This window comes from Chenopodium album, chromosome 4, assembly GCF_948465745.1.
Source record: "Chenopodium album chromosome 4, dcCheAlbu1.1, whole genome shotgun sequence".
Taxonomy (NCBI): Eukaryota; Viridiplantae; Streptophyta; class Magnoliopsida; order Caryophyllales; family Amaranthaceae; genus Chenopodium; species Chenopodium album.
Genome location: NC_137837.1, coordinates 72,436,531 through 72,501,777, shown reverse-complemented (window position 1 = coordinate 72,501,777; position 65,247 = coordinate 72,436,531). Strand labels below are relative to the sequence as shown.

At 35.3% G+C, this 65,247-nt stretch overlaps 1 protein-coding gene and 3 pseudogenes across 4 annotated transcripts; 1 reads left to right on the top strand and 3 right to left on the bottom strand.

The window, feature by feature from the left end:
* Window positions 1–18,420: 18,420 nt before the first annotated feature.
* On the bottom strand, window positions 18,421–22,102 carry LOC145627228 (L-type lectin-domain containing receptor kinase IX.1 pseudogene; annotated as a pseudogene). Its single transcript, XR_014111352.1, has 2 exons — window positions 19,679–22,102; window positions 18,421–19,132 (listed from the first exon to the last, which is right to left on the bottom strand). The product of XR_014111352.1 is annotated as an L-type lectin-domain containing receptor kinase IX.1 pseudogene (transcript).
* Window positions 22,103–22,748: 646 nt separating this feature from the next.
* On the bottom strand, window positions 22,749–25,145 carry LOC145627227 (L-type lectin-domain containing receptor kinase IX.1 pseudogene; annotated as a pseudogene).
* Window positions 25,146–29,829: 4,684 nt separating this feature from the next.
* LOC145629286 (ultraviolet-B receptor UVR8-like) lies at window positions 29,830–35,162 on the bottom strand. Of its 2 annotated transcripts, none has more exons than XM_081681840.1 (6): window positions 34,307–35,162; window positions 33,396–33,605; window positions 33,192–33,302; window positions 32,103–32,471; window positions 31,877–31,984; window positions 29,830–30,436 (listed from the first exon to the last, which is right to left on the bottom strand). In XM_081681840.1, the coding sequence occupies exons 1-6, from the start codon at window positions 34,628–34,630 to the stop codon at window positions 30,095–30,097; spliced, it is 1,464 nt and encodes a 487-aa protein (XP_081537966.1). In that variant the 5' UTR covers window positions 34,631–35,162; the 3' UTR covers window positions 29,830–30,094. The 2 variants fall into 2 exon arrangements, with proteins under 2 accessions (XP_081537966.1, XP_081537965.1); XM_081681839.1 differs by having other exon boundaries at window positions 33,396–33,608; window positions 34,307–35,161.
* A 4,562-nt stretch (window positions 35,163–39,724) lies between these two features.
* LOC145627225 (pentatricopeptide repeat-containing protein At2g27800, mitochondrial pseudogene) lies at window positions 39,725–42,385 on the top strand (annotated as a pseudogene). Its single transcript, XR_014111351.1, has 2 exons — window positions 39,725–40,121; window positions 40,211–42,385. The product of XR_014111351.1 is annotated as a pentatricopeptide repeat-containing protein At2g27800, mitochondrial pseudogene (transcript).
* Window positions 42,386–65,247: the final 22,862 nt, after the last annotated feature.

The following is a 65,247-nucleotide window of genomic DNA, read 5'->3' as shown; positions in this document are numbered from 1 at the left end:
AGCATAGCGACCTTATCCATAAGGGCAATGGTCTTGGTCACCCTCTGCATCACAAGCTCACCACTAAAACCAGAATCGGAACTAGAGGAACCTCCAAGCAACCTAACACCACGCAAAGGTCGAGCAATATTAGGTGGAAAGACACCCACCAGCCTGCTTCGAGGGTCTTCTGTAGGCCAGAAAACTTCAGTTTTTTCCACATTAAGACATAACCCAGAAAAAGGTCCTTCCTCCATAATCAACTGCAGAACTTGCCCCACCACCAAAGTGTCACCAATAATCGTGCCGTCATCTAAGTACCAAGCCTGAAGACATACATCAAAAGTCTCTCTGATTTTACACACCAGGGGTTGTAAAACCAAAGAAAAAAGCAAAGGACCAAGGGGATCACCTTGTTGTACCCCTTGAGATGACCATAAGGTTTGGTCCCCATAGTACAACCTGGCTGGAGTAGAATAGCAAAATTCTACCCATCGCGAAATGCCCGGACAACGACGACGTACCTCACGTAACATGACCGAACGATCAACCAGATTGAAGGCATTTTGAAAATCCACCAACAAAATAGATAGACCAACATCAGAACCACGGTCCTCAATCAACCAATTCACCGCATGAAGAATTGCCTCACCACCTGAAGAAACCCCAACACCAAATTGAAGGTCATCAAAGTAACTCCCTAAAGACTGACCAACCATAACAGCACCCACCTTCGAAACGAGACGCCGCCAAACCGTACCCACAGCAATAGGACGGATACCACCACCGGGCTTGACAAGTGGCGTAAGAGGAGCACTAGCAATGTACTCTCCTAATTCCATAGGACATCTCCCAGCTAGAAAGAGATTAACCACCCCAATAATAGAGTCAACAAACTCATCTGAGACTGCCACAGCTGCACCACTCAAGCAATCCATAAGATATTGAGCACGCAAACCATCCCTACCACATGATGTGCCACGAGAGAAACTCTTAATCCGATCCAAAACAACAGTAGAAGTCGTAACGAGATGAAGGTGATCAATAGGTATATCAGGCAAGGATGGAGCTGGAGATGAAGGGTGCTTTGACTATAAATCTGCAAGAGTGGCGTCATTATAAGGTGCAACGCCTGAAGAAGAAAGAACCCGAACTGCAGCAGCGTAATGGCCATCGCAAATCTTCCTACGACACTGCTTAATATTACGCTCTTCCAAATCAATGTCCTCATCATCAACCATCGACAAAGTAGGAGAATCCTCTGCCAAAATTTCCCTCACAAGCTGCAAACTACCACCCGCTACACTCCAAGAACAAATAGCACGAGAAATACTCTCTTCTTGATGTCGACGTCTTACCGAAGACCGAGACTCACGACTACTCCGCGGGCGAAAGATTTTAAGGATGCAAAGAGGTAAGACCAACAAAGAGACCCAATTAGAAATGTCATCGGGCTTGGAGATCACCTTATCAAGAGCACCTTTCAGAATTCGAGAAAACCCCAAACGACACTTGGGAGGAATAGACTTAACAGAGCGAAACCCCTTAGAGAATAAACAATCAAGGAGAGCCATATTAAAACCACTGTTATGATCTCGCACCAAACCATCCACATGCCCAACTCGAGCAGGAGAAGAAGGAGCTTGCGGCTTGGTGAAATTATGAAGCACAAAACGAACAATACCATCTCCTTCATCAGGGGGTGACACATCCTCCCCCCTACCATGACGACACTTAGAACGAACCGTGTGCGTTTTATAGCAAACTCCACATAACCAAATTCCCATACGCCTAAAAGTAACTTCTACTTCAGTATAAACAGCCAAATTAGAAGTAAGAGAATGTCGGATGATATCTCGCGCACCGATACAACAATGACGATCACTAACATGCCGGATTAGAGAACGTCGAGTAAGGCCATTTCCACTCCCATCTTGACAACCACTAAGACCCACAAAGGGACAATGAAACTTCACAGAGGCACCCGACATAGGCTACAAATAACCTCCCAAGAGACCAGAAAATGACTTGGAAACTGCCAAAACACACCAAAAAAACACCACCCAAAACGCAGTAGAACAACTGGCCTAAAATTGAGCAAAAAAACCAGTCCACAACCAGACTTAAACCAGAGCCATAACGCCTGAAAACTGACCTGAAATACGCCGGAAAATGCACCAGAAACAGAGCAAAAAACTGCACCTAAAAGCAGTCGAAAATACACCAGAAACTGCCGCAAAACACAACCTAAAACATGAGCAGAAATAACCTGAAATTTTGCCTCAATACCGACCAGAATTTTTCCTGAAAACCAGCCTCAAAACAGCCCGCAAACAACCCTCAAAACTGGCCCAAAATTCGCCTGAAATCTGCATCAGAATCGCTCCAAAAGCACACCCAAAATCACGACAGAAAATAGAGCAGAAACAACCTGAATTTTGCCTCAATAAGGACCAGAATTTCACCTGAAAACCAGCCTGCAAACAACTCACGAAACCGAACCAAAAGCCGCCTGACAAACCGCCGCCGAAAAACAACCGGAATTAGGCCTGAAACTTGCCTGAAATTCGCCTTAATAACGCCCCTCAAGACTGCACCAAATAAGCCCGATTCTACTTTAATTTCTCCTAGACACTACACCTAATCACCTGAAAACCGCCTAACCTAAATGCACAACCACCGAGAACCTGATTGCGCCGGAAAAGCTGCCTTAATCGCTGGAATATTGACGTGGAACCTTACCCTACCCTGCCCTAGTCACCTAATATTATTATTATTATTATTATTATTATTATTATTATTATTATTATTATTATTATTATTATTATTATTATTATTATTATTATTATTATTATTATTATTATTATTATTATTATTATTATTATTATTATTATTATTAAATCCCTCTCGCAAGCCTAGAAGACACTTTACGTAAATCGGGCTGAAGCTAAACGGACATGTTGTTTTGAACGCAGCCTCGAAATGGTGTAATAATATTAAGTATTATTTTTAAGCATAATAGAGCAGACCAGATCATAGCAGGACTCAGCAGAGTAAAGCAGCTCTAAAGAACAGTCGTAAAGCAATTAAAAGTCAAGCAATAATTTTTTTTTCGGATTTTAAAAACGTACTCCATAGTTACCCTCTTTCTTTCTCAAAGTTTGATATTCACTTTTTTCTTTCTCCCTCCAAATTTTATATCAATATCCTAATTTCTATAGACTCGGATGTAGTCGGAGCTAAGCTCTGGTGAACCGGGTGGGAAACCTTACAAAAAAAAAGGTCATTATATTCGTATTTGTTACTTTATCATGTACGTATGGATTTATATATAAAAAAAAAATAAAAAAAAAAAAAAAAAAAAGACTTATTTATGAATGATCTTGCTTTTATATTATTAGAAAGTAAATTTTATATTTTAAGAAAATTAATAGTAATTTTTTTTTTTATCCAATTAAGCGTAAACTTTTGGAATAAGTAGATGTTACGAGTAAAATAAAATTGGTATTATTACTTCTAAAAATATATATAATTCTACAAATTACTAGTTTTTATATTTACTTCAAAATAAAAATTACAAGTTTTTATATTGTGGTAATTTTTTTCAAAATCAACTTCAATTTTTACAACTTTAGGTTAGGGGCTCAATTGTGAGAGGTCGCATAGGGACCTGTTTAGTTTGCCCCGCCCTGACTAACATGCCAATTTTAACTTTTGAGACGTTAAATCATAAGAATTTATCTTTCCTTTCATTTTTTGATATTATTGTTTGATCTTACAAATTAATTTTTGTTTTTATATGCTGATAATCTTATGTGCATGGAGGAGATATTGTACTCCCTCCGTCCCTGGAAGTTTTCATGGGGATTAAAAAATTTAAGTTGGAAGTACAAGTGTATGGAAAAAGTTAATAAAAGTACATTGAAAAGGGAAATGTACATGGGATTTGCAAAAAGTACAAAGAGAAAAATAATAAAACTATATAGAAAAATCAAAATTTACATGAATAGCTAATTTTACACAAATATTATTGCGACTTGGAGGATATTTAAATGCAAATGGAATGAATACTTTGGGACTAAAATTTGGCTAAAAAAATCAAAAATTAAAGCTAATATAATAATTAAGCACTTATTCCAACAAGAATGAAATGGTCAAATGTTTTCAAAAATTGAAGCTAATATAATAACTAAGCACTTATTAACCACTTGAGATATCTCTCAATCCCTCAGTACATGTCAATATGCATTTTATAAATGCACACATTCATATTAGTTTTTACTCAATTTTTTATTTATTTAAAAGGAAACTAGGCACCATTAAAACAAGACCGAAAATTTGAAATCAGGGATTGAATGTGCCACCCCTAAAGTTGATAACAACTAATAGAAAATTGTAACTACTCCGTAATAATTAAGCAAAAAAAAAACAACTTGCAAAAATATGTACTGGTAATTTTTTTTCCATAAACGTTGTATTAATATTAAATTCATCAATGTAAATATCATCTAGTAAGTGAAATAGTATGATCTTTAAATGATTAGGGACATGGAATGCAAATCACTGCTGAAGCAGTGAAGCCTATTCACTTTTCTGCTTTACACGCTAATGAGCAGGGTATTTGCAGGGCACTTTGGTCTTCTTATTAATGGAATCAAATATGTTATGACAGCTGCTATATGCTAGCTACTTGGGTTGTTAAGGGAGCTGAATTTAAGAAAGATTCTCTTAGCCGTTTTCTTTGTTTTGGTGTAATAAAGTTGTATTTTGTCTTAATGTATATCAGGTACAATGTATGCCATTTTGAGCTAATGAGAAGATATATATATCAGCTTTCCTCCTCTCTGCTATTCCCTCTCTTGTTTCTGTCATCCTCTTGCACACTGATCTTCTATTACTCTTTATGGTATCAGAGCTAGGTTGATGCAACATCAGGATTGTTACGTGCAGAAAGAAAATTCTTCTCATTTGTATGAAATACTGATTTAATCAGCTGCAATGTTCTTCTTTGATCTCTTCCTTTCTTTATCCTTTTCCCTTCTTTCTTTATCCTTTCTCCTTTGCTCTCTTCTTCTATCTTCTCTAAAATGGCATTTGATACTAGCAGTGTTCTGTATCGCATCCTAATGATGGATCTTATTCTATCAGTGTTGAAAAGCTCACTGGAGCAGCTGATTACAAATCTTGGAAAAGATCTATGGAGATAGCACTCACAGAAAAGAAGAAAATAGGCTTTGTACAAGGAACGGTGCTCTGATCTGCATATGCAGAGGATCCTGTCAAAGCAGATCAATGGGATACCTGCAACTCCATTGTAATATCCTGGCTTCATGGTTGGTTGTCTGATACAATTGAAAAATATGTTCTATATGTTAGTACTTGTAGGGAATAACTTCAAGCTTTTAAAATCCCACTAGCTCGAACCCCACTGTGATCATACACTAAAGTACGGTGGCGTCCAAAAGGGAAGAAGATAGAGCAAAAGAGTTGCCAACAAGTTTTTTTAGGAACTTGTAAACCGTTCATAGGATGAAGGTTACACCCCTTAACGATCCAAGAGATCGTCAACTCCATAAGGTCTAGAACCAAATAAGGGTTCGAGGATGAAGGTACAAATCCAACCTAAAAGAGATTGAACCTGCCCTAATAATAGGCCTCTACTTTATTCTGATCGTATTCATGTGCGCTTTTTAATTAACATACAATCAATAGGATTAACCCTAAATCTGTTTAATCTATGTTGGTTGAATATTAATGCACAAATAAACTATTATTGGTGATCACTTGAATTATAATCACATTAACCCTAAACAAGATTATTAATTATCTTATTAAGCGTGATTACAAGTACCAAATTCCCTTTAAGCATGCATAAAAGGCGTGATCAAGCAATAAATATAAATAATCAAGCAACACAATAAATAATCAATATCATGAATAATAATTATAATAATAATAATATCATCATAAATAAAATAATTATCATCAAAATAATAATAATAATAATAATAATAATAATAATAATAATCATAATCATCAACAATTATAACAATTATAATAATTATCATGTTCATGTTAATATTAAAGCATAATAATTGCAAGATCCTAGGCATGATACTAACAAGATTAATAACAAACCCTAGCATGTCACTAAACAATAAAAATCAAATCTTTAACCCTAACATGATACTAACAATCATAAATATTAGGAAGAACATAGGAAGCATCGTAACAATCATATTTAATATATTTGATATTATAACCTTTTCCCTAAACATGATACTAGGAATATCATAATAACAATATAAACATGATTTCTACATCATAATATCAATTAATCAATTAAAGTACTTACTTTGATGCCTCGTACCTCTTTCTAATAACAAAATACACACGTTAGTAACTTCAAGGAAAATAATAAACAAACAATTAAATTAAATAATTGAAAGAGAGATTTGGGACCAAACCCTCAGAAATTAAACCTTTCACGTCTAGGGCGAAGGTAACTTCGAATATGGCTAGGTGTTTCTAGATCTTGTGAAAGCGGAATTTTATATGTGAAAGATTAGTTTAGAAAAAGGAGAAAGAGAGAGAGAATAATCAAGAAAATCTTGATGAGAGTTGGTGAATTGAAATAAGAATAGATGAAATCTGGTTATCGAAAACGGAGTTTTTAATACGTTATTTATAGAGAAAATCAGCCAAAAAGATAAAATTAACAAAACAGAGTCTGACGAACGCAAAACAAGGTTGGCGCCATACATTAGCCATTGGCGCCAGGCGCCAATGGCTGGCGCCAGGCCTGGTTCCAGGCACCAATGCCTGGAGTCAGGCGCCAAGCCTATTTTTAACGCGTTTTTGTTTTTATCATATCTTTTGATCCGGAATCCAAATAAGGCATGTAATATGTCGTTGGAAAGCTCTTAAAGTCTACTTTCCAACCCAATTAGAATCAGATTAAAATATTTTGTAGATAAAAAGATATAGCCAAAATAGTGGAAGGGTGTCAGTTTTAGATAAAGTTTCATGTCTCATTCATATCTTTTTCGTTATAACTCGGATTTAATATTATAATATATCATTGGAAATATAATTTCAAGATCTATCCAACCATATAAAATTTGGATAAATATTATGAGGCACGAAAATAAAATCTGAATATATTCCACTTCGTACAAAACAAGGATTCCTAAAAGGAGTAGTTTTATTCAATTTCAAACTCTTTAAAACATAATTATCAATCCTAACTCCATTAGGATTTAAAAGAACATTCTAGAGTATTCTAAAAGACTATAATCAATCCTAATAGCTTTAGGAATGATAATTAATAATAGGCCCTCCTCTAGATCATTGGGCCGCATATAAAAACCAAATCGGGCCCAGTTTAGTATTTTGGCCATAACTTCCTCATTATTCATTGGAATTGGGCTTATAATATATCGTTGAAAAGGTCTTTTCAAACCCCATCCAACTACACCATTATTGGACCCATATCATGGACCAACCAAACTGGATTGACTATTTTCTTAAAATAAGTTTTCAAAAACAGAGAGAAGAGAAAAGAAATTAAAACTTTCCGCAACACTAAACTTTCCACACTTTCGCTTCATTCGATTATGATTCAACGTGAAAGGTACTCATCACCGGGTTTGGTTTTGGGGAGACACAAATGGGTGTCTACAGTATTGCTAGAGAAACTTGGGTCCAACTTGAAAAACGTTTCTCTAAGTCTAATGGCTCTAGAAAATATAAACTGAACAAAGATTTGTATAAATTAATGCGTATTACACTGGCATGATTATCTTGTGGGAATAAATTGATGCAATGAATGTGCTGCCCTTTAGTTTCTGAGTCTAGTCCTAAGATTAGGTCTTTGTTGAATGCTATTGCAAAGTATCAGGAAGAATGTAACATAGATTGTTTCAATTCCTAAATGGCTTGGATGAACATTATGGAGCTATGAGAACACATCTTCTCATGCTCACCCCCTTACCTACAGTTGAATTTAGCTTGTTCAATGCTTCAACAAAAAGAAAGTCAGAGAGAAATACTTCTCATGACTAAAACTGAACAAGATATTTCTGCTATGTACAGCAAGAATTCTGGAAACTCAGGATATTCTAGTAACCAAAGCTATGTTTCTTCCAACACTGAAAATAATAGCAGGGGAGGTGTGTGTAGTGTATGTGGTGTTAAAGGTCATGAACCAGACAACAGCTGAAAGGTGGTGGGCTACCCTAGCTGGCATCACAAGCATAAACCAATAGCAAAGTTTGGAATGAATCTGCAGAATCAGAATTGGAGCAAGCCATCACCTAAGCTAGCTGTTGTTGCTCACAGTGCTTCATCTCCAGAACAAAGCAGCTCATGGAATGTCACCCTCACACAACAATAGTTTGATCTGAACAGCTGTTAAGACAACATTACTGAAAATAGTCAAGTATGTGCAACTTGTCCCATGGCAAAATTCACAAAGCTGCCTTATGATTTGAGTTCCTCTCATGCATCTCATCCTTTTGAATTGATTCACATGGATATCTGGGGTCCTTATAAAGTTTGCACAAGGGGCAAATACAGATATTTCTTGACTATAGTAGATGACTTCTCAAGAACAACTTGGGTGTACCTGTTACAGCACAAATCTGAGTCCCTTGACAAACTCAAAGAATTCTCCAACTATGCTCAAACACATTTCAAGTGCAAGATAAAGTATCTCAGATCAGATAATGCTCTAGAATTCCATGACCAACATTGTCAAGATGTTTTTGCAAATCTGGGAATTGTTGATCAGACATCCTGTGTTGATAGACCCCAGCAAAATGACAGCAGCTCATTTGATCAACAGACTGCCCACACCAGTTCTAAAGAACAAAACTCCTTATCAAGTCTTGTTCAAATCTTAACCAGACTATTCACACTTGAGAGTATTTGGGTGCCTGGCCTTTGCTGCCAACCTAAGTGGGACTACAGACAAGTTTCAGCCCAGAGGTGTATACTGTGTGTTCATTGGGTATCCTGCAACTCAAAAGGGTTACAAGTTACTTAATATAAAATCAAAGAAAATCTTTGTATCCAGGGATGTCACATTCCATGAAACCATCTTTCCATTTCAACTTACCTCTCTTGATCAATACATGAAACCTGTGCCTTCCACTCTCACCCAAAAAGACAACTTCAATCATATGTATATTGATGAAATTAAAGATCCAAACCAAAATGAAAACACAACAGACACACCCACTCCTATTTCAATTCCTACTTCTGATGCCACTCTAATCTCTTCACCTATTTCTAACTCCTATCAAATTCCTTCTCCTATTCCTGTTCCTTTTCAGACACAAAGTGATAGCCCTTTGACTTCTCTGGATACAGAACAAAGTGTGAGGCAAAGCTCAAGACCAGTGAAACCACCTGTTTGGATGAAAGATTACATCAAACCTAAGAAAAAATCTGAGATTCATATAGCAAATTTGGCTTCTCAAGAAGTTGGTCATGAGTTTCATTGCTTTATGTCTACCCTTGCTACATCTCAAGACCCTATATTTTATAAACATGTTGTTACTAATCAGCATTGGGTGGATGCCATGAACAAGGAGCTTGAACAATGTGAATTGAATGGCACTTGGACAGTCACTACTCTTCCACAAGGAAAAAGGGTGATTGGATGTAAATGGATATACAATACAAAATTCAAGTCCAATGGTGATATTGAGAGACATAAAGCCAGAATAGTTGTTTTGGGTTACATACAACAATATGGGCTGGATTACAGTGAAACGTTTGCTCTTGTTGCCAAGATGACCACTGTCAGAACTCTCTTAGTTGTAGTTGCAATGCATGGTTGGGTTACCACTCTGTAGACACCCAAATGTGTATCCCCAAAACCAAACCCAGTGATGAATACCTTTCATGTCATTTGATTATCGAACATAGCGAAAGTGTGAAAAGTCTAGTGATGAGGATGTTTTTATTAAAATTTCTCTTCTTTCTGTTTTTGAAAATATTTCTTTTCTTACCCTATTTATGTAAAACGTTCATTCCAGTTTAGTTTGGTTCATGATATGGGTCCAATAATAGTGTAGTTGTATGGGGTTTGAAAAGACCTTTCAAACGATATATTATAAACCCAATTCCGATGAATAATGAGGAAGTTATGGCCAAAATACTAAACTGGACTCAAACCGGATTTTACCTACGGCCCAATGATCATGTGGAGGGTCCAAAGGTTTAATCCTATTCCTAAACTAATTAGGATTTATTATAATCTTCTATGAGTTTCTAAAAGATCTTAATTATCCTTTTTGAAAAGATAAAATCAAAGAGTTTGAAATTGAATAAAACTTTCCTTTTTTAAAATCCTAATTCTATTCGAATTTAAAGATGTTCAAAGACAGTCAGATATTATTTTTGTGTCTCATAATCTTTATCCAAATCTTATATGGTTGGATAGATCTTGAAATTATCTTTCCAATGATATATTATAATATTAATTCCGAGCTATAACGAAAAAGATATGAATGGAATACGAAACTCTATCCAAAACTAACACCCTTCCACTATTTTTGCCATATATTTTTATCTGAAAAATATTTTAATGTTATTCTAATTGGTTTGGAAACTAGACTTCAAGAAATTTCCAACGACATATTATATGACTTATTTGGACTTCTAAATCAGAAGATATGATAAAAACAAAATCCGCAAAAACTGTCTTGCATCACCAAACGACAGGTTCGTCGCCTGGCGACGAGCCCTGTCGCTAGCGACAGAGATATGTCTTATTCTTTTTCGAACTCTGATTCGTTTCAATTGATTCCTAACTATTTTCTTATAAATAGGGTCCTTCGACCTCCGTTTTCAATAACCAATTCTCAACCAAAATTCTATAATTCTCTTTTCTCTCTAAGTTAAAAAAGCTTATTCTCTCTCTCCCTCTTTCTAGCCTAGCCCTTTTACAAACACAATTCCTCATACATTAGCACTAGAAGCACCTAGCCAAGTTTGAAGTTGTCTTCGTCCTAAACGTGAAAGGTTCGATATTTCTGAGGGTTTGGTCCCAAATCTATATTTCAATTATTTGATTTAATTATTTGATTATTATTTTCCTTGAAGTTACTAATGAGTGTATTTTGTTATTAGAAAGAGATACGACGCATCCAAGTAAGTTATTTAATTGCTTTATTGATCTTTTGATATAGAAATCATGCTTAGATTGTTATTTTGATTCCTAGTATCATGTTAGGCTGTTTTATTGCTTCCTAGTATCATGTTTAGGGTAACAACTAAAATTTCTAATATCAAGTATGATTAAAAGGATGCTTCCTATTTCTTTCCTAATATCATGTTAGTACCATGTTAGGGCTAAAGCTTTGATTTTTATTGTTTAGTGACATGCTAGGCTTTGTTATTAATCTTGTTAGTATCATGCCTAGGATCTTACTATTATTATGCTTTAGCGTTGATATGATTATGGTTATGATTATTATTATGATTGTTATTATTATGATGATTATAACGTTGCTTGATATTTTATTACTATTGTTATTGCTTGATCACGCCTTTTATGCACGTTTAAAGGAAATTTATACTTGTAATCACGCTTAATAAGATAATTAATAATCTTGTTTAGGGTTAATATGATTATAATTCAAGTGATCACTAATAATAGATTTATTTGTGCATTAATATTCAACCAACATAGATAAACAGGTTTAGGGCAAATCTACTGATTGCATGTTAGTCAGAAAGTGCACATGAATACAAGTAGAACAAAGTAGAGGCCTATTATTAGGGCAGGTTCTTTCTCTTTTAGATTAGATTTGTATCTTCATCCCCGAACACCAGTCATGGTTCCAGACCTATTGGAGTTGACGATCTCATGAATCGTTAAGGGGTGTAACCTTCACCCTATGAACGGTTTACAAGTTCCTAAAACTTGTTGGCGACTCTTTTGCTCTACCTTCCTTCCCTTTGGACGTCATCATGCTTAAGTGTATGATCACAGTGGGGTTCAAGTTTGGGGTGATGCTTGAAATATTCCCTACACACTCAAATGGTTGTAACCAATGCATTCTTTCATGGTGATCTGGATGAGGATGTTTATATGTCTCTCCTCAAGGGTACACTGGTCATGGTAGCAAAATTGTGGTTGATTTCTAGGGCAATGCTCCTGTCAAGAACTCTCAACTTGTTTGCAAACTCAACAAGTCTTTGTATGGGCTTAAACAAGCCCCAAGACAATGGTTAGTCAAACTCTCTTCTTCTCTTGTCTCCTTTGGCTATACACAGTCAAAATCTGATTACAGTTTGTTCACCAAACATCAGGGTCAATCAATTACAGCCATCCTGGTTTATGTTGATGATTTACTTATCACTGGAAATGATAAGTAGGAAATTATTACTCTGAAAACACTCTTGTCTTCTCACTTTCACATGAAAGATCTTGGTCCCTTGAGATACTTTCTTGGCTTAGAAATTGATCACACAGATCAAAGGATCTTTATTTCTCAAAAGAAATACATAACAGATGTGCTGAGAGATGAAGGTTTGCTTCATGCCAAACCTCTGAAGCTTCCCATTGATACTCTCTTGAAGCTGGCACCTGATAAAGGCAAACCTTTACCAAATCCTGTAATTTATCATAAATTACTAGGGAAACTGATCTATCTGACCATCACTAGGCCTGATATATCATTTAATGTGCAATTGTTGAGTCAGTTCATGCATTTCCCTACATCTACTCATTTGCAGGCTGTAAAAAGACTACTAAGATATTTGGCTGGTTCAACCTCTCAAGGAATACTTCTTGCTTCTTCTTCTGCAGCACAGTTAACTGCTTACAGTGATAGTGACTGGGCTAGTTGTACATCTACTAGAAGGTCAACTACTGGCTATTGTATCCTTCTTGGGAAGTCACCTGTCTCTTGGAAGGCAAAGAAATAGTCTCTAGTTGAAAAATCATCAGCAGAGGCTGAGTACAGGGCCATGGCTCTCACAGCCTGTGAGGTGACCTGGCTAAAAGCTCTGTTGAAAGATCTAGGCTTGTCTTCTCTAGGTACTACTCTTTTTATACTGTGATAATCAAGTTTCCATTGCAATAGCTGCAAATCCTGTTCTACATGTAGAAATTGACTTCCATTATGTTCGAGATATGGTCAAATCAGGTGATTTTATTACTGCTCACATTAATTCTGAAGATAAACTTGCTGATATACTCACTAAAGGCCTATCAGTGAAACAGCATCTGCAACTCTTGCACAAGCTTGGTGCTAGCAATCTTACTAGCCCTCAGCTTGAATAAGGGTAATGAGCAGGATATTTGTAGGGCACTTTGGTATTCTTACTAATGGAATCAAATATGTTATGACAGCTACTGTAGACACCTACTTTTGGCCTCTTGTCCCGAAAAGGAAGTGCGATGATGTTACAAAAACCCGTTCTTCATGCTAAATCAAAGTTGAAGTATTTATGGACTACAAAAAGCATTATGAAGTAAGTTAAAACCCATATTTGAGACCAATCTATCTTAGAGCCTTGTCCAATTACTAATTAGGCCCAAAACGTGTTCATACATGTTTAAACTTGATTAATAACGGACCCAAATGCGTCAAATGCAATGATTGGATCCAATGGAACCTACATTGTTGAAAACCGAGACAAAAAGATAAATCAACCATCAAATTCCCATGCAAGGCCTATACATATGGATATTCCTTACAAAGAGCTTTCCAACAGTATATTATAAGCCCAATTCCGAGCCAAAACGAAGAAGTTATGATCATAACACTAAATCGGGCTCAAAACCGACACCCTTGCACTCCAACGGCCATAACTTTTGATCCATAACATATTTTAACCTAATTCTAACGGAATTGGAAAGTAGACATTTAGAGCTTTTCAATGATATCTCACACGCCTTAATCCAACCCAGCAATCAAAAGTTATGGAAGTTTTAAAAACGCGTTTTTGTATAAGGCAAACCGCAAACCAACGCAACTCGATAAGTTGCGCGCGCCTGGCACGCGCGACTCATTGAAATGCACGCGGCACCCAGCGCGACTCAGAGAGTTGCACGTGCCACCTGACGCCGCGGCTCTAAAACCCTAAACCTATATTCCTACGCCTATAAAAAGGGGTCTTCGTTCAGCACTAAACACACAGAAAAATCAGAATTCTAAACCCTAAATTCTGAAATCCTTAATCTCTCAAATCCTCTTACTATCATACTACTTTTATTCTCTCTTCCCAAATACTTTCCAACCCTAATTGAATCCATTGAAATCGTTGGAGGTATAAAGAAGAAATAAGGTCCAAAACATCTAAGACAAAGATCAAAGCATACAAAGAAGAACGGTTAGTTTCCTGAGCACTTAGATAAATCACTTTACTTATATTGTTTAAATAACTTTAATTGATTAGTTAGTGTTGTTTGATCACTTTAAACAAACTTTTAATTAATTCATTCACATAGTACTCTTTCGTTAATCGATTAAGACTAGAATTTGAATAATTAATTGTTGTTTTATCACTTAAGACAAGGTAAATCTTGTTTATTTATTGTTCATTCACGAATATTGATTAAATAAGAATAACGAATTTTGCAATGTAATTTCTATATGATTAATGCGTGTAAATAAAATCAACTAACTTAGTCTTTAGGTATCACGTTGCATATATTGTTTGGTGATGAAATTGTGAAACAGGAAGAGCTAGTAGAGGCCGCACTAGGGCTAGAATAGCGATTCCTCCCTTAAAGGAACGTTATTTTAGTACCCTCGCTTTCGAACTCATTTATGGTTTATGTAGACCAATTTGGGCATGGGTAAACTTACGATTCGTGCTAATTATTCCATGAACTCCACATGGGAGAAAGGCATGAACGAGGTTTATGAGTTTTCCTAAAACTCATTGGCGACTCCCTACTTGTTTCTTATAAAAAAAACGTGATGACAAGATCAATTCTAATTCAAGGTCCCCCAAACAGTCAGGAATTCAAATCCTACTACATCTTAACAAGTGTAAAGTCCTAGGCTTCTAAAGGGTCAATGGGCATTTAAGGAGAAGATCCCCTACGATGGGAACACCCTCCTTACAGCTGCTATATGCCAGCTACTTGGGTTGTTAAGGGATCTGAATTTAAGAAAGATTCTCTTAGCTGTTTTCTTAGTTTTGGTGTAATAAAGTTGTATTTTGTCCTGATATATATCAAGTACAATGTGTGCCATTTTGAGATTATGAGAAGATATATCAGCTTTCCTCCTCTCTGCTATTCCCACACATCTTTCTCTCATCCTCTTGCACACTAATCTTCTATTACTCTTTACACGCCTTGCTATCCCTGATGATCATTGCTCAATTCCAATAAATCCCTTGCTGCGAGTCTGCGACCAACATTGCAGTTCGCAGGAATTATAGAATTTGGAATAACATATGACCATATGTAGCAAATTCTACTTTCAGGCGAACCAAAATTGTTAATGCGTTAAACTACATAGTATGATCTAGGAATATGCTATATCTATTTAAATTACATAGTATGATCTAAAAATATGCTATATCTATTTAAATTACATAGTAATCTTTATGATCTAGGAATATGCTATATCTACTTTCAGGGGAACCAAAATTATTAATGCGTTAAATTACATTATAATTGCACTTACAGGGGTAAGCAATGCTTAAAGTTGTCAGAACTTAACAACAAGCTATCATATTTATCAAGGGATGAATAGCCTTTTTGGTATTTAAAGGATTCATCTCTGCATGACTGTAATAGCAGTAAGTACACTACACTATAAAAAGAAATCAACAATGGAAAGATTACATAAACAACCAGATTTCTTTAATATTTTTGTAAGCAAAACTTCCTTATCCAACCAATGTGGGACAATCACCTTTTCCCCAAAATACAAGTGGAAAAACAAGCTAGCTCACACATTTAAAGACAGTTTCACAATTATTATACATTGTAGACACCCAAATGTGTCTCCCCAAAACCAAACCCACTGATGAATACCTTTCACGTCATTTGATTATCAAACAAAGTGAAAGTGTGAAAAAATGTGGGGCCCTTTTGTGTCATATATTGTCCCTCCTCTCCTATATTTCTTGTTTCTTCTGCCTAAATGCAATGGTAGTAACAATTTTCACAATTTTCCCCCTAAATGCATAATTTTCTTGATTCTTAATTTTGGTTTTATTTTTTGCAAACTAAAAAAAGTTGTCATAATAATTTGTTAGAGCATCTATTTTTCATAATTTGTTATAATCCCTTTTTTTTCTCAAACTTTAGCGTTGGGTCTCTTTGGGTTGAATTAATTACAAATACCATCAAGGATTGTTGGTATCTAAATGAATACCATCAAGCATTATTGGTATCTAAAAGAACACAATCAAGATGCTGGTATCATAAAAAGTACCATGCACAGGAAAAGATAGAACAAGAACAATATCAAATACCATCAATGACTAATGGTATAAAAGAATACCATCAAGAGAGGTTGGTATCCAAAAGAATACCATCAAAAATTGTTGTATAATACCATCAAGGACTGTTGGTATCTAAAAGAATACTATCAAGAAGTTGTTGGTATCATAAAAAGTATTATTAACAGCAAAAGATAAAACAAGAACAGCACCAAATATCATCAAAAAGTTTGTTGGTATCATAAAAAGTACCATCAACATCAAAAGATAGAACAAGAACAACACCAATGGTTAATATACTTCATTTTCGTCTGAGTTCATATCGTCGTTCGCTTTTGCTTATCTCTTCACCCTTAGCTTTAGCTTAGCTTTGGTCTGATGGGTTTCTCTCTCTTCTTTTAATTTCGAATTCCTTCTTATGTTTTCAGATCGTCATTTGCTTAAGCGTTTCTCTTCGCCCTTACCTTTATATTTTCTCTTCTATCTTCTTTGAATTGAAATGGTTCGAGAAGGGTTTCTCTCTCTTCTTTTGTTTTTGGACTTGCCCCTTATGTTCTCTCTTTCTTCCCTTTTAAATTTTTTTTTGTAGTTCTTTAAAGTTTGGTCATCAGACAATTTTCAGAACAATAGGGGTCCACCACTACAGCTATGTCCTCATAATATACAAAATTACTAAATTAAGCTGAGAAATTCTCGCGGAAGATGAGAGAGAAAACCCTAGTTAACTAATACTCCCTCTGTTTTTAAATACTTGCTCTATTTCTATCTTTTGCACTATTCATTTGTCCTACTTTGACTAATGTTTGTTATTTATATTATAGAAAAAATATAGTGTACTTGTTGGAATCATCTCAATGAATAGATTGTTAATTTTCAATTGTTAGAATTTATACTTATTGATAATTAAATATATTAGTGATCAAAGATTAGTATCGGTATGCGTGTCCAAGATAAATGGAGCAAGTATTTAAAAAGGGAGGGAGTATCATGAAAGAATTATAATATTATGATTGTTATGCTTAGCAATATATACAGAGTATAGGATTAGGCATTGCTCTAATCTAGCTATAAACAAGGAAAGTAAATAATCCTAAGGCTAAATACAAGGAAACCGAATTATACAAAATTATTTACACTTATCTTAACAGAGCACTTGCCAAGTTAATGACTTAAAATCTTGGTGGAAACAAAATTATGTGACTTAATGACTTCATACTCATAATAATTGGTCGTGAACTTTTACAAGGTTGCATACTTGATACTTGCATAATTGCATTAGATTTGTACCATGGATAAGTTTAACAAAGCTTGATTGTACCATTAATGTAATTTAATGGTAATTTCCCAGCTGCAACGTATTCGTAAATGGTCCTATAATAAATAAATACAAGGAAAATGACAGAAAAACATGCCTGGTCGTAATAATTTAGTAAATTGAGAATATATATATACTTGAGTACTTACTTAAAAAGTTGATGACTTTTAAAAGTTTGTCTGGGTGGCCAAATTGGAAAGGCTTCACTGCCACTCTTTGTGAGCTGAATCGCCCCATTCGCTGTAAAAGTATCATTCATATATGTTAAATGCAGGTATGGGCCGCACCCACAAACCAAGAAAGAGAGTTCACTTCACAAGATCAAAGGAGATTTCATCCCAAAAACATATGGCAATAGGAGGAGTAACCCCTTAGTCTTATAAAATGTTTAACTCTCTCTTCTTCAACCAATGCGGAACACTTATATGTGGTGACACTTGAGAGGTTTATTCTTCAACAATATATCTTGGTTGAAACTAGTGAAGTTAAAGAAAAGTGATTCAACATGGTTTAGAAAAAAAAAAAAAAAAAAAAAAAAAAAAAAGCAAGAAAACAAAATATTGAAACACAAACTGCATACTATAACAGTGAATGATTGACAATGCAGAAAGACTGGGCTACAAAATTCTAAGCACAAGAATTACAAGGCTGCATTGCAAATTATTTGTACCATTAATAAGGTAAACAAAGCTTAAATCTACTACTAAACTCTGGCTAGTTAATTTAATCAACCTTATTAATGTAACTTACTTGTAATTTACCCAACTGCAACTTATTGACCACGGTCAATTCGTTTATATTATTACAAATAGTCTTCATTATTGGTCCTATAAAATTATAAATCAGCAAAAAAGGACAATAATGACAGAAAATTATATGGCTGGTGGTAATGCAGTACAACAGTATAAAGACTTGAGCACTTGCCAAGTTGGTGACTTAAAGTTGAATCGAAAAGAGAGAATACTCTCAGTGTGTTTTAATTATATGGCTGGTGGTAATGCAGTACAACAGTATAAATACTCTCATTGACTTAAAGTTGATTAAGGGTATGAAATTCAAATCATTGCTGAAGCATTATCCCCTTTCTGCTTCACATGCCTCGGTTTCCCTGACGCTCAAATCCAACAAATCTTCTACTGCCACCAGTACTGCAGTCTGCAGGAATTATAGAATTTGGAGTAAAACCAGCTTCATATGATCCCAGAATACCCAATGTATACATTAATGACCTTAATTACTTAGTATGATCTAATATTTTGCTATATCATTCAAGTTGTAGGATAGTTATTAGTCGCTTTCAGCTTGATATAATTGTACCAACAGGTCAAATAATGATTGATGTTGCTAGAAGTTATAAATATACTGTCAAATGAGGGGGGAAAACGCCTTATTTGGTAATGAAGTCTTCATTTTCTGCATAAATTTCAATTGAAGCAGAACACAAATTAACAGAAAGAAATCATTAATGGATTTATTTCATGAACATAATACATAACAGCAACCTCATTTAATCTTGGGGGCTTGGGGCGGGTCATGTTACGTCAAACAGAATTAGTTGTGGATCCTAGACTTTTTCTGGGTATTAGCTGTAGCAAAAAAATAGTTAGGAATTTTTTTGGTTAATTAAACAACCAAAAAAAACATAAAAACAGAATATTGCACTTTTTTAAAAAATTTTGAAAAGCAAAAGATTAACAAACTATTGTCTCAAATTGAATGAAACTAAAGACACACTGACACACTGTACAATATAGTGTACAATGCACTAAACATTGATATAAAATCCTACAGCTTTGCAAAAACTATTAGGGCAGTACTGATGCTAGAAAAAGAATGAAGTTTTCGATCAAGCTAAGTGACAATTTAACAAACAAAACACCAAGAAATCACTTACAACCAAAAAGAATATAAAATGGGTAATTTTCATCAGACAAATAGAGTCTAGAAAAGAAGAAAAACCTAATCAGACTCTTGCATTGTCTACCAGCAAAGGAGTAGTCCCAGATACAACCGAGTGAGCTGATGAGGAGCTTGTGGTGCCAGTAGCACTGCTTCCTGTTAACCCAGAGGAGCTTGAGATGTAGAAAGGTTCTACATTTGTTGGCAAAGAGCAATAGGTGGGAACTGGGAACTTTGTAGGCAAGTTAGGCAAAGGAGACTCCTTGTTAAGAGCATTTATAACCTGTCTTATGGAAGGACGGAAAGTGTGTTCAGGATGGCAACACCACAACCCTATGATCATTAAGCATTCCAATTCCTGAATGTCACAATCTCCTTCTTTGAGTGTTTCATCGACTGCATCAAGAAGACGGCCTTCTCCATAGAGCTGCCACACCCACTCTATCAAACTCACCTTACTAGGCTCTTCCTTGGATTCAACAGGCCGCCTTCCACAAGCAATTTCAAGGGCCACCACCCCAAAACTGTAGACATCAGATTCTTTGCTGGATTTTCCTGTCATAACACACTCTGGGGCTAGATAGCCTAAAGTGCCGGCCAATACAGTTGTTTGAGATCCTAGACTGTGGTCTACAAGCCTAGCTAGCCCGAAATCTCCAAGCTTAGCATTGAAATTAGAATCAAGCATGACATTGCTGGACTTAATATCCCTGTGCAACACACATTGTTCCCATTCTTCGTGGAGATACAGTAAGGCAGATGCCAGGCCATGGGCAATTCTGTACCTCTCTGTCCAAGGTAAGACCATCTTTCTTTTGTTGGCGTAAATATGGGTGTCAAGACTTCCATTAGACATAAATTCATAAACAAGAAGCAAGTCTCCTCGTTCATGGCACCAACCAAGAAGTTGAACCAAATTTTTATGCCTCAGGCGACTAATAACCTTCACCTCTGACACATACTCCTTCTTCCCTTGTTTAGATCCCCTTGATATCTTCTTAACTGCAATATCCCGGCTAAGATCAGACAGATAACCTCTATACACACCTCCAAAACCTCCCTGTCCTAGCTTCCCTTCCTCAGGGAAGTTGTTAGTAGCACGAATAAGTTCACTGTATGTAAACCTCCTTGGCCCAGTATCCTGATCAAAATCATCATCATCCATATCAAAATTTATGTCATCGTTATTATCTCTGGATCTCCTTCCCCTCCACATAAATGCTAATGCACCTAATCCAATAATGATGACACTTATACCCCCTACAAGGCCACCAACCACTGCTGCTTTACTTGTTTTTTTGCTTGGCCTAGTTGATGGTTGATTGCTTGTGTTATTTTGCGGATGTGGCGTAACAGTAATATCGACATCTTCTAAGGTTGAGTTGAAATCCCAAGAAAGGATGTTATGAAGTTCATAATTAGCCCCTGTTGCAGAAGCAAACCCAACTCTGACTCTTTCCGGGAGAACTGATCTCAGGTCAATGACATATGAAATGTTAGATTCTCCATTAAATACAGGATTAGCATCATAGCTTAAGTAAACACTTAGATATCTGGTAGAAGAATCATAAGTTATCCATGCATTGGCTGTACTCCTGTTCTTCAGGCCTTCAGTCAGTGTAAAATTTGCTTTTGAATATACAGAATTGACATTTATTCCTACATGATCATTACTCGGAGCCCCTGAAAAACCTGGATCCCAGCTATTGTGGAAGCTATCAAACTCGACAGCAACAAACGGGTATGTACTCGTATCATTGCAAGATTGACCAGGGCTAGATTGACCACCTATCAAACCAAGACACCCACCAGATGAGTCCCCTGGAGCACCAGCTGAAACATCGAATGGCGCTAGAAAAAAGGCGAGTCCATCACCATAGTAGTTTTCATTGTTAATTATCTGTGCGATATCAAAAGAAAAGTGGGTGGTAAAATTTGTTGTCTTGTTAGTGCTTTTATCCCAAAGGCGCACAGCCTGATTGTAGGATGCTCGTCCTACACTTTGACTGTTACCGCCAACAGCTCTATTGGCAGTCAGCTGAATAGCGCCATTTACAAGAGTTGTATCGTTCCTTAAGGTAATATTTGGTGTGTTTTGGTTAAAACTAGAGAAACTAAAGCTCAACGATTGTACATGTGAGACAACAAACAACAGCAAAATAAAGATATGAAAGATAGTAGAGGTCATTGGGATGAAGTATAATGATGAACCGAAGCTGCGAATTGATAAGCTCATTTCTTTAGATTGGAATACAGAGCAAAAAATACAAAGAATGAAGAAAGGCAGACAAAATTATAGGTTGGATACAAAACTTGCTCAAATTCACTTAGAAAAGTCCAGGTTACACTATATTCAGTTTTCTGCTGCAGTTTGTTGACTATGTCAAACACAAACTACTCAAATAATTCTATGCTATAATTAAAGCACCGTGTTAGTTACAACCAGCTAAGTCATAGAAATCTAGATTAAAGGACAATGACTAAAATCCATATGTTTATTACGATCAAGTACCGATGCTGACATCTATCGTGGAAAATAAATACTCCCTTCGTCTTTAAAAACATAGTCCTGTTTATCTATTTATTTCACCCAACTTGATTAACTTGACTTCTTAGCCTCGCTCTCTTTCTTGATATCTTATGGCTTATGCAATACGTGGCCATCCATTAACTCTTTCTCAATAGTCACTACACTCACTAGTTCTTAATACAGGGTCACTTAGTCTCTCCTCTTCACCTCATCTTTTGTTCAAATTTAGACCCTTCTATAAAAAGTCCAGGAAAAAAATTATTCAAGATTGCAACACATTGCATGTACCAGGTCTATGGAAAAAATAGTTTCCTCTCAAAATTACGTTCAACTCGTGAGCAAAGGTGCAAAGAGTCAAAGATGTATATGCATATACTTTCTCCATTCCCAAAATGTTACCCAGTTTTACCTTTTGAGAAAGTTTCACAAATACTACACGTACTAATGTAGAATCAATCGTACATGATCTGAAAAAGAGATCTCTAGTCTTAGATTCTTACAACGAGCCAATGACAGAGTAAAATCTTTCCTGATGGGGGACTTAAATTTTTGGCAAATAATGGGGATTAGCAGGGTTCAAGAAACATTATGTTAGGGATTAATCATACAACCAAAATTTCCTTTGAATTCATACACAGCAGTACTACATTTAAAACAATGCATAAAACCTTGATACAATACTACAGTGAAACAAAATTAAATTGATGCAGCACTGATTCTGGAAATCACAGAAAATACTTCAATGTACAATTGTACAGACTGTATGTTCAGAGAGTTACCATAATGAAATAATTTTAATAAACACCCTTTTTTTCCTTAAAATATAAAGATGTATATATTAAGGCTAATCAGACTTCAGCACTGCATTTTCAGACAACAAGGGGAAAGAGCCATCACAAATAACTGGCCCAGAGGAAGAGCATGTAGCTCCGCTACTGCCTGTAAATCTAGAAGAAGATGTGATATAGAAAGTATCCATTTGGGGAGAACAATAGATTGGAACCGGAAACTTTGAAGGCAAGCTAGGCAAAGGTGATTCCATATTTAGAACACTTAAAGCATGTCTTATAGAAGGACGATAAGTATGGTCTGGATGGCAACACCACAAGCCAACCACCATTAAGCTTTCGACTTGCTGAATGTCAAAATCTTCTTCGAGACTTTTGTCAACTGCTTCAAGAAGATGGCCTTCTCCATAGAGATTCCAAACCCATTCTAACGTACTCACATTATCTTCAACAGGCCGCCTTCCACAAGCAATTTCAAGGGCCACCACCCCAAAACTATAGACATCAGACTCCTTACTAGCCTGTCCTGTGATAACACACTCGGGAGCAAGGTATCCTAAAGTACCAGCTAATACAGTTGTCTGTGCACCAAGATTGTGATCTACCAATCTTGCCAGCCCAAAATCTCCAAGCTTGGAATTGAAGTCGGAATCAAGCATGACATTGCTTGGTTTGATATCTCTATGCAATACACATTGTTCCCAATCTTGGTGTAGATATAGCAAGGCAGATGCCAAATCTTGTACAATTTTGTACCTCGTTGCCCAGGGTAAAACAACCTTTCTCTTGCCTGCATAAAGATGGGTGTCAAGACTTCCATTAGGCATAAATTCATAAACAAGAAGCAACTCTGCTCGTTCATGGCACCAACCAAGAAGTTGAACCAAATTTTTATGCCTCAAACGGCTAATAATCTTCACTTCTGACATGTACTCTTTTATCCCTTGCTTTGATCCCTTTGATATCTTCTTAACAGCAATTTCCTTGTTGAGATCTGTTAAAAATCCTTTATACACACCTCCAAAACCTCCCTGTCCTAGCTTCCCTTCCTCGGGAAAGTTGTTAGTAGCACGTATAAGTTCATTGTATGTGAACTTCCTTGGCCCAGTATCCTGGTCAAACTCGCCATCAATATCAATATTTATGTCATCCTTATCTCCCCTGGATCTCCTCCGCCACCTCATATACACTACTAAGCCTATTCCAATCATTAAGATACTAAAACCAGCTACAAGGCCACCTACCAACGCCGCTTTACTCTTACCTTGGATTTTACCTTCTTCCAAGGTTGAGCTTAATTCCCAAGAAAGGATATTATGAAATTCGTAATTTGAACCCGTTGCACCAGTAAATCCAACTCTAACTAATTCCGGGAGAACAGATCTCAAGTCGATGACATAAAAAAGGTTGGATTCCCCATTAAACACCGGATTAGTATCATAAGTCAAGTAGACACTCAAGTTCTTGGAAGAAGAATCATATGTTATCCAAGAATTTGCTGTAGTTCCATTCTTCATAAATCCACCACTCCATAACAAATCAGCCTTTGAAGCTACAGAAGTGACATCTATTCCTATATGATCCGTCGTATTTGGTCCTGCTGTTGCATTACCCGGATCCCATGGCGAAGCGCAGGTATCAAACTCTACAGCAACAAATTGGTATTTACTAGTAAGGTTGCAAGTCTTTATGTTGAATTGACCACTTATCAAACCAAGACACGCACCAGCTGAGTTATCTGGAGCAGAAGCTGTTGAGTCATCAAAGGGCGCTAGAAAAAAGGTCAGCCCATCAGCATAGTGTTTAGGAGCATCCTGTGAGATATTAAATGAAAAGTGGGATGTAAAATTGGTTGTCTGATTGGTGTTTTTATCCCAAAGGCGCATGGGCTTATTGTAGGATGCTCGTCCTACACTCTGAAGATAATCAGCACCATCTGCACCATTTCTGGTGAGCTGGATTGCCCCATTTGCAGGGATTGCATCGTTCTGATAGCTAATAGTCTGTCTACTGTTTTCGTCGAAACCAGAGAATTTAAAGTACAATGATTGTACATGGGCAACAATAAACAGCCATGAAACAAAGATATGAAAGACACATGAGGTCTTATTAAAATGAATGGAGAAAATAAATGAACTCAAGGTTTGAACGAATTCACTCATTCCTAAAGAGGGGAAAGCAAACCAAAAGCTACAGAAATAAAATTAAAGGAGATGGATGATGATAGGCCAACTAGCTTGCTCAACTTCATTTATAAAGTCCAGGAAAACTAATTAGCCAACTGCATTTTTTTGACATCGTCAAACAGAAGTACTACATTAAAAAGAAAGTTACGAAAGTGCACATGTTAAGATGGATACTCCCTCCGTGTTTTTTTAAGTGTTACACTTACTAAATTCGGTTGTGTTTTAATAAGTGTTACACTTTCTTTTTTGGCAAAAAGCTACATTAAAATATTATATCTCTCTCCTTTCATGGCCCCCACCAAAACCCACTACTACTTTTTTTTATTATAGTTCTCCTCTCATATTTATTACTTTTCAATAAACTATTAACCCCACTATCTTTCTTTTACAATTTTTTAATACTCCAACTATTTCACTTACCTCTTATTTTATTTAAGTCAATTAAATCGCCTAAAACTATGTGCCGGTCAAACTATAACACTTAAAAAAAATACGGAGGGAGTATGTGGGAACACTGTAAGAGATAGAATCAGAAATGAAGTTATTCGCAAGAAAGTGGGTGTCGTAGGCATTGCACACAAACTAAGGGAAAATCACCTACATTGGTTCAGATGTGTAAGACGGAGACCCGAGGGTACAACGTTACGAAGATTGGGAGAGTGGGATCATCAAGAGGTTAAACGAGGTAGAGGGAGATCGAAAATGACTTGGTTGAAAGGAGTTAAGAAGAATATGAAACATATGGATTTGCATGAGAATGGGGTATTTGATCGTAAGGGATGGGGTAGGTAGATTTTTGTGAATGACTATAATGAATAATCACTTTTGGTTCATATAGTTGACCCCACTTATGGGATTTAGGTGATTGTCAAACAAAAGTACTACGGCCATGTTATGATTTATTGAACTGAACTGAGTTGAGCTGGCTGAACTGAACTGAATTGAATTGTTTATGAGAGAAGGAAATTAGGAACTGAACTGAACTGAAATGAAATGAAATTAACTAGAAGAGAAACAGGCCCTACCTCTCGTTATATGAAGTGATATTTTGGCCACTTCTATATTAAGTTTTTAATGCATAACTTTAACTACTAATATCATTAATGGCGAAATTATAAAAATTATGAAAAAGTATACATCGACCATTAAAGATCTCAGTATCTTTCTTTATCATACAATTGTTTTTGTTCGGACCATATGAACTTCATACAACAAAGATAGAACGCGTTTAAAAATCACAGTATCAGTCAGATCAAGGAAATCAATAAATAAGAGGAATTGACATATAATTGACCTGAAATGTACTCTCTTCTTAATACCCTACATACCATCACAAGTCAAAACTCGTGCTCGATCAGTTCATATCAGTTTTGCAATTTTTCTGCAGGCAAATGTTTGCATGATTATTATCTTTTAATTTTGTTCAAATCTAAAGTCCATTCATTTATTAAGTTCAGCAACTAACACTTAACAGAAACAATAAATATGCTAATCCAGATGAGACAAGCTGAGTATGATGTGGCTTGGTTTGTGTTGATGAAGCGAGTCAGCAATTTAACTGATATGCTTGGCTATTACATTATGCCATTTGCTGATTTCTCTCTTAAATCTGCATGAGTACTAACTACTAAGGCAAACGAAGAAGTCAACTAAACTCTTACTTAAAAGTTGTGGGGAAAAGTCAACCTAGTCCGGATTAACAGGCAAGACCCATTGGAAGAGGAAAAATTAGGGGGGAAACCCCATCTCCAAAGTTCCCTAAGTGGAGTATAATCCTACAACATATCTCATGGTTATAACTTATAAGATGCAAAAGTTTCAACTATATGTCAAGGCTTGCTTGGTATAAAAAAAAATGGTAAGTTTTGGAGGGTTTATTTTTTATAATAAGGCGTAAGTGAAGTATTTATGGTATAAAAAATGATAAGAAAAATTGGTAAACTTAATATTGTTTTGAGAGATATTATTAAATAATCATTAAATGTCAAGACTAGTGAGGAGAGAAATATTCCAAAAACTAAAAATAAATTAAAAAAAAAATTAAAAAAAAAAGTAACACTTAAAAAGGGTTAAGAAAAGTGTAACACTAAAAAAAACAAGGGGACTACAAAGTAATCAATATCCCTACCTTATAAAAAGTAAAAAGTTGCTCTTATGAATAGTGCACGGACTTTTATACCCTTCAAAATATTATTTTACCTTTGTACCCCTATTTACCCTTCAAAATGTGTTTTACCTTATATTTGTAATTTCATACTCCAACAGTACAACTTCAAATTGTTCTTACCCGTCTACATTTCCTTACACATTTGAGCTTTCTCTCCTCCTCTTTCTCCACACTATCTTTGCCATTTCCAAGTACTAAATTCCACATCTTTGTTCACCACCTTCCCAAAATTTCCAAATCAAATTGTGGCTAAAAAAAAGTTGACAATACCAAGATATAGCGGAAAAGGAATATATAACGAGGACCTTTTCGCGGTCGACGGTCTGGAAATGGGAACGCTGAGGAAGGGGGCCTCGAGAAGGGAGAGTGGAGGCGGTGGAAGAGGGCGGCCGAATTTTCTGGGAGCTGGGTCACTGACACTTCCGGCAACTCGTTATTAAATAAGATCAATTTCAGAATTTAGTCTGAACTTGATGGGTGGATGTCAAGATTGCTTACTGGAGATGGTGAACAGATTGAATTTAGTCACTATACTCTATCCATTATACATGACTTCTTAAGTCTAAGAACTCATTGGTTAGACTGGACTTGGTAGGTGGATATAGGCTGCTTTAGTATAATATATAAACATATCATGTACTGTTGGGCATAAGTGTGTGAAGGAATTGGTTGTTTCGGTTTCATCTAGAAGGATTGTACTTTTAAATTAGAAATGAACTCATTGATTAATATTGTTAGCCTATGTGATGGATGAAATGAACTCATTGATTAATATTCTTAGCCTCTGTGGTGGATTAGGAATTGGTCGTTTCGGTTTCATCATTGATGATTCTTTCTCTATTTCGTATTATACCACTACAATTAAGTAATAAATGCTAATATCAACACTGCGAAAATAAACAAACAACAATTCTAACATTTGCTCCTTTTCTGCATTATCATTGAAAAACCTAAGAATTATATTCTACTGTAACTCTACATAGTATTCCAATTAAAAGAATCACCATATACAAGAAAAAAAAAATAAAGATTTTTTTCAATATACGAGATATTTCACACGCAACATTCAACTTAGGACGACTGCAAACAAACAATGCCTAAGCAATAGAAATATATTCCTTTATCGGTTTTTTTTATTCCTTCATGTAAAGTGCAAACATGAGACAAGAAAAATTAAGTTGCAAAGGCTAGCCATTCCGCGCACAACGTGCGCGTTGGCTGCTCTAGTATATATTAAAACTCAAAGGCAAGCATTGTAATTTTGCCACGTGTTGCCATGTCACCTACTATTACCAATCATCAATGTTTCCACACAAAAAATAATAATTTGTTAGCAATAGTATTTGAACCTATGCCATCACTCCAACAACAAATCTTATGATAATAAAGTTGTATTAAAAAGAGTTATGCATGTTCATAAATTCAAAAATTTTAATTGCCAACAATATAATTATAATTATAAAATTAATTTCATTTCTTTCAATTACTCAACCTTAAGTATATGTTATATACTTATATTTAAGTACTAAAATGTGTAACTCAAATTTAAATTAAGTTTTTTTCTTTTAACCACGAAATTTGTTACCAGAAGGAGCTTTAATGATATATAGCTGGAAAAAGAAATCTCTTTAACAAGTAAAACAAATTGATACAATATAACATTTACCTTAACCACGAAATATGTTTTTACTTGAAGAAATATTTTTTATGATAAATAGCTGGAAAAAAAATACCCCTTTAACAAGTAAAATAAATTGATACGATATAACATTTAGGTTACTTCATATTAAATAATGAATTAACAAATGGTCGATATTATTTTTATAAAACCACCAACGTATTTTACTTTTTTTTATATAGTATTTTTATATACAAACAATGATGAATCGGGGCAGCGCCCGGGCCAAAAAACTAGTTTTTATTCAAAAGCAAGAGAGATGAGAGATGTTATCAAAATAATACAGTAATTAAAATTTAAGATTATTAGAGGGGGAGAAAGAGAGAATATTTCAAAAATAAAAGTCTAACACTTAAAAAACAGCTAATGAAGAAAATCTAACACTAAAAAAACAGGGGGGATGTCATTTTTCGGTGATTACTGATTTACAATTAATAATCGCCCAGAATAACTGAAGTACCAAACTATAATTGCAAGGATTAGGTCTCATTGCATGTCTTTGGTCATGAGAACAAACCCAACTAGGAGTCAAGAAGTAGGAATTCCCTTTTTATTTCCTCTCCCTCAATCCCCATGAGTCTGACTTTTGGAGTTAATAAGGTCTTAGGTACGACATATTGTGTTGTAATAACATAAGGTCTTAGGTACGACATATTGTGTTGTAATAACATATTTCAGTTATTAAACGTGCTTTAACGCGCACACCAATTTAGGTTAATATGTCCTTGCAGCCTCTTCAGTAAGGCCTTCTTTACTCGGTTACTCCATTCACGTACATTGAATAAGTCGGAGAGGTTACAGGTGACAGGTCCCATACTATTTCCCTTGATATCATAGAATTTTAATTTTTGAAAAATAAAGATCTGAAATCTTCTTCAATCTATTCATCTAATAAATTGTCAAAATCCTGCACATTAAAAGGGAATACCGTTCTGGAAAGACAGAACACTTGTAAAGGTTCAAACAATACATCTCTCAGCTACAACCATTTCTAACACAACTGCCACCAATCCAATATCCACCGACCCATGACATAACTTTTAACAAATATTCGTCCTCAGGACCTAAGCTAACAAGAAAACACTTTGCATGGCAATCATCAAGCACTTCAGTCCTTCCAAACCAATTCAGACATTTGCTTTGTCGGCAACAGCATTATCCATCATCTCATCAACAATTATTTCTGTTGGTTCTAGGCAGCCTCTCAAGGAGTCGAGTCCAAGTTGAGCTCTTTCGTTATCCCCAAAGCCAAAAATTTGGCCCCTGTTTGTGATGACGACTGTGTGATATAGGCCAGTACATATCTGAGAAATATAGTGACCTCTCAAGCTATCAAGGATACGTGGCCTAGTGACCTTATCAGATGCTCCCCTATCTGTAAACCCAAGGCTACCAAAGGCCATCCACCCAAAGGCATAAACAGAGCCCGTGTCCACTAGAACATAAGTTTTCCTCTTACTAGCACAAACCTGCGGGTAACAATAAGGTTTAGTAATGGAAGCTTCTATAATAGTCACTGCAAAAAAATTTACTGCAGTATAAACTTTGGCAATGGCTAACTGACCCAAATTAAAGGGCTAGAGGTGACCTTTTTTTAAAAAAATATATTTGCCTTACAGAATTCAGTATAACACACAGTTGCAACACCAGCTAGGAAGTTACCCTTTGCTCCTTCCTTTCTTCCCCTTAAAAACCTCTTCCCCACCCCCAAAAACACAATGAACATAGAAAGAAAAGGAACAAAGATAAGAGAATAAGGAAATGAAAGATCCAATTGCCAAGATATCAGCCCCAGTTTGTACGCTACAGCTACAGAATAGTTTGGGGTGCAAGTTATTTGGAGGGAAGAAACTGAAAGTCCACTCAATCTGATTCAAATTGATGAATTGGACTGTATTTAATAATTAGATGTTGTGTGTGGACTCTGGGCAAGTATTGTTAAAACAATTAACATATTCAATATATTAACAGCCTGATTTAGTGACTTAAGTCATTAATTGGTAAAGATTTAGTTTGCACATTGCCTGTTTGGAGGATAAAGTTCCATCAAAGCTTTACATTGCAATGTGAACTTTGATGAATTGAAACAAGGTGTCATTTTACAAAGTATTAATAATACAATATGCACTTTCCTTGCACTTGCATTCCCTCCATTGTCCTTCACCATGTTGGATTAAAGAAGAAACTTGAAGTAGAGGGGGGCTCATTTTTAATCAAAATTTGCTAGAGTTTATGTGCTTCCTTGACAGAATATAATTATAGAAAAATTATTTTTGCTTGAGAACTCTTTTTGTTCTAATCAGTCCTGCACTCTAGTACAGTAACTCGTTTCAAAAAATTTGATACTTAGGAGCATTTTGGAATGCCTCAATGTTTTCCATGTATGTAAGATTTGCGTTTGGAGTTTTGGCCATATGTTAGGTCGCTAAGATGGTTGTTGCTTTATCCTAAAATGAAATTGCATACAATATCCCAAAATGGGCTTTGTGCAAATTGAATTTGTGAATAAGGTTCGGTTGGATCCAAATTGAACAAATTGAAATGATACAAATTGGATCTATTACCTTAGGCAATTCAGCTTAGGTTTGGACTATTATTCCGAAATCATTACATTAGGGTGGATTTAGGCTTAAAGCATGTTCAATCTAAACAATACAATGTTATACGGAGTGGTATGGACTCTGTGGAGGCAAAGTGTTCATCCAGCTTCTCTCCACAAGAAGCAGCCAATGCTTTCTAATTTGGGTCATGAGGTCAGTAAGGATTGGGAAGGTCCAGATCACACATTTCACATTTTCTAATTCATACTCCAAACAACCAAAAAAAAAAAAAAACTGAGACAATTTACAGAACTAGGCTGCAAGAATTCTATATTAAAATTGAAATTAAACATTTAAAAAGATACTAACCTGCACAGCAAGATGATTCTTCAGGCTGCTTACAATTCCTGGGGTTGTCTTTTCAATCTCATCTCCATGACCCAACGCACCACAATAACCTTTGCCCCAAGTATACACCTTGAAGAAATGAAAAGAAAAGAAAAAAGCACAAGATTCAGAAACGTATACTGGAGATCAAATAATTAATACAGTTTCATACTTGACATAAAGGATCAATCAGCTTGAATATGCTTACATATCCACAAGAATCAAGGGCCACCACATGCTCATCACCGGCTGAGACACGAACTACATGAATACCTTTTCTTCTAAATGACAAGATAGCCCGGGGCTGGTGTTCATTACGCTGTTCCCCATGGCCTAAACAGAAATTAGTACCTGAACCAAATGAGTAGACTGTCCCATCATGAGCCACGGCTATGGAGTAACTTGGACCAGCTGAAATTTGAACTATAGAGCCAACACTCTCAAGCAGTTCAACAAGTTTTGGCATAGGTCTATCCATTGTGTCACCATGACCAAGCTGCCCATGTGTGTTTGTTCCACATGTGTAGACATGGCCTTCTCTTGTGAGAAACATAGTAAAACTAAGCCCTGCAGCAACCTGCACAAGTTACAGACTTCAATAAATGCTGTCCTGGGGAAAGAACAAATCAGGTAAACACATATTATGCAAGGCAGTCAACACTCAACAAATAATTCATGATTAATTATCTTTTCCCCTTGGAGGAATTGTGACCTTCAAGGTGTGTAGAGTGAATGCAGAAATGCAGATATGACTCTAAGCTTCATTACCAAAGATAAAAGGGAGTGAATAGCGACAACATTACAGTGCACTGTGCTCATAAAAGTCAAATTATTCTTGTATCATTTTTTGGATCCATTTGACTTTTATTGTTTTTCAGGACAAATTTATGGCATCATAATGAAATTTGATTGCCATTATGTGGCCTGAAAACCTATAAAAGTCAAATGGAACCAAATAAATGATACAAAAGAATCTATAAATTAGCCCTCCGCACACTAGAAGTCTAGAAAGAACCCACCTTTGTAGACAACCAATACTCACACCCATCCCCACAAATAGAGCAGCATCATGTATACATGACAATGGAGTGAGGTAACTAGCCAAAAAAAAAAACATGCAAAATGCTATTCCAAGCATTCAGTAATCAACCAAACGCTAAAATGTAAAAACTTGAGCTAAATGCTGAGGTCAATCTATATTAGCCCAAATAAAGATATGTAACATGAACGAACCACAAATCTAACCAAAGAAAAACAAAACAAGTGAGCAGTTTCATAAAATACCAAAATTCCTTACTTGCTTACAAGAAATGCCTTTCAGAGCTTCAACCAACCGAGGCCGGAAAATGGGTCGACCTGTGTCTTTATGCCCACAACAAAATGAGGAATTGTCTCCACATGTGAAGACCTGTACCATCAATAGATTGTTTGATCAACAATCAATAAACTGAGACATATAAGCCATCAAAGTGTATACAAAAGAAATTATAATGTCACAAACCTCTCCAGACTGTGTGACAAAAGCAGCATGATTGTGTGAAGCTGAAACTTGGACTATAGGCGAAGAAGACGGAAAACTGATCCGACTAAATGACCCGCATTGTGTCATTTCTGAACCCTGACCGAGAACTCCACACAAGCTGGAACCACAAGAGTAAACTGATGAATTGCTGATAAGCAAAGTGTGATATCTCCCCGCCTTTATCTGCATCTGCTGAATAATTTAACAGCATTTGCAACAAAAGGGTCATCCTCAAAGGAACAAACAGAGACTAGTTTACTAATTACAACAACTCAAAAAAAAAAATAAGAGTCACACAGCACAAAAGATTTAGCCCGGTCTTCAATCCAGAAAAAAGATCAAATACTTCAGCTCCCCTAGTAAAGCTAAAGTATTAAAGTAAAGCATTCCAGATGTTCCACCAAACATACAATAATAAGTCCATTCCACCACATGACCAACACAACCTTAATAGTACAGAGTATAAACTCAAGCATAACAGTTTTGAGCTAATATCTCTTACTGTAGAAACCACCTAATCAAAAATATTCAAATCATAGCTAAAAATAGTATATTCCCAGAACATAAAATTTTATATGCAACCCAACACATGATATATTTTTGTAAACATAGAAATTCAACCAAACAAAGCAAGCAACAATCAACAAAGTTAACAATAAATTGCAACCCAAGTAAATAGTGTAACAATGATAAGAAATTCTTAGAATTGCTTCAAACAACCAATTTTTTTTGCCAAAAATCATCATAAAGCAGCAATACTATATCATATAGCTTAGATGAGCTACATTTCACTTTTTACTAGAAATTTAAAACCAATAAATTCAATCAAGAAATCCTTATTTATGATACATGATAGAAATAGAAAGTTTAAGAATAAGAAGAAGCAATACATTGCCAGCTGAAGTCTTAACAATGTCAGAAGCTTGTTCAACAGACTGCAAGAACCTCAAAACCCTCTTCCAATTCCCACCACACCGATCAAAGAGCTCCTTTCGAGTTTCGAAACTCATGGGGGCGTAAACCGAGTGCGAAACGCATAGCTGAAACGCCGCTAAATCAGCTAAAGAGCGAAATTTCAAAGGGTATAACCCTTGACTCCCTCCAAAAATGGAAGAAGCCAATTCCAAACAAACAAGATCAGCAGCACTCAGTCTTCCTGAAGTCAAAATCTCCAACACGATATGAGAGGGTAACTCGTCAATTGATACCGCCATTTCTAAATCAGGAAACAAAATTATAATTCAAAAACACGATTAATTTTCAATTGAAATTAGAGGGATCATAAAATTTTAGGCGAAAACGAGAGCAATTGAAGTATAATATGAAGAAAACATCGGAGGGAAGAAAAATATGAGAAATTGAGTAAGGAAATGGGGTTTTTGATGTGAAATTCACAGGCGATTTGGGGGAATTTGGAAGAGAATTAAACATGAGAAGTAGTAAAATCAATCACCCAACCCTAAATTCGCGATTTCTTCGGAAATTGGAGGGGATTTAGGGTTTAAATTGAAGAAAATTGGGAAATGAAGAGTTGAAATTGGGGAAGAAATCAAATGTAGGGGTAAAAATTGAGCTAATTAAGGAAATTGAGAGTGGAAATTTAGCGAAAATTGCCGAAAAATCGACTTATTTTGTGGGAGCTGAAATGGTGGAAGAAGGAAAGAAGATGTATTATTTGGACATGAGAGACAGAAAGAGTTGGTGACAACTGACAAAGTCTCCACTATAAAGAGAGAGAATGTGAATTAAAGCAGTGCAGAAAATCAATTTGCAGGCCTATTTTTAAATTTGTGAATGTTGTACCTTGTGTAATAACGTCGAGGTGGAATCGGGTTATTTGGTTTCAATTCGAATATTGGAGTATTTGATTTTATTTTATTTTTTTAATGTTCAAATCAATGGTAATTCGATCTCATTTTGAAATTAAGTGTTTTAAATTTTTGAGGTAGATTGTTCAAAATATATATTTTGGATCATAATCGAATTATGTAGTAGATGATATCTATTGATATCTATTAAAGTATCTGTAATTTCGTTTTCAATATTGAATTACTCTGTATATAGAGTTTGAGTCATAATTTAGGGACTGTTCATATTTACTGAACTGAGCTGAAATGAACTAAATTGAACTGATTGGAGCTTAACTGAACTGAATAGAACTAAATGAATAGTTTATGAGAGAAGGAAATTAGAAGTTGAATTGAACTGAACTGAACTGATTGGAGCTGAACTGAAATTAAACTGAAGTGAACATGCCTTTAATCATATACTCCAAACATGGTTTTTCTTTATCACAATTTTTAATTGGTCATGATAAGTTTATAATCTTAAAATATTACTATCTTAATTTTAAATAACAGTTTTATAAAGGGTAGTTTTATTCGAGTACTTTGTACATATGTGTCTTGTTTGAATATTTTTTTTTTATTGGAACAATGGTTCATTTGCAATTAGCTTAGATAAAAAGGAAAGAAAAAAAAACTAAATGTACATTATACATACGAAATATAAAATGCCCTTTATAAAATAAAATATAAAAAATCATTAATAACAAATTAACAATGATTTAAGCATGATTTGGTCATGCAATTCTTAATTTAAAACGGAGTACTAAAAAGTACGAGTATCAAATAAAAAAGTTATTTAATGTTTATTTACAGTTCTAAGAGTTACTTTCATATATAACGTTATCTTTTGTAAATGAGTATAAGCCTAGACAATAACCACATCAAATTGTCCAATTCTGAGTTCTAATTGGTGTAATATGGAGTAATATGCCTATACAATAACCTCATCAAATTGTGCAATTCTGATCCCTGATTGGTGAAATGGAGTGATTCCTAGATCTTAATCTAGTTGTTGTAGTTTGTAGCTAGAGCAATGACACGTGGATATATTGAATGCTGGAACTTGGGAGTTAAGGAAAAGAAGTTTCCAATGATGTTGCTGTTTTTTTTAATAACGACTTGTATACATGTGGGCTACAGAAGATTCCCGAAGCATGGCTGTATGGAGGCCTTCCAAAGGGAGGTTAGTTATGTATGAGTAAATGCATAACGAGGGGCATGGGGGTCATTTCACGTAAATGCATTTCTGAATTTAGAATTGTACCACTGGGTGATCAATTGTATCACTAGATGATTAAATGGTATCATTAAACATTTCAGTGGTACTATTTATGAAAGTAGTGGTATTATATATTCATTCAGTGGTACTCACTACGTGTAGAAATAGTATCACTACGGTAGAAATTGTATCACTATATAGTCAATGGTACTATCTAAGCTTTCAATGGTACATCTAAAAAATGACCCCACTTACCCATCTCTCTCCTCCTTTCTCTCACCCCCCATGTGCTTTTTAATATTTTAGTATTTGTTATGCATTTGCAAATGCATAACTAACCTCCATCACTACTTATACGGCTGTATGAGGGTTGAGTGGTTGACATGTCATGATCTTATTGGTTAGTAGCTGTGTCTTTAGGATTTTGCAAATTCTCTTGTTGACAATTAGCAACGAAATTGTATAAATAAAAATTAAAAAAAAATATAAAAGAAATAAAATTAAAAAAAAAAAGACAATTAGCAAAAGTAGTAATAGAGTATAAATACATCACTTTAATTAAAATATTCTAAAAACACATAGTAGATGAGAAAGAGAATAGCGATAGAATCAGATAGATGCAGGTCAGTAGGTGGATCCACCTTTTTTTTTGGCCAGTTTGCCATCACGTGATAGGATCACGCGTTAATTGTTCCACTGAAAGTTTATACGAAGTATAATACATTCAGTATTGGGAAAATGATTTCAGCACACCATAAATTGATTTTGACACATCCTATGTGAGAGCACAGCTTTTTATGCTCTTCTCACAGGAAAGTGTGTCAATATCAATTGAGGGTGTGCCAAAATCAATTTCCTCAGTATTATTATTTTTATATATAAAATTATTACTACAGTTAAATGAATATACAGTACTAGTATATAAATCGATAGATGGCCCGCTCCATGCCTAGAATTTTAGTATGATTTACTTAAATGTTGTATTTGTAAATTAAAAGAAAGCTAGCTAAGTTGGCATTTATCACCCCCATTCAAGTTCAGTAGGTTGGAGATTTAAATTAAATCACCCGACTTGTAATTTTGTGTTTTTTTTCAAAAAAAAAAATTGTTCTTGTTACTTAATACGACCCGCCTATATGAAATTTATAGATCTGTCTTTGACTATATGTATATAAAGGTACATTGAATGTTCAATGGTATTATTTGATCATCCGATGATACTACTATAAATTTAGAATAAGCATTTGTTTATGAATATTTGTAATTACATAAATGCATCTTGTTATGTACCACCAAATTAAATGCAGCTTTATTCTCCCTTTAAAATGTCTCGACAATTAGCTTTTACTCCCTTTATATCTAAATAAGTGCATCAATTTAACTTTTGCACTATTTACATACTAACTTTGACTTAATTATTTAATAATTTATAAAATCAAATGATATTATGTATATTTTTATAATATTAACTTTTAATACTACATAAGTTAAACTAATACATCCTCTGTTTTTTTAGTTGACACGTATCTTTAGTCATGTTTGACGATGCAAAAATTCAACCATTAATATCTTTAATCACTAACAAGCAAAAATTATAAAAAAAATTGATATTTTGAAAATATTATCATAATGAATCAAACAAGATTCCACATGACTATATTTTTTATTGCATTAATTTATTCATTTTGTATTTAAATATAACTCGGAGCATTGTCCGAGCCACAAACTAGTTACAATTCATTAAAGTAGAAGTAAAAGAAGATTTGTCAAGAATCACCTAAACTTAAGTGATTAGAGATTTCCTCCCGATTCTAAAAATACTGAGATCGATACCCACCATTTTGACTCTCTAAACATCAAGAAAAAAAAACGGAAATTTCACCAAATGCCCCTGAGTTATTTTTTTATTCACCATATACCCACAACAATTTTTCAAATTCACCATATGTCCATGAATTTATCAAAAATGTTACAAAATGCCCAAATGACTAATGGACGTTAACTCCGTTAGTCATTTAGACTTAATTTGCCATGTGGCAACCTATAATTGGCTGCTATTTATATATAAATTTAATTAATAATCAAAAAATAAAAATAAAAAACCCACCCACCACCACAGCCCAGCCCCAGCCGCCGTGGAAGCCACCTGAACCCTTGCGCCGGCCACTCTCCCCAATCCCCCCCTACCCCCATCGACGGCACTGACATCGGCAGCCACTCCCCTCCCTGTCGCCGCCCTTCTCGTTCCCGAAACCACCTTCCCCAAACCCTAAAACCCCACCCACAACTCGAAAAAACCTTTCTCCCCTCCCGATGGTGCCCAGCCAGCCCCCAAACCCCATCCCCTACGCCGGCGAAGCTTGTTCGCCCACCCCCCTACCATCTCCAACCACTTCCCCCACCCCCCCTAAACCACCATCCTAGGCACCTTAATTAAACCACCCCAAAATCGAAATCCCCAAATCAAAAACCCTAGATTTCGACTTTGGGGTTTTTGATTTTAGGGTTTTGGCGTGGTGGTTCAGGGAGGGGGAAAGGCGATTTGGATTCACCGGTGCGGGGAAGGGTTGTTGGACGCCGACGGTGGGGTGGATTTTTTAGGGAGAGAGGAGAGGGTTTTTCGATTGGGGTTTTTGGTGTTTGTTGTGGTGGGGAATACAGGAGGGAGGAAGGTTATGGAAGGAGGGGTCACGCCGGCACCGGCGCGGAGGAGAGGGTGGATGTCGGCACCGGCGTGGAGGAGGGGGTGGACGCCGGCGGTCGGCTGGCAGGGGGTTGGGTTGATGGGGAAGGGAGGTGGCTGGGGTTTTTTATTTTTAAGTTTTTAGTTTTTTTTATTATTAATTATAATTATATTAATTAATAAAATTAAAAAATTAAAATAAAACCAATCTAGCATACCACGTGGCATATTTAGTCTTAATGACTAACGGAGGTTAACGCTGTTAGTTATTAAGAGCATTTGGTGACAATTTTGTTAAACTCAAGTGTATACGGTAAATTGAAAATTATTATGGGTATATTGTGAATAAAAAATAACCAAGGGGCATTTGGTGAAATATTGAAAAAAAAAAGCCTCTTTTTAAACGTGTGTCGTTTTTTAAGCTCTTCAGTCTTCACTTTTACAGTGCACCTCATTCCCATTTTTTCTCCATTGAAGCGTACTCTGAATCCTCCATTGAAGGAAATTATAAGCTGTCTCTCCTCCATTTAAACAGATTCTGAGGTAACATTTTCTTTATTCAATGAATATCTTAATTTCACAATCTAGGGTTTATCTTTAATTTAATTGTCTGTATAGTTAATTTAGGGTTCTTCTAAGTTGGATTATTGAACTATTAGGTATGATTACTGAATGATATAACCATCAATTTTATTGCTAGAACTTTTATATGTGCAATTTACCTTGATATTCTTAAGCCAGAAGAATTTTATGTTATTATTTTTCTGAGTATAAAGAAAACCAACATCAAGACTAGTATTGGTTTACTGCTCGTATGCTTTAAATTCAAATGCTGAACTGCCAGTTGACATTGTATCATACTATCATATTGTGATTTCCGGACTCGTACAATCAAAAGCGTAATTTGTTGTTGTTGTAGGTATCATATTGTATTTTCCGGACTCGTATAATCAAAAGTAAGATTTGTTGTTATTGTTGGTAGGTAATTGTATTTTTAAGACTCGTATAGCCGTATCATCAAGAGGAGCATTTGTTGTTGTTGTAGGTACCCATTTTTAGCTGCCCCGAGCGTATCTGTTGAGGGCCAAATTGTTGAGTTGACATGTATACTTAAGGAAACCATGTTCTTTAGCTCGATTCAGAGGTTTTACATTCATAATCGGTTTAAATGCTTAACGTGTATATTTACTTCGTGTTTCCATCAAGTTTGTTCTTCAAAACTTGTGTCACCTCGTCAAGTAACTGATGCTGGAATTGGTTGTTCTAATTTCACCCCAGCCTTTACCATCCATTCACATTATTCTCAAATAAATCGCACCAGCTTATTTTTGTATTCTTCAAAGCCGTATAGACCTTTTTCAGGAGCTTATAGACAACGGGTTAATAGAAGGCTTAGACTAGCTAGAAAACCTGTGCTTAATGAGGTTCAGTTCAATAAGGCTATATCCCAACTGCCTGCAAGGTTTAATGCTGATGATTTGCACAATGCCATTGCCTTGGAAGACGATCCTTTGGTGTGTTTAGAACTTTTTAATTGGGCGTCAAAAACAACATAGGTTTAAGCATAGCGTGAATACCTACCACATTACCGTCCAGAAGCTTGGGGTTGGCGGGATGATTGAGGAGATGTATGATGTTGTTGATCAGTTCCTTGCCCTTCCCCATTTTGGTTCAGACGCTCTGTATAATACTATTATTTACTACTACACTCAAGCCAGGAAGCTGAGCAGAGCTATTACTGTGTTCAAACACATGAAGAAGGCCAACAATTCAGATTGCAGGCCGTCTATTAGGACTTACAACCTTTTGTTTGCTGCATTTCTTATCCGTAGAAGAGATACATACATCAGTCACTGGTACATGGGTACTATGGAGTGCCTTTTCAAGCAAATGATAAATGATAAAATTGAGCCCGACATTTTCGCCCTCAATTCAATGATACAAGGATATGTGCTTTCTAATCATGTCAATGAGGCCTTTAGGATATTTCATCAGATGGGTGTTGTTTATACTTGTGTCCCCAATGCACTCACTTATGATTACCTTATCTATGGACTGTGTGCTCAAACCAGGACAAATAACGCCAGGGAGTTATTTTTTCAGATGAAGGAAAAAGGGTTTGTTGCTAGCGCTAACACATACAACTCTCTTGTGAGTTCTTTGGCACTAGGTGGTGAGATTGAGGAAGCTCTCAGCTATTTGCGGGAGATGACTGAAAAGTACAAGGCTGATCTCATTACTTATAAGACACTTCTGGATGAGTATTGCCGAAAAGGAAGAGCTGCAGAAGCATTGAGGTTATTGAAAGAGTTTCAGGAGAAACACATTGTTGATGCACCTACCTACAAAAAGCTGCTACATGTCCTTAAAGAGGACTTTGCACCTTGCAGGAATGGATTCCAATAGTGTGAAGAATAGTTTTTAACATCAATTAGACAAGTTGTCTAGAGGTCTGCTGGGCTTATTGTTGGGGTGCATGCTAGAACTATTCCCGGGTTTTGGATTTAAGCTTCAGTAGGAGTAGGTGTTGCACTAGCAAACTACTCTTATAAGCTTCTTTATTTCGGCAGCTGGTTGCTTTACCTTTACCTTCTACTGTGAACTCCCAACTATTTTGACCTTTACTCGGTCAGTTTCTTGAATGTTAGTACTCTGAAAATGGCTATCTGTTGCTTCTGCAGAGCTTCCATGCCCTCTTATCAGATCACTGAGATATGACTTTACAGCGTGTAATATGACAGATTATATGCTGTTTTGGCTTGGCATGACAAACAGGGAGTTGGCTTAGCCCTTCATGTGGTTTCCTACAAATATTTGCGTATGAGCTGCTTGCTATCTGGCAACAGCCATGAAAAGAAGAAAATCTGAAAATCGTCCAATTTGCTTACTTTGCTAATATATAGTTAAGTAGACCTTCCACTGGCCTTTTTGAAGAGCATCAGAAAGTTTTTCTAAGAAACATCTTAAGCCTTAAAGAGGGATCAGTTATTCAGCTGTCTAAATGTGTAAAGAGAGCCCAAAGTGATATCAATGTAATACTTTGTATTTTTGAAATATACTGTTAACATTTTAACATTACGATTCATTGTATTTTTAAAGGTAGCTATCAGCTAATGTTTTGGTTTGGGATGATTTGAATTCTTAACGATTACTTGTGAGGTTTTGGATAAAAGGGTGTGCACTCTCTAAACTTTATTAAGCAAAAAATTGCCTTCTTTAATGAATTTGCTCATTAAATTAATTGCTTGATCATTTTAGGATGTGCTTTCTTCATTAAAAATTTACACATTATCTTTTGTTTTCTTTTAAGTTTAGTTGATGCTAGAAAATAGTTAATTTAATTACGATGTACTCATTCTATTTGTATACAATCTTTTGTTCCCCCGTAGATTTTTTGTCAAATAACGTCTAAGATTGCTCGTATAAAATCGATGATCATACTTATAATACTTATACAAGGCTACATAGCCAAATGCACGAACTAAATGTGACCAATTGCCTCGTCAAGTAGCACGGGTACATTCTAGTAAATTTAAATTAAGAGCTCCTCCCTCTCCCTGTTCTTATCAAGTGAACTGTCTGAGCACATCTCTTCTCTGCAAAGGTATATCTTTTTCTCTCCTCAATTTCCAATAATCTGCAAATTTAAATAATCTGCTTTAATAATAATACTATGTTATTACCTGTAAGGCTGTAACCACTGGTCATTCAATCAATTGCTTGATAATAACAAGCACTCTTTCAATTGGACGTACAAGCAAAACTAACCAGTAATAAAAGAAATTTACTTCTTGGGGATGGGAAGGGGTTAGAACCAGATTTCTCCATACTACCCCATATTTCATAATATTATTAAAAAAGAGATTCGCACTCAAGTCAATTAAAAAAAAAACCTGAACTACTCACTTGGAAAGTTGCAAAAATAAAACTTTGTTAGCCAAAAAAAAAAAAGTTTACTTCCTAATCACCATGTCACACTACCACGTGGCCTGCCACATTAGCGGGAACTGCCACGTGGTAGCAGGGGGGGTAACAACAGTATGCAGGGATCAAAAGCAGGGGATCAGCATAAGTGAGTTGGGGCAGCAGCAGGGAAGCAACAGAAAGGAGAGGGGCAGCAGCAGGGGAATAGTAGAAGGGAAGGGGGAAGCAGCAAGGTAGCAGCAAAAGGGGGGCAGAAGTAGAGGAGCAGCAGAAGGGAGGGGGGCAGCAGCAAAAGAGGGGAAGTAACAGCACGGGAGCAACAAAAGAGGGGCAACAGGAGCATTAGGGGAGAAATTAGATATATATGACATTTTATGGTAAGAAAACAAGCCACTATATGAATATCAAGACAACATCGACAAAGGAGAACCCAAATTCTTCATCCCAAGACTAAATCACTTTGTTTCTGATAATTCACTAAGAAATCATGTTAACCATAAAAATTAGATACACAAATTCCAGATAAAAATTACTCAGATATTAATCATGAACATAAAATAAATGAATGCATGCTTCCATAAAGACATATCAAACCATATAAATGCCCCTCCTGGATCAGAAATTAAACAAGAACAACAAACAATAGTCGGCATATCAAAGAGCAAAATTCGACATCTTTCATAAGACTAAAATGCAACATATATTATAAGATTAAAATGCCTCTATATCAAACGTTGAGTTGCATTGAGTTATAAAGCAGAAACAGGTTAATCTCCTTAACACCAAATCATCAATTCATCACATAAATTCTCACTCAACCTACAAACACCCTTTTATCAAATTAGTTGAAGACACGACATCAGAAGCAAGCAGAAGGGCCAAGGCTGGCGCCATAAGCTGATAAGGTCAAACAATTGTAAATAAAATTTCAAAAAAATGCTGAAAAGTAAAAGCACGTAAAATAACACAAAAGCAAGCAAGCAATAGACGACCAACCTTGAAGGCAATATGAAAAGCCATGATGTACTGCAAAAGACTCCTCTTCATTCAAGTCCCAATAGCTTCTCAGCTAGCTGTTTCACTTCTTTATCCCACTCAAGAATCTCATTTCTGCCAGAATTAATCATTTGGAAATAACATCATCAATGAGAACTAATCTTCCCCATTAATCAACTTGTAATAAGGTTTAAACACGATACAAAACAGTGGTTATTTTACCATGAAGCTTAGGCTATACATCAACAATAATAGTAGATCACAAAACCTTTTAAACAAGACAGGGGTAATTTATGTACTTATGGTATCATAGAGTGGACTAATCCAATTCTGGGAACAATTTTAGGCACTTCTTTAGTGACAGACAAAAACGATTACATGTAATTCAAATTCAACACAAAATTACCCCTACCTCACCGCCGGCGGGTGCACCCCCGCCTTAGGAGAGTGAGAGGTGAAAGGACCCTTGCGGTTAAGGTAACAACTTCGGGCATGGCCAGCTCCCATAGTGTGACGGGCGATGTGTACAAGGCCCGGGAACGAATTCACTGCCGGCTTTGTTAATTGGAATTGCCCCATGCAAGCGATTCTAGCTAGCCTCTCCTTCATCGTTACCAGTTTCCAAGGCTAATGTCACCGATAGCTCTAGACCACAAGCTCGGGGCTCGACGAAAGAAAAAATGTTTTTTATAATCTTCTTTTTCCCCCGGCCAGTTCTCTTCCCTTGCTTCCGGTCCATCTCTTTTTTATAGGTTCTACGGACCGATGCCCCAAGCCTTGAAACTAGGTCTCGTACACAAAGCATAAGTGTTATAACCAATACTCCAACTATAATTTTGTGATATTATGTACAACTTAATTACATATATCTGAATTTTGGGGCCCCTCAAATTTGGGGGCCCTGTTCCGTCGAACACCCCGCTCCGGCCCAGAACCGCCCCTGCACAGCATAGAAAAGTCACAATATTAAGAAGCAAAGTTCAAGAATGAAGAAGGGCTAAAATTACTGAATGAATACGAGTTGTGGCTAATACCCGAGGCATAACCCGCGCGTGGTGGATTCACAATCCACTGCCTTGATCCACTTGGCTACATCCGCCCCTTCGTTTTCCGATTATAACTTTTTTTCGCAAATACACTTTTCAAAAACATCGAAAAAAGGGGTCCGTTTTTCATTTATAGAAAAAAATTCGAATAAAAAATTATGATAATTAAAAAAAGAATTAAATGGGACCTCCCTGTGACCGGAGGTGAGAAGATATGGGCTAGAAAAGCGCATGTTAATAATCACCGCGGGGCCCTTATGCCCCGAGTGCTCAGCTTCGCTCCAGAAGTGGAACTAACTGGAAGGTCAGTCTCATTTCAGTGCTCGAGCTTGAGCTGATGTTAGCTCAAGGGGCCTTTAGTCTTTTGATTAGAGTAGAGGTTTCAGCAAGCAGAACCTACCATAGTCGCGAGTCTGTTTATAGTCGCGACTGCTTCCCCGGCCCCGCGGGGCCCACGCTGAACATTCCGGTGGTCCCGGACTCTGGGGGGTGTCTTTTTCCGGGCACTAACCTTTTCACAGGGCGCAAGGGTAAAAAGTTGTCTATCCCGAGCAGATAAGCCTTGCCTCGCGTCCTGCTACGTCAGGTAGTATACCTTCTCAAATGTCCAAGGAGGGCAACATACATCTAAAGAATCCTTTCACGTGTAGCCTTCGAATTACCCCAATCCCTAAGCTAAAGCCCCCGTTTGCAATAGGTAGCGGTTCTCGGAGGGGCTTTTAGTTGATTCGTGAGTTGGTTCTGAAAGGGCCGGTAAATCATCGGCTACACAACCATTGCCGTCTTGTCATTCCGAGTCATTCATTCACACTTACCAGATTTCCGGCCTCTTGCATTGCATTACCATAACGTCAAGAAAAATTCATTAAAAAAAGAAAGATTGCTAAACCTGTGTGTTAAGATTGTTGATTTGAGAAAATTTGAGGTAGGAAAATTGATCAAATTTAGCGAAAATCTGGAGATTTGCTCGATCAAATTTGGGAGTTTTTTGGAGAAATATGGAATGAGAGGAGAGAGAAGAAGGTAGAGTGATGAATTTTTGGGTTGGAGGAAAGTAACGTGATCTGTTTCCCCAGTTTTTACAACGGAAACAAAGTGGTGGAATGAGTTACCACCAAGAAACGGATTTTGTTACTTTAGTGATTGACCAAACAGATTCAAACGGAAACGATAATCTGATTCCGTTTCCTTCCCTATAATAAACCCATACCAATCACCTTAGTGAGCTCCAAAATCCTAAAATAAAAATGTAGAAAAAAAAATCCAAATAAGAAAAATTTAACAAGTATTTTGAATATAAGGAGGTATGAAACATGAAAACCTCTATGATTTGACGTTTCAACATTTAGAATACTCGAAAACCTTTAGGAAACTTTGTTCCCATCTCTGACGTATCCATGCAAGCAAAAAACTATTTTTCATCCATTTTTCTCTTTAATTTTAAGGCAATTTAAGTTATATTTTCATTTGTTTGACATTTCAATAGTATTTGCTTGTTTTTAAGACAATTGAATAATTTTTCTTGCTAAAATCTTTTAATTTTTTAATTATTGTAAATGTTTCCATGTTTCCTTGTTTTTTTGAATTGGCGCTTCCCCGTTTTTAATTAATTTTTTAATTATTGTAAACGTGTCCCCGTTTCCGAAACTATTATAAAGCGTTTCCATGCTACATAAATAAGGAGTACATATTAGTCTTTATAATAGTTTAAAAGAACATGTAAGGATAATATGTCTAAAATCAAAATGACGCTCATAATGGATAAATTAGTCTCGAAGGCTAAGTTGAGCTCTCAGTTTAATGGCCTTAGAGTTTGGCTTGAGGATATTCCCAGTGATTTAGCTCATTTAGTTATAGCTGATGGTTTTACCTCTAATGAATAAATTAACCTCCAAGGCTTTCTTGTCAAAAAAAAAATAAATCAAAATGATGCGAGTGAAAATAAAATGACAAATGAATTACTTGTGAGTTTATCACAGCTAATCAAATGAAGTGGTATGCAAATGGGTGATACGGGACATCAAATAATGTGATATAGAGGACTTTCATCGAATTTTTTTCCCAAATAATATTTTTTAGATCCAAATTTACCATTTTTCTTTGGATTTGAAACTATTTACTCATCTACCATCTACGTAGGATCGAGATTAAATTATTTTTTTTTTTTTTAAATCTAGTGCAAAATCACTATCTCGAATAGCGTTTTATATCAAAAAGGCTATTCACAATAGCGTTCTATAGTTATACATTTTCCTACATTTTAATCCATAAGAGTGTGTAAAACGCTATCTCAGATAGCAATTTTCATGAGAAAAACGCTATATGGGATAGCGTTTTCTTCAAGAAACTCATTATCTTAAATAGCGTTTTTCAACAACTAGGGTGAGAAAATTGCTTCGTTTGGCATCGCTGTGGTTTTCTGTTTTTTGGTTTTTTGTTTTTAAAAAGTATATTATATATGTCACATAATAAATCAACAATTATTTAGACTTATTAAAATCATGATAATTTTGAAAACTGACAACAAAAAAGTGGAAACACCTTTTTCTTGTTTCGTGTTTTTTGTTTTTAGTTTTCAAAAAAACAGAAAACTGAAAACAAAAAATGATGTCAAACAAGCCCTAAGATAGCGTTTTTGTCATGAAAATCGCTATCTTAAATACTGTTTCTTCAAACGAAATTTAAAAATAAAATAAAATTATGTCCGATCCTACGTGGACAGTATATTTGTAAATAGTTTGTAATCCAAAACAAAATGGTAAATTTTCATCTAAAAAAATATTTGGGAAAAAAAATTACTTTATGCTACATTGCTAAGTAATTCCTCAATCCTTTATCCATTGACATAGGGGCTCACCTTTTGCCTATATTCAGTTCAACTTATTTAAGTACTCTAGTACTTATTAGAAAAAAAATTCACCTCAAACCAGATCAGATAAGAAAAATTCATACCAGATCAGAAAATACTTAAAACAAAAAACAAGTACAGTACAATTAGTTCAAATCAGATCAGATCAGAAAAATTCAGATCAAATTAGACTAGATCAGAAAAGTTCAGATTAGAAAAAATCAAATCAGAAAAATTCAGACGAAATAAACATAGCCCTTTGTCTTATTTGGTCAAATTGAGCAAAATAAATACAAGTAAATACTATACGGTAAATAAAATTAGGATTTTTTGAGACGAATTTAATCAATTTTTTTAAAATTCCGACCTCAAAATTGACCCATAAAGAACTAAAATAACCCCTAACCCTTGACCAATAAATTTTTTTCTCAGTACGCAAGCCAATGTATGAGCGAATTTGGTCAATTTTTTTGCAAATTTTAATTCAAATTTGACTGATAAAGCGCTAAAACGACTTTTCACGTTAGTTTTTGACGGAAAAACACAAGTCAGCGCCGGAAAATCAATCAAGGTAATGGTCAACAACATAGTTAGCAAAACTAGGTAGTTTTGGAAAAAAAATAAAATGTAGGTAATTTCTCGCAAAATGGAGCCAAAACTAGGTAGTTTTGGACAAAATATCCATAAAATTATGGCCAAATTTAGCAAAACAAGTTAAGAAAGTTATCCTTACAAACATCTTTCTTTACATAGTCTGGTGTTTACTACTCCATAATTTGCTTTGCTTAGTGGTAAATGCGGTTGCTAATGCTTTTCTTGAAACATACATTTATTCTTGGATTAGTTTTGTTGTTATTTATTTATTTATTTATTTATTTATTTATTTTTAGTGTTTAGAAAGCCACTAAGGGCGGGGATAATCGATCTCAAGATCTCCTGAAACCGGGAAAGAAGCTCTAACCAGCTGAGCTATCCCTCACTCTCGTTGTTAAAAATTATTATCTAAAAAGTATGATACAAATTATTTTAGAAATATAAACACTTATTGTATAATTTTATTCTATACTAATGTGATTTTATCATTTTTTAAAACACTATTTATTAGCTTCCTAACTTATTTGATTTCAAATTTGTATTCATGCCATATTTTTAATTAAGATTCATAATTAAATTTTAATGAAGGTAGTTGTACACGTTAGAATTATAATTGAGCCTTAAAATATTAATAATAATACTCCATGTCATATATATAACTTGTACCTATAATTCCCACATTAATTATGTATTGAACAAATTTCATTAACGGTAGGATATAATTTCATGTGGACACAACTGCCGCCGCCACCTCCCCCCTTCCCTTATATAATAATAGAGATAATTTTCATTATATATCTCTACCTCTATTATATAAGTGAAAGGAGAGTAATAGTGTCTCCCTCTACAATTACCATTATAACCCCCTCACATGAAAAAAATAACAAAAACTACAACAAAAAAAATCCTAAAATAATTCAATCAACCTTAATCAATGCACAACAATTTAGTCAATTTAATAAATTATGATTTATTAAATGTTTCATATATTTGGCATATTTAAAAAAATGAAAATTTATAATCAACCATTTCAATTCAAAAATTCAATCAATAACTACAATCATAAAATTGACTCATTAAAAAATCATTTTCAATTATAATTTTTTTTTAAAAAAAGGAAAAATAATCATTGTTTATCTTCAATCCATAAACAATACGAAGAACTTTGAAGCATTACGACTTTGAAAAAGTATAAATGCGTTTTACTATACTAAATAAATTATCAAATCTAATGTTGTAGCACGCATAGCGTGCATAAAAAACTAGTAAATAACTATTAGAGGCCAAAGTGAGTTGATGCGTATCTGGAACATACGTAAAAGATTCATTTAAATTATATAATTTATTATCTTTTATTTTAAATATAATTTGTTATCTTATCTTAAGTTGTTAGATCTTAGGTTGTTACTTAGAATATAATTTCTTATTTGTTATCTTATCTCTATTATATAAAGGAAGGGGGGAGGTAGTGGTGGTGTCCACATAAAATTACTACCCTACCCTTAATGAAATTTGTTTAATACACAATTAATGTGGGCATTATAGGTAACTTACATATTATTATTAATTGATATTTTAAATTTCAATTATAATTTTAATCACCATGTAAAATTACCTTCATTAAAATTTAAGTATGAATCTTAATTAGAAATATGACATGATACAAATTTGAAATCAAATAAGTTATGAAGCTAATTAATAGTGTTCCAAAAATGATTAAATCACATATAATATAGAATAAAATTATACATACAATAAGTACTTTTATTTCTAAAATAATTCATATCATACTTTATAGCCAACAACATAGTTTGCACATAACAACTTTCAACAACAAAATAATTAAAGAATAAATGTATGTTTCAAGAAAACATCAACAACCATATATTTACCACAAATTAAACTAATGTCTATTATTGCCACGTATTTGCGTATATAATTAATATTTATCTATTTTACGCACGCATTGAGTGCATAAAAAACTAGCCTATTATATTAAAATAAAGTCACTCTTATAACTACTCCATAAACTCACCACAAATCTTCCCTCCAAAATCTTCCCCTCCAACATTCCTTCCCTCCTGAAATCAAAATTTTAAATAACAATAAAAAAAACACCAAATTCACACACTCAATAAAATTCCAATCTTAAAAATTCTAACTAATTGATTATTTCCAACACGCAACTAAAACAACAAAATAAAATCTGCTTTAAATATACCACTTCTGACGAATTGCACTAATATTCAACTAATATATTTGTCATTGACTGTCGTTGACTACTTTTAAAAAAAACTTTACGAGATGAAACCAAAAACTAAAAAAACTTTGCGAGATGAAACTAAAAACTAAGTTCAAACCCTCGCAAGAGGGGGGACCCACTACTATTCTTGCGATTCGTAGTGATAAGAATTAAATTCTTGCACTTTTTAATATGGTGAGTATGCTCGAGGATTGTATGAATTATACTCGAAAACACGAGTAGAGGAAGTCGCCACCGCACTATTTTCGGGAGTTGCGGAACCCATTAGTATGCCTAGCTAAGACGCAATGCAAGGATAAAGGACTCCATTGTTAGATTGTGCACCAGATCATGGATTCGGGGACAAGGGTAAGGACGAAGTATTGCACAACCCCCCCCCCCCCCCCCCCCCGCATCTAGCGGCCTCTACTCGGTCTCATTGCGAGTTCATTGTCGTAATGTTGAGAACAAAGATATTTCAATGTTAATGACTTAATGTCCTAAGAACATGCAATTTAGACTAGGCGTGTTTGTTTAACAAGATGCACAAAAAGACTAATTAATTGAACGTTGTCGCTTTGAATTAAATCGTATTAAAGGTGCCTAAACCGATCGTCCAAAGATTATCTTATTAGGCATGACAACAAGCAATTAATAGGTCTTTGATTAAGCAAATAATATGGTGATACAAGCGTGCAAGAAGAAGAACAAAACAATACAAGCTTTACCTTCGATCGCTAATAAGACAAAAACAAACAAAGGTTAGAGATTGTAAAATATGATCTTCTTGTAGTGAACACTTCGTTGCTAACAAGAACAAAGGAAATCAAGTGTTAGAGATTATGAACGCCTCCTTGTAATGAACACTGCTAAAATCAAAGAAAACATTAGTAATAACAATATGCATATAGAAACGAACGAAAAAAAAGTTGTTGTAAGATTAAGCCATGTTAATTAATGTCAAATCGTTGTTAATCCGTATTACATGCTTTAATGGTGAAAAGAAAGAAAAAGGATGAGAGTTATGAGGGATGCGGCCTCATAGATAGGCTTACGATGTGATGTCAAAACGACCCAAGGAACAATAATCTTTGAATGCCTATAATCTAAATGCAAGAGTGTTTGAATGTGTTTGATGAATTTGAATGCTTTTGTGAGAAGTTTTGAGGGAGAGAGAGTTGAAAAGTTCAAAATACCAAAAAAGTTGAAATGAACTCGTGCATAGGTGCATATTTGTAGCTAAACGTCACATGCAGGTCACCTGAGCTGAGCGCATACACGCTCAAATGAGCGCATGCATATGCGCCCAACTAGGCGCATAAGCGCCCAAATTGTCTTTCCTTTTTTAGTTTGATTCGATTTGATTCTGTAATCTTGGCATTATTGGATGTTAATTGTACGGAATTTGATGTTTTAAGCTTTTGCTGGATTTACACAAGTTCATTGCTTGCTTAGCAACAATTCATGTATGTGTCCGCGTCGTTTGTGCCTTTTCTCGTGCCCAAATTCGTTATTTATACTACCCTTAGCCGGTTTTTATTGAAAAAAATTCCGACTAATTTTATTGCAAATGAAAATTTTTTGTTGTTTTTATTTTATGAAAATGCTTTTTTATGTTTTTGAAAGTTGTTTTTTAATTAATAAAAATTGCTAGAAAATTCCAGAATAATGCTTAAAAATAAAAGAAAACTATTCAAAGCTATAATAAATATTTTTGGGGCACTCTTGGCTTAGGAAGCAATGTTTGGCTAGAAACAGGTACAGATTAAAAGCACTCACAGTGTTAGGGTTCCTTTAAGCCGGACCTTACGCATCGAGGTTGTTTATATCATCGGCCTTAGTGGGCTAGGGACAAATGTAGGTATCTATTGATTCGCAGACCTAAAACATGGAGTCATGCAATAACAAAATGAATGAAAAATGATAAAAAAGGATTTTGGCCTTAAAATCTAACATAGGTGGAAACCTAGATCATGTTACCAATTTCCCGAAAGGGTGGTTACTCTCAACAATTTCAACAATAGTGCGATGAGTTTATTTCTTGATTTTGTTAGAAGGATTTGGATGATATCTTGGCTTCACGATTTGCTAAAACTTGAAACAAGTTTTTTTTCAAGAGGAGGAGTATGATGCTTATTTGAAACATACATAGAAGATTCATTTAAATTATATCTTTTATTTTAGATAGAATTTGTTATCTTATCTTAATTTGTTAGATCTTAGGTTGTTACTTAGGATAAAATTTCTTATTTGTTATCTTATGGTATCTTACCTTAGGTTGTTATATTAGTGTGTATATATGTACATACTAAATGCTTCAATAAAAATAAGTTTTGAGTTTTTTTAAGAGTCATCTTAATCAAAGTTGAGCAGAGAATGCAAAGTTGAACAGAGAATGCAAACCTTAGATGTTATTAATCCTTGGTTAGGAATTAATAACTCCATATCCTAGTTACAATTTGATCTTGTATTGATTGGATTAAGTTGTTTCATATCCCTTAACACTACTAGATAAAAGGCTTCTTGCAACGCTCTTTAGCAATAGTCTGCATTATTGCAATGACTTTAGCAACGGTCTGTATTATTGCAACGACTTTAGCAACAATCTACATTATTGCAACAACTTTAGCAACGGTTCACGTTATTGCAACGGTTTTAATGTGAAAAGGCAATGGAATCGGTCAAAGCCGTTGCAATAGATCACAAAAGGCAACGTCCCCAATCAAAGTCATTGCAAAAGATTACTTAAGGCAACAGTTGAACCTATTTGTGACGACTTTAGCAACGGTCCCCTTATATGTAATACCCCGTATTTTTAAACGTATTTTATTTTAAATAAGTATTTTGTAAAGTATTTAAATAATTCGAAAGGAATTATTTATGGTATTTTACCTTATTTTATAATTTAAAAATATATATTTTGGGGCATGTGTTTTTATAAAAGGAAGTTTTTAAAAGTCAAAGTCAAAAACAAGTTTGAGTAGGAAAGGGATTAGTAAGGATATAAAGGGAATTAAAGAGTAGGAGGGTTTCTAGAGAAAAAGGGGTACAAATATTCAACACATGAGCAAATTAAACTTTGCCCAGAGTGGAGAATACCCAAGGTAATTTTCTCTCCCTTCTCTCTTATTTTTCTTTTTCTTTCTTCCTTTTTCCCCTTCCCCTTTTATTTTTGGCACCATCGCCGGCCACCACCACACCACCGGCGGGTCGCCGCATCACCAGCAGGCGCCGACGACAGCAGCGGCACCACCAGCAGCGCGGCAGCAGCCGACTATGGTGTCGGGGCTGCTGCCCGGCGCACGCAATTTAAAAAAAAAATTCTTTTGTTTAATCCTTAATCTATGTATGATTTATAGGTTTTGTGATGATTTTATGATGTTTGATTGTAAGTATGGTGCGAAGTAATTTTCAGATTTTGATTTTAATTAAAAAGCTCCAAATTGAAAACCCTAGGTTTCTAAATTAATGTATTATGATGGAATTTGATTATGGATGTTTTAAACCTTTGATTTGGATGTTTTAAAACATAATTTCAGCAAGTTTTAATAGTTTAATAAAGCTGGAATTTTGGTTAATAAGCCATAATTAGGTTTCTTGAAGGAATTTTTAGTTACCCATTAATTGGGATTAAAATAAGGGGTTTAAAATTAATTTTCAGCTTGTTTTAATTAATTTATGAGTGATTTAAGGAGTATAAATATTTCTGGGAATTTGTGTGGAGTAGATATTAATGCCTCCTTATGATTTTAAATTGTAGGAGATTTCCAATTGAGTGATTTCGCATAGTCGTGGCGATTCTAAGATCGTATTCAAGGTACGTTCGCGTACTTGGCATATAATTGATTATGTAGGACCCATGCTAGGCTTTGATTAATTATTTCCAAGTAGTATCATGCTAGATTATGATTGGAATTTGTAGTTTGATTGGTATTGGTGATTGAATTATGAAGCATGATTTATTTGTGATGGATGGATGATTGAAAGTAATTGTTTGGCATTTTGGATATGAACCACACTTTTATTTATGGCGTGAAAGAAAGCATGTTTAATTAAACTACATGTTTAATTGAGTTTGGAATATTGAAAAGGAATTTTATTATGGTTCATATAAGTTTTATTGATGCTTTAAGCATGAAGAAAGAGCTATTTAAGTGTCTTTGAACACGAGGAATAAATTGTATTTTGGTGCCTTAGTGCACTTAAGGTGTTTTCAACACTGAGGGATAAGATTTGTGGCGCACTATGCGTTTAAGGTGTCTTTGACACCGAGGTAGATTTAAAAAGGATTCAACATTAAATATTATGTGGTCACTAATTATTCAAGAATTAAATTGGTATGTTTAATTGTTTGAATAATTATTATGATTGAATGATTATGGTTTGAGAGTCATCACCAAGTTTAATAATATGTATATAACGTAAAGTGAAAGAGATTACGCACCAAAACTCTTGGAACGTATATACCTTGAGTATGAACATATGGGGGGAGTTATGCAACTTTATATTTGACAATAACTTCTACTGGGAGTACAGGACACTGTATTTTCCTTTTTATTATTATGCGTAGAAATTTTGCCACTTACGAGTGGTTCTGTTATACTGACACGGTTAGCTCCCGTGTTAATACCCCTTTATTGGGGCAGGTTAGGGGCAAACCCGTTTGATGCGTAATCAAGCTAAATAAATTATTTAGTTATGTAGTAATAGAGTCATGCTGTATTATAGGGTATATTTCAAGCATCCCAAACTTGAACCCCACTGAGATCATGCACTTAAGCATGGTGGCGTCCAAAGGGAAGGAAGCTAGAGCAAAAGAGTCGCCAACAAGTTTTAGAACTTGTAAACCATTCATAGGGTGAAGGTTACACCCCTTCACGATCCTAGAGATCGCTAACTCCATAGTGGTCTGGAACCATGACTGGATATTCGGGGATGAAAGTACGAATCCAACTTAAAAGAGATTGAACCTGCCCTAAAATAGGCCTCTACTTTATTCTTCTCATATTCATGTGCGCTTTCTGACTAACATACAATCATTAGGTTAACCTTAAACCTATTTATCTATATTGGTTGAATATTAATGCACAAATAATTCTATTATTGACGATAACTTGAATTAAAATCATATTAGCCTAAATCAAATTATTAATTATCTTATTAGGCGTGATTTCAAGTACAAATTCTCTTTAAACCTGCAGAAAAGGCGTGATCAACCAATAACAATAATATATATCAAGCAACATAATAATATATTAACACAACAAATCATCATCATCATCATAATCTCAATAAAGCATAATAATATTATTAGCAAGATCCTAGGCATGATACTAACATGATTAATAACAAGTCCTAGCATGTTACTAAGCATTAAAGATCAAAGCTTTGGCCCTAACATGATACTAACATGATAGAAGAAATAAGAGGCAACCCTAAACATGATACTAGAAAGCGATAAAGAACATCCTAACATGCTACTAGGAATTAATAAAATATAAACATGCTTTCTAAAGATATAGAGCAAGTGAATTACTCACTTTGATGTCTCGTATCTCTTTTTATTAAAAGAAAACACACGTTAGTAAACTTCAATAAAATATAACAATTAAATAATCAAATTAAAGAGTTGAAGTTAGAATTGGAGATTTGGGGTCCAAACCCTCAGAAATTAGCAACCTTTCACGTCGAGGGCGAAGGCAACTTCGAACTTGGCTAGGTGTGTCTAGAGCTCGTGAATGCGGAATTGTGTTTGTAAAAAGGTTATGCTAGAAAGCATGAGGGAGAAAGAATAAGCTTTGCTTAAGTTTCTAACCGTGAGATCAAGGCCATTCTAGAGAAGATGGTGGCAAAATCAAGGAAAGGTTGGAGTGATAAGTTGGATGACACTCTTTGGGCGTACAGAACTGCATTTAAGACCCCAATTGGTACTACTCCCTATAGACTTGTGTATGGTAAAGCATGTCACCTCCCGGTGGAATTGGAATACAAGGCACATTGGGCTATTAAGGAGCTCAATTCGGATGCTAAGCTAGCGGGAGAAAAGAGGCTACTTCAACTTAATCAACTAGATGAGTTTAGGTTGACGAGCTATGATAGTGCACGTGTCTACAAGGAGAAGATCAAGAGATGGCACGACAAGATGATCCTTCCGAGAGAGTTCAAAGAGGGTGACAAGGTTTTGTTGTTCAATTCTAGACTTAAACTTTTCCTAGGAATGTTAAAGTCAAGGTGGTCGGGTCCTTTCACTGTTAAAAGGGAAAATAAATTTGGTTATGTGGAATTGATCGATGAGAATGGTAACGAGTTCAAGTTAAATGGTCAAAGACTTAAGTTTTACCATGAAGGGGCTACGATTGGTGCAATTGAACTACTTCACCTAATCGATTCCAGTTCATCTTGAGCGACAATGTGGTAAGAGGGTCGTGCGGGACCTATATAAACCAGCGCTTTGCGGGAGGCAACCCGCATTTTCTTGCTTTTTAGTTTTCTTTTTCTTGTGAGAGGAGAGAGGAGGGAATTTAATAATTTTTATAAGTTTTTACACAGTTTTGAAGGAAAAGAGTTAGCAAAACTTGGAGAAAAGAGAAGAAAATTCTGACCAATATTGTTGTCTCGCGCCCAAGCAGGCGAAGCTCCGCCCGACCGGGCGCAAGAGCGAGGTAGAAAAAATGCTAATTTTCGGCCGACCGGGCGCGAGAGTTGGCGAGTACGGAGATATTTTTTGCCCGATCGGGCGAGATGGCACCCCACCGGGCGCAAGAAGCGAAGAGGGATGAGCTGGCGCCCTACCGGGCGCGAGAAGGGCCGTATTGAAGAATTTGGATCGCCCGACCAGGCGCGAGAATACCTGGATAATACCCCTCTTCTTCTTCTTTCTTTCTTCGTTACTCTTCTTTCCACCATTTTCTCTCTCTAAAAACCTTAAAACTCTCTACCTTCTCTCTAAGATCTTTTCTCCAATTCTTACCCAATTTCAAAAATAATTACATATTTCTACTCCTCTCTTCATCCTCTACATTCCCATACCAAAATCTTTCAATTCCAATCAAATTTTTACAAACCCATATTACTATATGGCTTCAAAGAGGGCAAGATCGCTACTTGGGCGGGGTTCTAGTCCGAGCCAAGCATATGACCCAGACCTGCAACTTCCGCAATGGCCACAAATTCGAATCACCACGGAAACTCAAAGAGAACGACTCATAAAGCTTTATGAGCGTGAGGTAATACCTTCCCCATGGTTACACTGCCCTACTCTTGAGTCCTTAGGTTTGTTTAATTATGTTAGACGATTCATGAACGATATAGGAATGTAAAAATTTGTTGATATGCATTATCCTACGTATCGTGAATTGACATGTGAATTTCTTTCCTCTTTGAATGTTGTAAATAGTAAAAATGGGCCAAATTTGTTTTTTAGGTTGAACAATAGGAATATTAGTTTAACTTATGTAGAATTTTGTAAATTATTTGATTTGGAATCTAAATTACCTCACCATTGGCATGAAGAATATAAAATGGAAGATGTATACCATGTTTTAACTGGTTTGCCGGCCCCAAACGCCCAACATGCTAGTGCCCGACCTATTCATCACCCTGACCCTAAAATATGGCAAAGATTTTCTGGTGTTTGTTTTTTTAGGTAGGAACGAACCATATAACGCACAAACTAACAAACTAGCTGTAATTGGACATTGTGTGATTGGGTACGAAAAATTGAACATGGGTAGATACATTATCCACCATCTTAGTCGACATGCCACGGCTAGTAACACGGCTAGTACCCCTATCCGATTAGGAGGCCTAATTACTAGGATAGCGGTTAAGAAGGCCGCCGGGTTTGTTGAGAGTAGACCTCACAGTCTTACTAACCGTGAGGGGGATACCTACATGACCTCTAGGCATTTAGAGGACTTAGGTTGGTTGAGGTTGGATAGCCAGAAAATCCCCCATTGGTGTGTTAGGGTAGGAACAGAAAAACCATTGCCTATCTTTCCCCTACCCAACCCCGAGTTGACTGCTTTTCCCCCTGAGCAAGAGTCGTACACATATGACATCCTAGTTTCCCATGCCAGGGGCAAGTACCGCCACCACAACCACAACCACCACCCCAGCCTGAGCCCCTGGTGATGTCATCATCACCGCATATGCACCATATGCCTCCACCTCCCCCTAGGAGTGACTCTGAGACTTTTTGGGACATATAGAGTATTGGCCAGGCCATCGGACGTATAGAGCAGTGCCACGGTGACCTTAGGAGGGTAGTTGGCTCCCTTGATTCACGATTAGGGTACCTAGAGAGGAACCAGGGTAGAGCCTTGTATCCCATGTATGATGACTATGCTCGTCAGGGTGCTATTCCCGATGATGTTATTCACCCTGATTGTTTTCATCCCCCACCCAAAGGATACGCTAGAAATCCCACCGCTCATGGTATTTACACTGACTATTTTGGTGGTAGCTCTTCTGGTGCAGGTGGTGCAGGTGGTAGCGGTGGAGGATTCAGCTCCATAGATGAGGATGATGAGGATTAGCCGTGCTAGGCTAGTTCCCGAGCCAATGAGGACATTGTCTGATCTTGGCTTAGGGGAGATTTTTAAATTTTGGTATCTTTCTTTTTTCCCTTTTTCTTATTTTTGGTGTATTTTAGTATAGATTTATTTCTTTCTAGTATAGTTTTATTGCTTTAAAAAAAATGAAAAAAATACAAAAAAAATTAAAAAATAAAAAAAAATCCAAAAATACGTTCTAATGAATTGTAAATCATGCTTACCTTTTCCCCATGCTTAAAATTTTTTTGATTCTTAGTATATGATGATGAATATTGTGGATAGGTTATCCATGATTTGATATTTGATTGCTTGGATGCCATAACATGCGTCAATTTTGCCAAACTGCTTTTGAATATAGTTATTGACTAGTTGATTTGGTTAGGAATGTGTGTTAGTTCCTGGTATGTCAATGAATTTGAGTATTGATTTGCAACTATGAGTAGTGTTTCATGACTGACTATTATGCACATTGTGGAGGACGAAGACATTTGTTCTTTTAGGTGGCCTTCAGATGATTTTAGATACATTTGTTCCCTTCTTGCTACTCATGTTGTTGCCTTGACTTTTTGTTGTTTATTAGCCACATTACAAGCCGTATTTGCCCCATTGGTTACTAGTCCCAAGCTTGGCTTGGGGGAGCTATTAGTGAGTGCGGTAAGGGAGTTTGTAGTGTGCTTATTATTTGCACCATTTGGGTGGGTTTTGAGAAGTTGTTTTGTTCTTGATCGTGGTTTATTTTTGATGATCTTGAAAGTTTAATTCTCTTGAAAAAAATAAAGTATGATGATAGGAAAATCCTGAATGCCCTTATAGTGAGTTTTTCGTGTGTGCTCCGGATGATTTTAGAGTCTTTCCATATACATATGATCATATTCGGAAACGATTAGTTGCTAATGAAAGTTTTTGGAAGGCTCTTGATGAAAAAGTCTATGGACACTATAATAATAAGAATGTTATTGAGGATGAAAAACCATCGGTTATAAATTTGTGGTTGAAAAATCATTGGTTGACGAATCGGTGATTGAAAAATCATTAGTTGTAGAAACGGTGGTTGAAAATTCCTTTGTTGATGATGAGGTTATTCGTGAGGGTAAAATTTCCAAGTCATTATTAGATGATAAAGACAATGACTACCTCCATGTTCGTTCTATTAATTCCAAATTTTTAACGGAGGAAGTAGAAGGTTGTGGTGTATTTTCATCTCTCTCTTTTGATTTTTCCTTCTACCTTGAGTTCTCTTTATGTGCTCCTAACCTTTTCTTTGTAAGGATTAATGTGCTTGCAATTAAGCCCTATCTAGTGCCTAACGAAATGTTTGCAGGAGCATTTGATAAGTTACTCAAGGCGTTGAATTCCTCCGATTGAGAGGAGGAGTATGGTCGAGCGGGACCTTGATAAACTAGCGCTTTGCGGGAGGCAACCCGTATTTTGTTGCTTTTTATTTAGTCTTTTTTTTATTTATTTTTTTTGTGTGTTTTCTTTTTGTTTTGTTTTAGAGAGGTAAGGAGAGTGTAACTTATGATTGTGGGAGTGTGTTTTTGTGCAGATTTTGAGCTAGAGAAGGCTTCATTCACGCTGGAACTACACTCGTATTCGACCGGGCAGAGCTCAGCCCGATCGGGCGCGAGAGCGCGGCATAAAAGTTCGTCAACTTTGATAGGCCATAACTTTTGCGCTTCTTATCGGATTTTGGCGTGTGACCTATCGTTGGAAAGCTATTCAAGTCTACTTTCCAATGCAATTAGAATCACTGCATTATCACTTTTATGCAAAAGTTATGATCGAAAGAGTATACCTGACTCAAATTTGGACTTTTTCCCACTAACACTTTATTTCATTCTTGCCCAAATTTATTCCAAGGAGATGCATTGCAATCCTCGAGGCTTTGGTAACATTGATGTGGTGATGATGATGAGTAGTCACGTTGACTACTAGCTTCTCTTTAAGACAATGAGGATATTGTATGATTTAGCTTGGGGGGAGGTTCTCGTGTTCGTATGGTACATCTTTCACCCTCTCTTTTTTTTTTTTTTTTTTATTTTGGTGTGTTTAGACTATTTTTTTCTTTTATTGCTTTCTTGGGCTAGATTTATTGCTTTGAAAAAATAAAAAAATCCAAAAATACGTTCCAATGAATTGTAAATCATGCTTCCCTGTGCCCCATACCTGAAAATTGTTTTGATTCTTGGTATATGATGATGAGCATTGTGGATAGGTTAGCCATGATTTGATATTTGATTGTTTGGATGCCCTAACATGCGTCAATTTTGCCCAACTAATTGTGAATATAGTGCTTGACTAGTTGATTTAGTAAGGAATTGTTTGTTAGTTCCTTGTATGTCAATGAAGTTGAGTATTGGTTTTTAAATTTGAATAATGTTTGTACGACTCATTATTATGCACATTGAGGAGGACGAAGGCGTTTGTTCTTTAGGTGACCTTCAGATGATTTTAGATATATTTGTTCCCTTCTTGCTACCCATATTGTTGTCTTGAGTTTTTGTTGTTTATTAGCCACATTACAAGCCAATTGTCCCCATTGGTTACTAGTACCAAGCTTGGCTTGGGGGAGCTATTAGTGAGTGAGGTGAGGGAGTTTTGTGGTGTGCTTATTATTTGCACAATTTGGGTGTATATGAGGAGTTGGTTTTCTTGATTGTGTTTTATTTTTGTTGATCTTGAAAGTTAAATTTTCTTGGAAAAATAAAGTGTGATGATACGAAAAAAAGAAGTTCAAAAAAAAAAAATAGAAAAAAAAGTGAAAAAAGGTGAACTTAAAAAAAAAAAGAGCAAAAAGAAAAAAAAAATTGTTATATGTTCAAATGTTCTAAGTGAAGGTTGATCAAAAGAAAAAGAAAAAAACGATGAGTTTCAATGACAAATTCAAGTTAGAAAGTTAAAGTTTGTTTATTCGCTCAAGTTCTACATTATCATATGTACTCCCATTCCACAAAGTTCATGCCACTTTCCTCATATGGAAATTCCATGAAGTTCATGCCACTTCTACTTTGTTCCATTTTGGGACATCTTATATCAATATTATATTTGTGGTGGTCCACTATATGGGACCTATTTATACAACTTGCAACATTCATGTACAATTGTTTAATGGAATTTATTTGTTTCTCTCTCCAATCTAAATTTGCTTTTTAGCCTCATTCCTTTTATTTTATTAGTTTCCAAATTTTTACCCCAAATAGTGTGTGGCATGAACTTCAGGGAACGGAGGGAGTAGTATATTGAGCAAGTTTTTCTTAGAGCATTAATAATCTTCATTTGAAAATTTGTATTCCTTGATTGCAGCTCTTAATTGATTTTAGTTGACTATTTTTGGCAAAAGATTTGTGTATACCGTGAATTGGATTTTTACTCAATTTTGAATTATATTAATTTTGGGGGGGGGGGTAAAATTGTAATTCACCTGGACACCACCACCTCTCCATTCCCTTATATATAATAGAGATTCCCATAGACAATAGTTGGTGTTATTGGTGGCAAACAGTGTAGTTGGTGCTGTTTGTTGCACTCGAGCAATAGTTCGTGTTGTTGAGGAAAATTTTATCTATTATTTTTCACTCAATCATATTCTAAATTGATATCCCCTCGTCTCGTTAAACAAGTCAACCCTCATAGGTACAACCTTCATCGCATTGACACTAACGTAGCTAATGAACATCTACAATAACATTGCATTTACAGTATGGTCATGACTAGGGGTGAACATATTCCGGTCTGTATCGAAGTGGACTGGAATCGAAGCAAAAATGGGATTTCGGTCTTCCGGTCCGTTCCAATCCAAAACTAGAAAATTTCATTCGGACTGGTTGAACTAGAATCTTTATAATTTTTTTGATAAATTATTTGTCAAATTTTAATGCATGTAAACTTCTTTTTTGTTATATTAAAAATTAGGTAGTGTTGTATATATTAGTTTATACTAGCTTTTATGTGCACGTAATGCGTGATTAATTCTATGAAAATTGTACTATGTACATAGTATGTGTTAGCATAAAATGTTTATTGCACATAATTCATTTGCAATTAATTAACAATGGAATCAATTTTAAGAACTATGACTTGGATATGAATTTATTTTACATATGCTTCAGATCAATTCATTTAGAGTAATGTTTATTGATTCGAATTTTACATCAATTCACTTGGATACTAGCTTTTTGTGCACGCAATGCGTGAGATAATATTAAAATATTCGTTAACAACATTAGTTTGACAATAAAATTAACAAGTTCCCTCATAATTTTAAAAAAAAAATTAAATAAATATTTTTTTGAAATTTAATTTAGTTTTCTCCTTTCTCTTATCTCTATTATATAAGTCAAGGGAGGAGCAACAGTGTCCCCCTTGAAATTGAAATCTTTACCCTTCACTTACAAAAAAATTACTTAATTAAAATGTTTTACATACCTTCCTAATTTACAATATGAGTAACAAGGAAGGTTTAACACACTTACACGTTTGTTAAAAGAAAACACAATTACACGAAAAAATACAAATTTACGCATAAAAAATTACATAACTAATTAAAGCAATTTTCAAACAATTATAAACCAAAACTCACATATATAATGTAGTTTATTTCTATCTAAACATTCATTTGCAATAACAACTATATTCTCATTCTTTTGGAGCAAAATTTTATAAGGAAAAAGCTAACGAACGCCCCAAGGGCGTTGGATAAGCTAGCTAAAAGTAGAAAGATTAAATTAAAATTAACATTAATTACACCGATCGACGCATGATTTTGTTATGCTTTTCCAAATTAATACCATTTTAGGTAATATTTTAAATGCTTATCCAACGCCCCGGGGGCGTTCGTTAGCAAGATCCAATTACCATTTATATAAGTTGAGGTAATATATATAATTAATCAATTAAATTTCATACTAGATTACAAAAATTTGATAATGCATGCATCGCGTGCAATAAAGAATTTATGAATTAATTTTGAGTGTTAAGAGAATTTGATCTCAATAACTAGATTAGTCCAATAGTCCCTGTACGAGGCACGATTTTATTAAATTTATTTTTATGACTATTTATTTGTCTATAACCATGTATTAATAAAATATTTTATTTACTTCGTACTTGTCTAAAATATGAACTTCCTCCGTTTCATTTTAATTGCAACTTTCATGATGGCACGGACTCCTAGAAGAAAAATGAAATGGGTGTTTAGGGTAGTGTAAGGGCATGTGATTAGTAGAAAAAGAAGAGAGAGAAATTAGGCCCCCTTTAACTTAATCTCACACACATGGGGGGGGGGGGATTTTGGTGGGAAATTCTGATTCCCCACCACTTGCAACATTTCATTCTTTCCCTCCAAACCAAATTTTCAGCCAAATTCAAATTTTGCCACCAAATATTTTTGGGGCTTTTTGATTTCGAAAATTTACACAACCAACTACTACTACTACTACTACTACTACTGTTATAAATAGGTCATTCAAGGCCATTAATTACAAGCTTTCCAACCACCCAATAAAATAGAGAGAGCATTCAATGATAGTCTAGCCTAGTTTAGCAAAAAATTAGTCCTAATCCACTACACACACATCACTTAATTACTGTTTAGTTAGTTTTAAATTTACAAATTAAAAATCACTAAATTAGTCTTGTAGGCAGTTGAAGGCAACATGGAGCCTGACTAGTTCTTCAATGTTGATCAAATAGATAGCAATGAGTCATCTAACAGGAAAAAGAGAACAAAAGACATGACTTTCAAGGAACGCAATCATGTTGTTCAACAGCTTTTAGTCCACCTTGAGGGAGATAAAGTCCCTCATGGGTTTCAAAAGAAGCTTGTTGATGCAATAGGTGTACACAAGAGCGAGGTTATTCAAGGATGTAAAAGAAGCA

Coding starts and splice junctions, on each gene's coding strand:
- LOC145629286 (XM_081681839.1), bottom strand. CDS start 34,630: ATGGCGGTATCAATTGACGAGTTACCCTCTCATATCGTGTTGGAGATT. Junction 32,472..33,191: donor AAGGCATTTCTTGTAAGCAA/GTAAGGAATTTT, acceptor TAACTTGTGCAG/GTTGCTGCAGGGCTTAGTTT. Junction 30,437..31,876: donor AGAATCATCTTGCTGTGCAG/GTTAGTATCTTT, acceptor TGTTACCCGCAG/GTTTGTGCTAGTAAGAGGAA.